The 55,153-nt window shown below is 33.5% G+C and overlaps 1 protein-coding gene across 2 annotated transcripts; it reads right to left on the reverse strand.

Annotated features, from left to right (window-relative positions):
• Positions 1-1,458: 1,458 nt before the first annotated feature.
• On the reverse strand, positions 1,459-46,105 carry LOC134721480 (uncharacterized). Of its 2 annotated transcripts, XM_063584533.1 has the most exons (4): positions 45,746-46,097; positions 23,065-23,262; positions 13,571-14,334; positions 7,590-7,859 (listed from the first exon to the last, which is right to left on the reverse strand). In XM_063584533.1, the coding sequence occupies exons 1-3, from the start codon at positions 46,038-46,040 to the stop codon at positions 13,589-13,591; spliced, it is 1,239 nt and encodes a 412-aa protein (XP_063440603.1). In that variant the 5' UTR covers positions 46,041-46,097; the 3' UTR covers positions 7,590-7,859; positions 13,571-13,588. The 2 variants fall into 2 exon arrangements, with proteins under 2 accessions (XP_063440604.1, XP_063440603.1); XM_063584534.1 differs by lacking the exon at positions 13,571-14,334 and having other exon boundaries at positions 1,459-7,859; positions 45,746-46,105.
• Positions 46,106-55,153: the final 9,048 nt, after the last annotated feature.

Genomic DNA, 55,153 nt, shown 5'->3' on the forward strand with positions numbered 1-55,153 from the left:
TTGTTTTGATGCTTTATATGATTACAGGATATTTTATAGTGTTTTACCTCTTATGTTTTACGTGGCGTGGCGAGGATCTTCAGAGGTCTCCACGTTTTACAGGTTGTTCTGATGTGCAAGGGCTGTTTTGCCAGACAAGCTGGGCCGAGGGACGTCAGAGCACGTCCCCTATCAAAAAGTAGATATTTCGCTGTATAAACTATGTTAATAACGAATAATTACTAAATAATCAATGTAAATTAATATATTTTCTTTCTATTACTGGTGTTGTGAGGAAAGAAATTAAAACAAGAATGTGTCCAAAGTACACGGATGCCCCACTCGCACTATCATTTTCCATGTTCAATGGACCGCGAAATTGGATAAAAAATATAATTAGGCATTAAAATTAGAAAGATAATATCATAGGGAACATGTGTAATAAGTTTCAAGTTGATTGGACTTCAACTTCATCAAAAACTACCTTGACCAAAAACTTTAACCTGAAACATGCACTTTCATTTTCTATGTTCAGTGGACCGTGAAATTGGGGTCAAAAGTTTAATTTGGCTTTAAAATTAGAAAGATCATATCATAAGGAACATGTGTAATAAGTTTCAAGTTGATTGGACTTCAACTTCATCAAAAACTACCTTGACCAAAAACTTTAACCTGAAACATGCACTTTCATTTTCTATGTTCAATGGACCGTGAAATTGGGGTCAAAAGTTTAATTTGGCTTTAAAATTAGAAAAATTATATCATAAGGAACATGTGTACTAAGTTTCAAGTTGATTGGACTTCAACTTCATCAAAAACTACCTTGACCAAAAACTTTAACCTGAAACATGAACTTTCATTTTCTATGTTCAGTGGACCGTGAAATTGGGGTCAAAAGTTTAATTTGGCTTTAAAATTAGAAAGATCCTATCATAAGGAACATGTGTACTAAGTTTCAAGTTGATTGGATTTCATCTTCATCCAAAACTACCTTGACCAAAAACTTTAACCGGAAGCGGGACAGACGGACGAATGAACAGACGGAGGAACAGATGGATGAACGGACGAACGAACGGACGCACAGACCAGAAAACATAATGGGGCATAAAAAAGTAACAAAAATATTGGGATCTATGTAATTCATAAAGTTCAAGATCACAGAGTCAAATGTTGTGTTATTTCTTTGCAAAACAAGGGCTGTGCAAATTTTGCCTGCTGTAAAAATATTGCAACAGTTAAGTGTAATGTAGGTACATTAGCAGAAAGCTTTCTTGTGTTAAATTTTGAGTTATTGAACTTCCATGCTAAATATCCACTTTTTGATATGGACGTGCTTTGACATCCCACAGTCTCAGCTTGTCTGGCAAAACAGCCGTTGGATGTCAGAGCAATCTTGGACAAGAGACAGGGTTGCGTCCTTCTGTTCTTTCTAACATAGGTTAACGTGTAGGATGAAGTTTCTTATCAATGAAAGAAGAATGCTATCAAAATTATATTTTACAGTCATATGCATCACGGTTTGAACAATTAAAAAAAAGAGTCTGAAATTAGACCCCTTACACTAAATTTATCGTTTAACATCACATAAAAGAGATTGTTATACAAGGCTCTAAGATGGAACACTTCTTCTTTTGTACACATACATTGTATATTCTTATTTAACACTAGAAGTATGCACTAAATTTCCTTTAACACAGTTTGTTTTCCCAGAGTCAAAATTGTTGACGTTGTGATGATGAGGGAAAAAATAGGCTTGGGAATGAATTTATAATGATTTTTTGGGATATTTCAAAATAGTTTTAGGGATATGGGATATTTGTAAAAAAATAATTATTGGGATATTAGGGGTAAACATTATAGGGATACGGGATATTGGGATAAAAACTTAATGGGATATGGGATATTGATACTCCCCCTAAACAAGCCTCACAAAGACAACGACGCCGCCAACGTCATACCAATATACGAGGTATAAAAAGTGTCCAATTAGTTATACATAACATAGTAGCCTGCTAGATAATAACACGTATTTCATCATTTATTGAGTGGAACACAAATCTAGGGAGCTTACATAAACAGACAATGAAAACTTCCTAGGATTCAAACTGTAGGAGGAGTTATGTGAAACAGCTATATACCAATAATGGGACAGAAGGACGGCTGGACAGGGGTACAATAATATGCCCCAAACTTTTAGTTGCGGGGGCATAAAAATTGCAGGTACCAAAGTGAATTAAACACAAAGTGCTGTAGACAGCAAATCCTCTGCAAGAGAGATATAATAAAGAGGAATACACATCATTCAAATATTTAAAATACATAATTTTCTTTACAAGTTTTTTATACAGAAATATAAGCAATTATAATTTTAAGCATTTATATATACATATATGGCATACACACATATACGAATCATTAAAATATGTAATTTCCGTAGCCAGTAACTTAAAGACTACAACCAGCATAACATGGCATGCAATTCAAATTTAATAAACAGCTGTGTAAGGAGCACATGATCTGCCTTTATCATGTTTATTATGCATATTGAAATTGTCAAAAGTAAAATTGGATATTTAGAAGGCATTCAGGGGGTTATCAGCAGCAAATAAAATGGCACTGGAGAAATGAGGATACCCTAGCTAGTATTGCGTCTATTTGACTGTTCATAGTCCTATAAATCTATAAGGACAAACTAAAAAAAAATCAAAACCAAAAGCCTGTCTTGATTAACTTATACAACAAGAGTATTGATTTTGTAAAAAATTGATCAATAATTCTAGCGCTAGTAAATAACATATAAAAATGCCTTTTATTTATATCATTTTCAAAGTCCAATAACTCTGGAATGACATATTAAAAAATAATCGAAAATTGTGGTGTACTTTAAATTCGAAAAATAAGGTCGTAATCGCAATACTTTAAACTCTTATTTTGGATTTTTTAATACAAAAATGTATTGGTACCTTGTATGATGTTTAATGTATAAAATATCTGTCAAACTTAACCAATCACAGTACATGTGATAAACTAACATATATCTGACAATAAAAGTCATTAAACTAAGGGAAAAAAAAACACAATTCCAAATAAATCTAAAGGGGGTATTCGTTTTATCAATCCCAAGAACAATGTAAAGTTTTGTGGAATATTGGAGAAAGTGTGTGATAAATGTGTTGCATTGTTTAAAGTGGCAAAAGCTCCATTACTGTGAACAACATGGCGAAAAGTATGAAAATCTAGAGAGCTTTTATCTATCAATCATAATGTAATATCAAAAATACATAAGAATTGGTTAAAGCAAATTTGAATTATCATACATTGGATTTTTTTTTGGAAAAAAGTTTGTTTCCAGTTTTTGGAGAAAAAAATAATTTGTTTTTGATTCTGAGAAAAAAAAAATGTTTGTTTCCCCCTCAGCTGCCACTTTATGTAATGCTAAAATTGAAAGAAAAAAATTGTTTTCGACTTGTCGCGAAAAAAATAGATTGTCCAGAAAAAAAATCCATAGCCCCCCTCCCCCAGAAAATCAAATGGTTGCTGCCTTAGCAGTTCATCTTTTATGGACCTAATCACGATTTCTTATATACAAACTACAGAAAAATGTTTAGTAAGGCCACGGTCTTTTTAATTTGTTGGTTTACAGATTTTCTCCATGAAAAATAAGTTTCAACACACGTGTCAAAAACGTAATAGACTCGTCCACTGGAAAAACGAGAATATCGGGTAAATTTGTTGTCATGCATTCCCGTTTTTTATCCAAATGGACGATATTTTTTTATAATCTAAATACAAGAAAATTTCAAATTATTTGTTAATATTCAGTACTTTAACTTGATGTCTTAAACTTCCACCTGTCCGCATTTGGACCAGTCTATTTCTATGAAAAGATGCATCTTACAGACTGGTGACAAATAAGGGAAACAAACTTATTGCGTAATTGATTTGAATCACAGGTTTCATTCCACAAAATTATTTGCGCAAACGACATTTCAAGGTCATTAATAATTGGTTTGTCTATTTTTAGAAACGTAACCTGGAAGTTTTATTTTTTCACAACAGAAAGTGTTATCAATTCTGTTAGTGATTAATGCATTTCATTTCATAAAAAAGAGATATTTTAATTATTTTTCAGGGACAATGCATTTGTTAGGGTCGGTGGGAATAAAAAAAGCATGAAAAGTCAATTTTATTTTTATTCTGAAATCGGCAAAATCAGGTCGGGGATCCGTAAACCAACAAATTAAAAAATCCTGGCCTAAATAGACCATAAAAAAAATCTCTATAAGAATAAGAGGTGAAAATTTTACAACTCTATACACAAGAGTGCACACGCTGAAATGTCTCGCCTTCTATACCAATCATTGATATTATGTTGATAGTCTTAAGTATAAAGCTAAGCTTCATTACAACTGTCACATAAACTTAACATTAACCAAGATAACTAAACAAAGACCAATGAACCTTGAAAATAAGGTCAAGGTCAGATGAACCATGCCAGGCAGACATGTACAGCCAACAATGCTTCTATACAACATATATAGTTGACCCATTACTTATAGTTTAAGAAAAAGGTCTTACAAATCTATTGCGCAATACTGTGCATTTGAAGATTTCTTCTTGAAACTTTAAAAAAATTTAAAATTTGAAAAATTTGAAAAAAAAAATATGTCTATATACAACTGCATAACAAATTTCATTGACCTATCACATGTATCACTAGTGTTTCCTTATAAACTGATCCAAACACAAACTAAAACATTGTTGATGCCACTACCACTGTCAGAAACAACATATACAAATGTTGAAAACTAGTGTTGTACTGAACAAGTTAAACATAAAATAAGTTAAATTCATAAAATTAATAATAATAAGGTGACATTATACAATTAAAATACATTCCTATTATCATTAGTCTACAACTAAAATGGCTTAAATAATGTAGATGCCCTATTGTCTGAAAAAAATAATTATATTCATCTATAAAACAATCAATAACTCTCAGCAAGAGAAAAGTTGATTCAACATTTCACTATTGTTTCAGCTTTTTTTCAAGCCCTGAGACCGATATTATGTTAAAAAAAAAGCATTAAAATCAAATAAACATGTATAAGAAGCATTGTGTAAGCAGATAATTAATTATAGAAAAAATCATAATTATAAATAATTTTTTTACAAATTGATGAATTTATTTACAAATTAAGGTAGCCGAGGTAATTGTGTTGCATTATATTACTGAAATATATCAGTGGATATTCACATCCACTTTAACATCAACATCCTGTATCATTGTACAGCAGATATAGGTACTTACCCAGCAGGCGTGAGCGATTTTGAACTTACACAGTAACGAAAAATCTTTCTTTTGTTCACATAATATCAATGTGTACCTCAATCTTAACATAATTGATGTTTTAAGAAATGATTTGGTCGTAGGTTGATGATTAGAGATGTCTCATTATTTTCCCAAAACAAGAGAGATTACTAAAAGCATGTGCAAATACTTGTAAAAGAAGTTGGCCCTCGTCTCATCCGATATAATTCTATATTCATTGCAACTCTTTTTCTGAAAGGTCAATGTGTATGTGTATTAGGTATAGCTGTTTCAATAACCATGATAACTGGCAATGAAATTTTTCATACATATGTTATTTTTTTATATTTCATCCCGTTACCATGTAAGGTCAAAATCCATCATGCCAACTTGGTTAGTACATGTACCTATATCCGGTGAACTGATGATACACTGTGATCAAACATGTGTAAAAAAAAATCATCATAATAAGTGCAAGATACACTAAAATGTCTTGCTTGTTAACATTTAATAGGATGCAACAGCATGAATAGTATTACTATATTTTTTTAATGTCTTAATTCATTTAGAAAATAAATAAAAATAAAAATTGGATCACATCTAAAACAACAACAAACAAGAGTATAAATATTGAAACATGTCCATACTTTGCCAATTACCATGATTACGGTGAAAGTACTTTTATTCATTTGGTACTTATTTTCATCAAGATCCATCAAGCAAGTTACTATCATTTCTTGTGATTACATATGTTACAGGAGTGCACCAATTGTGTTTCCTTTGCAAGTTCTTTCATTTTAGAAAATATACATCAAAGGTTTAAAAGTAGAACAATGAAATCTGTTATAAAGTTCTAATTAGTTTATTGAAAATATGAGTTGTAAATAGCATACACTTATCTAAAATGTTTCAATAAATAGAATGATTATACCGTGATGCAATTTAAATGTTTTGTTGATATGAGCAGTTTTAACATGTTTAAAATAAGGATAATTATTTATAAAACCTGTGTTTTTTGCATTTGAACATCTAATGAACAACATAATATCATCAGGATTTTTTTTCTAAAAAATCGTTTTGATTAACTAGTACTGTCAGGTGATTAAACAAATTGAAATTTAAGCATTAACAAGTCAGCCTGCTTCTTCTACAAATAAAATTAAAATCAAAATTGAGAGGAATTTTGTCCGTAATCTTTCCAAATGACCCACAAATCAAAAGATGTTATAAAATAAATGCACTGTAAAATAAAACAGAATTCTTTTCATCATGCCTGTTATCCTGTATTACTCTTTAAATGTTTTTTTTTTCTAAAACCTACACATCCATGTACATGTAACTTTTCTTTTAACAATGAAAAAATTAATACCAATAAATACAAATACTTTCACAGACTGACAGTATGAATAATTGATCCTTACATTCTGAATTTTTTCACTCCTCAGATTTTTTCTACCTTTTTTTTTAACTGTTTTGAAGAAAATATAACATTAACTCAAATGAGTGAGCTGTGTAGATTGTTTCATAAACAATGGGGACCATTTTAAACTACATTATAACAATTTTAGTGGTATGTACACATGTAACGGAAGCAAATTATTTAGCAATGTTTCCATTTGTTAAGGGCATAACTCTGGAACAGTTAAAGTGACACCTCTTAAATTCAAACTTGATATGTATTCTGTTGTTATAAGCATTTTGTATAATGTTATACATTAGTAATTAGTAATAGCATTTAGTTGAGGCAAACTCAAGTTAGAAATTCAGCAATTTTTCCATTTGTAAAGGGGCAATATATTGTTATATTTTTTTGAAATCTTAATTTTAACTCTTGTGCTTATATATCTTAGTCTTTTTATTTATGACATACCAATATGGTGCAGATTCCATCAGTTCTATTTCGTTGGATCTGGTAAATATTTCTCAGGCTTGTTTGAATTTAAAAGTTTACGTTTAAATGATGATTTTGGGGCTTTAATTTCCTTTATCTCATGATCGAGGAACTTAGTTCTCATTTTAACTTCTTTTTCAATCCTACTCAAACGTTCATGAGTTAAACTAGATGCGAATCCACATGTCAAAGAAAACATTTCAAGTTCTAATTGGGAAAGATTTGGTTGAACACTTAAGTGATTAATTAGCATCCATAGCTGAAGAACTGCACCCATGTTTAATGTTGCATCACATGGATTGTCTAAATTGTTCCATAAGGGTATTGGATCCCCATCATTTCTTAAGAGAATATCGTTTTCAGTATCATACATGTAAACATCAAAGCATTTATCACTTATTGCAATAGTTGGTATCATTGTAACTATCTGAGGAAAAGACTTGGGTTTTCTAAGCTGAAAACGTTTCTGATAAAAAGAAAATGTAACTGCTTGTGACACAAACTGGCTAACATTTGTATGCCCCCTTAATAATTTTGATTCTTTTTTTACTTCAATTAGTTGTTTTTCCTCATCTATATACTTCTCCTTTTTCTTGTCTTTGGGTAAAACTATACTACAGCTTCCACCAAGGGGAAATACCATTATATCTGGTTTACCATACCATAATAATTCTGAACCTGAAGAAAAAAATCACTTTTGTATTAACTTATTTAATCATGTTAATCAAAGAATGTTTTACAACCAGCCAACCATAGCTTACTATACACATCATAGGACAGTTGTTTCTGTGTTTAAACATAGGTATACCTTTTTTCCATCTCCTCATGGGATATTTATTGTTTACTGATTTTTTGATAAAAAATATATATGTCATTAAAGATGAATGGTCAGATCAGTCAGTGGTACATTTGTACTACATAAATGTACTATTTGTACAAGAATTTTTTATTTACTTGAAGAAGTAATATACATATACTTATATAAGTAAATTTGCAGGATAGTTATGCAAGTGTATTTTATTTACTTGTATAGTTAATAATTTTTTGGCTTTATTATGTCCCTTAGACATTCAGATTTCTTTACTTACATAAGTAAACCAGGTGCTCCGCAGGGCACAGCTTTATACGACCGCAGAGGTCGAACCCTGAACAGTTGGGGCAAGTATGGACAAAACATTCAAGCGTGATACAGCTCTGAATTTGGATTGTGATCAAATTTTTGACATTATATGGGTTTTTTACACAAAACAAATGTCAAGATTTTACAAATCAATTAAAGATTTCTTCTTCAAACTTATTTAAATCTAAAATTAAATAGTTGACACAGCATAGGTTTCTGACACAGAATGAATGTGGTCTTATGAACTTAAATTTTTTTTTTTTTGCCTTTGAGGAATTCACTATGCTGTTGAATATGTAATCCTCTCAAAAAAATGTTTAAAGAAATTTTCTTTTTATTTATGAAATCTGAAATGAGAAAAATTTAACCCCCCCCCCCCCCCCCCATTTTTTTTTCACATGCCCCTTTCCCTATTTCCAAAACTGATATCAATTCAAATTTCTAATGGAGTTTGCAACAATAACTACTCTTTTAAATACATCATAAAATATTAAAATGTAAAATAAAGTGCTTGTTATCACTGAATGGTAAAGATTGGTTGGTTGTAAAAGTGAATATACATTGGATATTGTATAAAACAATGATTTAAGTTGATTCAACTACTATTCTGAACAAAGAAAGATAACTCCAATAGAAAATTTCTTGCTATTGCACAATATTGTGCAATTAGATATTTTGTACAAGGACAGTGGAAGATTTTGGAAATAAATAATTGAACCCTCATTCTGATGAAAATATAAAAAAAAATCCATGGCACATGAATTATTGCATTTACTGAAAATAAAAAAAAAGATGTGTCTTATAAAAGAATAAAAAGGTTCGCAGAACGCAGCATGATACGACCGCAGTGGTCAAATAAGTGTTCATTTGGGCAAGCGTTGACACACTACTTAAATGGACACAATAATATGCTGGACACAGTAATATGCTGGACAGAAATTTAGACCCTTGTAGCTCCGAAACGGTAAGTCCCAGCTAAAATTTGAAAAGAATCATACAGGTTTGAAATTTCATAAACCAAACGTAACAAGAGTGCACACGCTGAAACGTCTGGCCTGCTCTCCATTATCACTTCAAATGGGAGGAAATGGACCTAACCATGCAAAAATACCACATACTCACAGACCTATGAAATGAGGTCAAGGTCAAAAGAATTATGTCAGACAGACATGTACACCCTAAGACCAATCTATAAACAAAATATAGTTACCCTACCACTTGTAGTATTAGATAAATGACGTAAGTACATGTACTATGTGGAAGTACTGAAGAATGAAATTGTGAATTCTACTTTCGAAGCCATTAATGCGACTGAGCGTCAAATTGTAGAGCGTCATATCATCGCTACAGATAAGCTAAGGGCCGGTACTGAACATTCTAAAGTCCCCACCATGTATTGGTTACCAAAACTTCATAAAAACCCATTCAAATTCCGTTTTATCTCGGCGTCCAGTAAGTGCACTACAACTAATATTTCTGTCCATTTAACTACTGCCCTCACTACTATAAAGGAACTCATTATCAAATATTGCAATAAAGCTTATGAATGTAACGGTACGAACTATTTCTGGAGTGTAAAAAATTCTTTGGAGGTTTTGGATAAATTACATGCTTTTGATAAGCCTTTTGAATCTGTTGACAGTTATGACTTTTCCACACTTTACACTACATTTCCACACAACCTAATTAAACAGAAATTTTCAAGTTTGATTAATGGTCTTTTGATGAATCTGATTGCAAGTATATTTGTTGTAACCGTTTTAGATCTTTTTTCTCTAGTGCTAAAGACAAATATAAAAGGTACACTTACTGGACGTGTGAGGAGATGATAAATTCTCTCAATTTTCTTCTGGACAATTGAATATATATATCCGGTTCGGTGATAAAGTTTATCGGCAAGTTGTAGGAATCCCTATGGGCACAAATTGTGCCCCGTTAATTGCAGACTTGTTTCTCTATTATTATGAGTCACAATTCATGGTAAAACTCAGTAAAGATCCTGCTAAACACCATTTAATTGACGAATTTAATAATACTTATCGTTATCTTGATGATATTTTTGCTTTAAATAACCCGGACTTCTACAAGTACACTGCAGAAATTTAAACTAAGGAACTGACATTGAATAAAGCTAATACAGACAGTTCACGATGTCCTTTTTTGAATTTGGATATTTCTATTTCACAAGGATCCCTTCATACTAAAATTTACGATAAGAGGGATGATTTCTCGTTCCCTATAGTTATTTTTCCCTTCCTTGACGGGGATGTACCGTTAGCGCCATCATACAGTGTTTATATTTCCCAGCTTGTTAGATATGGACGTGTATGTAGCGACGTTTCAGATTTTAATGAACTTAATCTTTGTATAACTGATTAATTATTAAGTCAAGGTTATCGTTACCATAAATTAATCAAAACTTTTACTAAATTCTTCCGTAGATACAAAGACGTTGTCACTAAATTTAATTGTACTTGTAGGAGTCTTATTAGGAACGGTATATCACATCCTTCCTTCTATGGGAATGTTGTGAATAAAGCCAGAAAATTTAAACGTAATCCTTTGGGACTCACTAGCCACTTGAATAAACTAATTTGTAAAGGTTATTGTCATAATATTGTTGTTAGATCTTTACAGATTGTGTTTTTTGGTACCGATATAGACATGCTGGTCAACAGTATAATTCGAAATTAAGTCTTTATTACTATCCTACAGCTTGCCCATAATTTATTTGTTATTTTTTGGCATGTGCACAAGGTCCTGTTTTCTTGATCTGTCGATGATTTTTCTGCACTTAATCATGTTTGACGTGTAGTAATTGATATTTTAGTTCTAGAAACTTGACTTGCTTACCAGTTGTTTTTTGGATTTTGAACTGGCTGGTAGTTAGCAGCGAGTACACTATTGAGGTCGATACACTTGTTGTCTTTTGTCTTCTTTGTTAATGCTTTAGTTATTGTATTTACCTTGTAACTGTTTCGTTTTCTAGAGTTAAATCCTTTTCTTCTGGTTTTTATTGTTTGTTTTCTTGTTATATTGTTACACCACTATCCCAGGTTAGGGGGAGGGTTGAGTACTCACAAACATGTTTAAACCCGCCACATACTTTATGTGCCTGTCCCAAGCCAGGAACCTGTATTTCGGTGGTTGTCGTTGTCTTCATGTTCTCATTGTTATTTTTGTATCATATATCCTGAGAATAGGCCATTTGTTCTTATCTTGAATTGTTTCATATTTTATTGTTTAGGGGCCTTTTACAGCTTACTTTACGGTGTGGATTCTTGTCCATTGTTAAAGGCCGTACGGTGACCTGTAGATGAATTTTTATTTGTAGTTCAAACCTTTGCGGATGACTGTCTCATTGACAATCATACCACATCCTCTATTTTTATTTTAATCACGCAAACTTAACGTTGGTCGCTGAACCATGAAATGAGGTCAAGGACAGGTGAACTGTGCCAGACAGACATGTTCGCCTTAAGACCAATCTATAAACCAAATATAGTTGCCCTACCACTTGTAGTATTAGATAAATGGAGTTAATCACGAAAACTTAACGTTGATTGCTGAACCATGAAATGAGGTCAAGGACAGGTGAACTGTGCCAGACAGACATGTACGCCTTAAGACCAATCTATAAACCAAATATAGTTGCCCTACCACTTGTAGTATAAGAAAAATGGACTTAATCACGAAAACTTAACGTTGGTCGCTGAACCATGAAATAAGGTCAAGGGCAGGTGAACTGTGCCAGACAGACATGTATGCCTTAAGACCAATCTATAAACCAAATATAGTTACCCTACCACTTGTAGTATTAGATAAATGGACTTAATCATGAAAACTTAAAGTTGATAGCTGAACCATGAAATGAGGTCAAGGACAGGTGAACTGTGTCAGACGGACATGTACGCCTTAAGACCAATCTATAAACCAAATATAGTTGCCCTACCACTTGTAGTATAAGAAAAATGGACTTAATCACAAAAACTTATCGTTGATCACTGAACCATGAAATGAGGTCAAGGGCAGGTGAACTGTGCCAGACGAACATGTACACCTTAAGACCAATCTATAAACCAAATATAGTTGCCCTTTCACTTGTAGTATTAGAGAAATGGACTTAATCACGAAAAACTTAACGTTGGTCGCTGAACCATGAAATGAGGTCAAGGACAGGTGAACTGTGCTAGACAGACATGTATGCCTTAAGACCAACTATAAACCAAATACAGTTGCCCTACCACTTGTAGTATTAGATAAATGGACTTAATCATGAAAACTTAAAGTTGATAGCTGAACCATGAAATGAGGTCAAGGACAGGTGAACTGTGTCAGACGGACATGTACGCCTTAAGACCAATCTATAAACCAAATATAGTTGCCCTACCACTTGTAGTATAAGAAAAATGGACTTAATCACAAAAACTTATCGTTGATAACTGAACCATGAAATGAGGTCAAGGGCAGGTGAACTGTGCCAGACGAACATGTACACCTTAAGACCAATCTATAAACCAAATATAGTTGCCCTTTCACTTGTAGTATTAGAGAAATGGACTTAATCACGAAAAACTTAACGTTGGTCGCTGAACCATGAAATGAGGTCAAGGACAGGTGAACTGTGCTAGACAGACATGTATGCCTTAAGACCAACTATAAACCAAATACAGTTGCCCTACCACTTGTAGTATTAGATAAATGGACTTAATCACAAACTTAACGTTGATCGCTGAACCATGAAATGAGGTCAAGGACAGGTGAACTGTGCCAGACGGACATGTAAGTCTTAAGACCAATCTATAAACCAAATATAGTTGCCCTACCACTTGTAGTATAAGAGAAATGGACTTAATCACGAAAACTTAACGTTGACCAACATAAATTTTCAAGAGGTCAGTGAACCATGAAAATGAGGTCAAGGACAATGGAAATATGCCAGACAGAAACTTTATATCATGAGGCATCTACATGCAAGATATTAAACATTCAGCTCTTCTAACTTCTAAAATATAAAGTTTACAAGAGTGCACACGCTGAAATGTCTCACCTGCTCTCCATTATCACTTCCAATGGGAGGAAATGGACCTAACCATGCAAAAATACCACATACTCACTGACCTATGAAATGAGGTCAAGGTCAAAAGAATTATGTCAGACAGACATGTACACCCTATGACCAATCTATTTTTTTGGGTAAGGTGAGCTAAAAATTTGGACCCGTTACATCTATTGAGAATGCTAAGGATATATACACAGTGATACATACCTGCCAAAACTAATGGACTTATGTAAAGTAACGATGAGCCATTCCAGCCAACTTTTGCAACACATTTTGGGCATACTTAGACATCGGTAGGTCAAAAGCTGTCTTTGGTGGTTGCTCCTCTTTTTTTACTTTTTTTATTGGCAAGTATCTACTTAGTTCATTTTGATATATTGCAAGAATATCACCAGGCAGTTTTTCCTGAAAGGTTGACTTTTTAAGCCCAACAGCTTCAAGATCTTCTGCTGAAACACAGTTTTGGAAGTTTTCAAAATTTAACACCAACCATATACAAATGACTGTTCCAACATTCAGACTGTCATCCTTATTCCAGAGAGCTATGTTTTCAGACATGTAGAGTCTGTCTTGTGTGCAGTTGTACATCATAATTCTTAGTTTAACATTTGAGACTAAGAAAGATGGAATACAGAGATTGTTCAGCTTTGGATTCAGTTTTGACTGATAAAAAGCATTTGTAATAGTTTGAGCAAAAGTCTGTATCAAATTCTTTTCATTGGCAAATCCCTGATCTTTTTTCACCTCAATGCTTGTAGTGAATACATCAGGGCTTAAATTTGAGCCTTCCCCACCAGCTCCCATTTCATTCTGTTTATCATTCGTGACTTTTAACCTTTTTGCATCAGGTTCTCTCCACTCATAGTCTTGAGTTTCTTCATCTTCAATGCTCTCATCTTCATCTTTTTTAACTTTGACAGTAGTTTTATTAACTATGATATCAGGAAAACCATACCAAACTTTGTGATGTCCTTAAAAGAAACAATAATCTGGAGTTTAAAAAAAACCTTAACCACCAAACTGTCTAAGGTCTAAATTGAAAATAGGTTTGTTTATTTGCTGTTGACTGCTTTACGCTCCTTCAGTTTGACTCTGAAATTTTTTTTTATATCGCAGAATTATTTTGTGTTTATTTCTGTAAGCAGATTCATGGATTTCCACTATTTGGTTTGCCATAACATGCATGTATCGTTTCATCAAAGTGCTAAGAAATTTCTTTTTTTTTTGAGTTGTATAATGTTACATGTACATGTATGACATATTAATGTACCAAGAATCACCATACCCAAAAGAAAATTTCATTTGTAAATAGTATCCCTCCTTATAACCAATCTGAATAAAAAGCTCCGCCGAGCGGAGCATGATACGACTGCAGTGGTCGACAAGTGTTCATTTGGGCAAGCATTGACACACTACTAAAGTGGACACAATAATATGCTTGACACAGTAATTTGCTGGATACAGTAATTAGCTGGACACAGTAATATGCTGGACACAGAAATTAAGACCCTTGTAGCTGGGAAACCTTAAGTCCCAGCTCAAATTTGGAAAGAATCAAACGGGTTGGAAATTTCATACGGAATCCAAACTAAAAAAAATATGTTGAAAACGGACGAGAAATAAAAAAAGTTCGTAAGGAACATAATGAAAAAAACAAAACCAAAATAAGATGAAAAACAAAAATTTGACAAAAGTCAATTTTGGCCCTTTTAAGCCCCTTGTACACTACAGTTCAGGTGGATTTTGACATGTCCACCCGTCCACAGTGGGAGTGGGCACAGAGTGGGCAAAACTTCCAGCTTGTCCACCATGCCCACCCTATGGAGTGGACATGCTATTTCTCAGTTTTAAGAATTAGACTAGCATATACTTTGCCCTGAAATAAACACTGAAGCTCTCTCATTCAATAATTCTGCAAAATTTGAATTTAAATTGGAGTGGGCTAGAGTGGGCTGCCCACGGTGGGCAGGTGGAAATGTCAAAGTCCACCTGAGCTGTAGTGTAGCTAGTAAACCATAAGTCCTAGCTCAAATCTGAGAAATTTTTCGCATTGGAAGTTCCATAAGAAATCCAAAGAAAAAAACCCATTGCAATCGGACAAGAAATAAAAAAGTTCGTTTTTTTTTTTTATTTAAGACCACTTTGGCCCCTAATAGCTTGAAAACGGTAAAAGCTATAGTAAATCCATTAAACTCTGCCGGTGCGGAAGTTCATAAGGAATATAATGAAAAAAACAAAACCAAAATAAGACGAGTGATCATTGTAACAGGATGCTGTTACGAAAGTCTCCCAAACAAACCCAAAAATTTCTGGGGAAAAGGTGGACACAAGATTAGTTTTTGACACATTAACATGTTGGACTTATTATCCAAGTTGAATACATTGTAAACAAGAGGCTCTCAAGAGCCTGAATCGCTCACCTTAATTCTTTTGGTTAAATCTCTCATCAATGATTATTTTGGCTTTTCAATTTATTTAAATGTTTTTTGGATCGTCCTATTTTCTTCAAAAGCCAAAAAAAATAATCATTTTCTCCTATGTTCTATTTTAGCCATAGTAGCTATGTTTCTTGACATACAAGGAAATAAAATATAAAATTTATACTAAATACTCTGAAACTCATTTAGCCTAAGTTTGGCTGAAATTGATACAGCAGTTTCAAAGGAGAAGATTTTTTAAAGTAAGTCAACATGATGAACAAATTGCGAAAAAAGTCCTTAAAGGGCAATAACTCCTTAAGGGGTCAATTGACAATTTTGGTCAAATTGACTTAATTGAAGATCTTACTTTGCTGAACATCATTGCTGTTTACAGTTTATTTCTATCTATAATTATATTCAAGATAATAAACAAAAACAGCAAAATTTCCTTAAAATTATCAATTCAGGGGCAGCAACCCAACAACAGGTTGTCTGATTCATCTGAAAATTTCAGGGCAGATACATTGTAGATCTTGACCTGATAAACATTACAACCCCAGGTCAGATTTGCTCTAAATGCTTTGGTTTTTGAGTTATAAGCCAAAAACTGCATTTTACCCCTATGTTCTATTTTTAGCAATGGCGACCATGTTTGTTTATAGATCATAACTTCGGATACAATTTACAAACTAGATACCCTAAGGAATATTCAGTTAAAGTTTGGAAGTATTTGGCCCAGTAGTTTCAGAGGAGAAGAATTTTGTAAAAGATTTTTAAGATTTACGAAAAATGGTTAAAAATTGACTATAAAGGGCAATAACTCCTAAAGGGGTCAACTGAACATTTCCGTCATTTGACTTATTTGTAAATTTTACTTTGCTGAACATTATTGCTGTTTACAGTTTATCTCTATCTATAATAATAAGTAAGATAATAACCAAAAACAGCAAAATTTCCTTAAAATTATCAATTCAGGGGCAGCAACCCAACAACAGGTTGTCTGATTCATCTGAAAATTTCAGGGCAGATAGATCTTGACCTGATAAACAATATAGCACCAGGTCAGATTTGCTCTAAATGCTTTGGTTTTTGAGTTATAAGCCAAAAACTGCATTTGACCCCTATGTTCTATTTTTAGCAATGGCGACCATGTTTGTTGATAGATCATAACTTCAGATACAATTTACAAACTAGATACCCTAAGGAACATTCAGTTAAAGTTTGAAAGTATTTTGCCCAGTAGTTTCAGAGGAGAAGATTTTTGTAAAAGATTACTAAGATTTACGAAAAATGGTTAAAAATTGACTATAAAGGGCAATAACTCCTAAAGGGGTCAACTGACCATTTCCGTCATGTTGACTTATTTGTAAATCTTACTTTGCTGAACATTATTCCTGTTTACAGTTTATCTCTATCTATAATAATATTCAAGATAATAACCAAAAACAGCAAAATTTCCTTAAAATTACCAATTCAGGGGCAGCAACCCAACAACGGGTTGTCTGATTCATCTGAAAATTTCAGGGCAGATAGATCTTGACCTGATAAACAATATTACCCCATGTCAGATTTGCTCTAAATGCTTTGGTTTTTGAGTTATAAGCCAAAAACTGCATTTGACCCCTATGTTCTATTTTTAGCAATGGCGACCATGTTTGTTGATAGATCAAAACTTCGGATACAATTTATAAATTAGATACCCTAAGGAACATTCAGTTAAAGTTTGAAAGTATTTGGCCCAGTAGTTTCAGAGGAGAAGATTCTTGAAATAGTTTACGACGACAGACGACGGACGACGGACGACAGACGACGACGGACGCCAAGTGATGGCATAAGCTCACTTGTCCCTTCGGGACAGGTGAGCTAAAAACACATTGATATTTTTGGGCCAATCATATAGATCATTCAATGCGTTTTGTCATGAGGAACAAGAAAATATATGGTTTAAGGGTAGGAATCTCATCGTTTTCAAGTTATTCAATCATTTTCAAAGTGGGCGTGGTTGGGATGACCCGGGGGACACCAACCCTATGTATCATTCAATGTGTGACTGTCTTGTCATGGTGAAAATTCCCTATGTCAGCAATTTTATAAGGAATCCAGAGAAAAAAAAACCCATTGAAATCGGAGGAGAAATAAAAAAGTTCGTTTTGAGGGATTTAGCACCTCTTTGGCCCCTTATAGCTCGGAAACGGTAAAAGCTACGTTAAATCCGTAACGATATCACCAGTGCGGAATTTCATCAGGAACATAATGAAAAAAAACAAAACCAAAATAAGATGAAAAATAAAAATTTGGCGAACAAAAAGGAGAAGTCCTTTTTAGCCCCTTTCAGCCCCTTGTAGCTCGGAAACCGTAAGTCTTAGCTCAAATTGGTGAAAATTCCCTGTTTCAAAAATTTCATAAGGAATCCAAAGAAAAAAACCCAGTTGAAATCAGACAAGAAATAAAAAAGTTTGTTTTTGGGGATTTAGCACCACTTTGGCCGCTAATTACTCGGAAACGGTAAAGGCTACGTTAAATCCGTTGACAAACTGCCAATGCAGAATTTCATAAGGAACATTATGAAAAAAATTTCATTAAAATTGAACAAAAAATAAGTCCTCCACATCAAAATTAATATAAACACTTATTTTTCCCCTTTTGGCCCCTATTTCAGGAATCAGCGGGGCATAACCCCCAAAAACAATCCCAAGCTGTATTTTGTGGATTTATACCTTATGTTAAAATTTCATAGCATTTGCTCAATCAGAACTCAAGTTATCGTCCGAAAACCACAAATCTGGACACCCATGCCGCCGCCGACGACGCCATGGGCGATAACAATATACGACCGCAAATTTTTGCGGTCGTATAAAAATCTTTAAATTTTTGTTTCCATGGTAACGGCAACAATTTTGAAAATTCCTGGTACCAAATGGACATGTATGCATGACAAGACCCATTTATGTAAAGTTTTATAAACATTGTACATATAGCAGATTTTAAATTTTGCATATTTTTGCGGTTTCCATGACAACAATATCCATTTTGAAAATTCCAGGACCAAAGTGCTCAACTAGGCATTGGTCTCTTACTTCATGTCAAACTTCTAATATAAATCAGTTTTGAACAATTTTCAAAAATCTTTAATTATCTGTTTCCATGGTAATGGCAGCCATTTTGGAAATTCCAAGGACCAACTGGACATGTATTCATGACAAGACATATAAGTGTAAAGTTTTATGAAGATTGAAGCATCTTTTAAATTTTGCATATTTTTGCAGGTTCCATGGCAACAGCAGCCATTTTGAAAAATTCCAGACCCCAGGTGCACAACTAGGCATTGGCATCTTACTTCATGCCAACCTCCCATATTCTATGACTTATGGTTCCAGAGAACTGCGATGGACAAAATTTGGTGGAAAAAAAAGGGAAAAAAACTAGAAATAGCTAATGTCAGTCCGGCCTGTTTCCATGGTAATGGCAGCTACTTTAGATTTCCCATACACTGACTTAAAAAATATGAATGAAAAGTAACATTTCTAAAAAGTTTCAGCCAGTCTTGAACATTTTTCAATTTTTTTTTATTTTCGGTTTCCATGGTAACGGCAGCCATTTTGAAAATTCCAAGGACCAGTTTGACATGTATGCATGACAATTCACATTTCTGTAAAGTTTTATCAAGATTGGAGCATCTTTCAAAATTTCGAATATTTCTGTGTGGTTTCCATTGCAACCGTAACCATTTTGAAAATTCCAGACCCAGGCATACAACTTGGCATTGGTATCTTGCTTCATGCCAACCTTCTATTATGAATAGTAACATTTCTGCAAAGTTTGAATAAGTTTTGAACATTTTTCAAAAATCTTTTATCTTCGGTTTCCATGTCAATGGCAGCCATGTTGGAAATTCAAAGGACCAACTTGACATGTGTGCATGACGAGACACAATTATATAAAGTTCCATTAAGATTGAAGCATCTTTTGATTTTTTGCATATTTTTTGCGGTTTCCATGGCAACGGTAGCCATTTTGAATATTCCAGATCCCAGGTGCACAACTAGGCATTGGCATCTTGCTTCATGCCAACCCATTATAGAGTTTGGCTTATGGTTCCAGAGAATTGCTCCGGACAAAATTAGGTGGAAAAAAAAACCAAAAAAAAACCCAGAGAAACGGAAGAATAGCAATATGTCGACCGACTAGATCGTTGGGCCGACATGCTTAAGTTTATTTTGAACATTATCTCCAATGTTGAGGCAGTCTCCTTTCAGAATTATATTTGATGACCTTGACCTGCATCCAAGATGGTAGCTGTCAGCTGACAGACAGTCACTACATGTACCTGTCTTGTGTGACCTTCGAAGGAAAGTTTGATATTAGGTCACATAAGACAGGTGGTCACTTAAAACAGGTTGATCATTTTCCTAGTGTGACATAAATGATAACTGGATATATTTGTATGTAAACTCTGTGCATCTGCAGTACTGCTTTTGGTGCTCATTGTATCAATACAGAGAAAATTTCATTTTTGGGGCATGTTTATTTTACCCCCTCTCCCTAGGGAAGGGGTATATAGTGATCCACATGTCCATCGTCTGTCTGTCTGTCCATGCTTTCGTCTGTCACACTGTTCGTTTCCAGATGATATAAAGAGAACGCCATTACATAGCCAGTGTTCATTCCAGAATTTCAGATTGAAGGGTCAAAGGCCCCTTTGGCAGTTAATCTAGGGGCCATCTACTGATATTGGTGGGTCATGAAATTTGACCAAAATCTCATTAATATCAGTGCAAAAAGCAAACAGTTGTTTCCTTCCTGTAGGCACTTATAAATAGATTTTATATAACAAAATTATACTTTTTATTAGTTGTTTTGTTTGTAAATGTTGCTTTCATTTCTTTATAAAAAAAATCATTTATTGAATCATTGATGTACTTGTAACTTGTCCTGGAATATTGTTCGTCTCGTTAGCGAAAGCATTGCCTTGTTTATCATATAATAATTGCACAATGGTCACATTTCATAAGTTTCGCATCGTAAATCAATCACGTCTGCACTGGTATTCGGTTTAATTTTCTCGTATCACCGCTTTTAGTGTTGTTTATCATTCGAGAGTCTTCTGCCACTTCTTGATCAACAATTTAACCGGTAGCATCCTTTAAACATTAAGGAAAACATAGATTTCAAAGCAACTTTCGTTTTCGTTTATCAGCCATGATTAAATTTAATAGAAAGGTCTCTTGTATAAAAACACTGAGAACAATGACAGGGAAGACCATGAAAAAAATCCGGAAGTTTCCTATTGTGGACTACGGAAAAACGACGCGCCGACAGGCGCAAGTGGCACGTTTTCTTTGCGCCATGGGTGGAAATTATGCATCAATGGCGCAATGGCGCGGCCTGGAATGAACACTGCATAGCTTTTTAAAATTTTAATGTTATTTCCTACTATATAAATGAAGGTCAAGTTCAATTTTTGTACAAATTAGGGTCCTATGATAAAACTATGTCGGCTGATGTTGACTGCCTTGGTTGGCAGATGGAATCATCAGACACAATTCTGAAAGGGGGCAACCTAACAGGGCTTTTTCTACCTTTTATTAAAATAAGACCCAAACCCTTCAATTTAGAAATTTCCCTCAAACACCCTAACTTGGGAATTTTGCATCTCATGTTCTTACATTTAACCTTTGGGTCAGGTCAGGTGAGCTAAAAATCTAAGAAGGATGTGTCCATGGGATACAGAGGCTCCAACTTCCAACAAATAACTTCTTATTTTCTACTTATGGCAAAACCTTGAAATTAACACTTGAAATCCAGATTTTTCCAAAAATGCACATAACAATAATCGATAGTGTGAGTCAGTTAATTTTTGCCACAATTTTTTACTTCTATATAAGAACATGGGTGAAAGTTATCTGGGTTGGTAAAACCGGAAAAGTATGTCAACGATTTTTCGGATTTTGCCCTACCTATAACTAGAGACTATCAGCACAGCTCATTATGTATACCCCATGCCCCTTCATCTGCCAAGCCCCATTAGTTAGATGACTTACATCAGATATTAAAATACAGCAAGTAGTTCAAATTTCAATGATTTACCCACCTAGGCTCTACAATACAACTATGAAATGAAGAAAACAAGCTTACACATTTAGAGACACGAAGTGGATGACATTTTACTACCATATACTAAAGTAGGTCAAAGATCAAAGTGACCTAAATTTGGTACATGACACATCATATTTGTATAATGCATCCATATATCAAGTTTAATTATCCTAGGTGCTACAGTGGTACTATCATAAGTGTCAAAGTCAAGGTCACAGTGACCTTGATTTAGTACACAACACATCGCCTTTGCATGATGCATCAACACACTAAGTTTGACAATCCTAGGTGCTATGGCACAAAAGTTCTGCACAAGACACGAAGTGGGCAAATTTTACTATCATAAAGGTCAATGGTCAAAGTCAAGGTCATAGTGACCTAAATTTGGTACTTGACACAATCGGCCCTTAAAGTTTTCAATGTTGCTCAATGTTGCTAAAAGGAGTTCTGATTGGATGATTATGTAAAATCATCCAATCGCTGAAAAAAAATCTGCACAAGACACGAAGTGGGCAAGGCTTTACTATCATAAAGGTCAAAGGTCAAAGTCAAGGTCACCGTGATCTAAGTTTAGTATGCGACACATCACCTTCCCATGATGCATCCATATACCAAAATTGATAATCCTAGGTGCTATGGTACAAAAGTACTGCTCCGACAGACTAGGCGATTCCTATATACATGGTATACTCATAAATAGTGGTATATATACCTATAAACGCCCGCCCGCCCGCCTGCCTGTCGTACCTTGCCAATCTGATAACCGATTTTTACATTCGTAAAATCCCAGTTAAAAATCCTAGGTGCTACGGTACAAAAGTTCTGCTCAGCTCTGGACACAAAATTGACAAGGTTTTACTATTATAAAGGTCAAAGTCAAGGTCACAATGACCTAAATTTGGTACATGACTCATCGCCTTCCCATGCATATGATGCATCCACATACCAAGTTTGATAATCCTAGGTGCTACGGTACAAAAGTTTTGCCCCCGACATGAAACGGGACAGACGGATGGATGGACGGACGGACAGACAGACAAACTTCATTTGCGGGGGGTATAATAAGGCAAACTACAGATTATACTGATCTGATGGTTTTTTAGAAGTCTTTCTTTTTAATTAACAATTAAGAAAAAAGATAAGGGATTGCAAAGCTCACGTGAATCATCTCAACAAAAATCTTACCTATAGATGTATTCCCAAGATTCAGGTCTTCATGACATGCTGGACATTTTTTCAAATCTGCAGGCCAACTGTGATGGCCATCAATCAAATATTCTGCTGAAGGAGCTAACAGTACAAACAAATGATGGGAAAGGATTGCTTGTATTTCTGCTTCACTCTTTGCACTTTTGACCTTCTTTAAATGTTCGATGTTCTTCTCTAAGAAAACAAAAGAAAACTTTTTATCAAAATATAAATTACATGATATACCAATATACCTATTCACTGTACATTAGACCATATACTAGAGGCTCAGGTTAGCCTGTATCGCTCAACTGATTTAAACAAGCATTCTGTGAGAATTGCTAAAGCAATTTTAAATTTTAATGTCGGAAACACTGGAACCACTAAATGTCAACAAAAGTTTAGCTCATGTGTGCTTCAAGCAATATTCATCTTGTGATTTCACTTCATATTTTAAAAAATATTTAGAATATAAACCAACAGAAAATGTCCTTAATTTATACTTTGAATGTTGCTAAACTTTTTTTGTTGAGTATAATTTTGAAAAGGGACCATCCAAGGGCCATTCTACAAAAGTTTAACCCAAACTGGCCAAGCAGTTTCAGAAGATTTTTAATTGATTTTTTGCTCAATTTCTTTTTTAGTAAGGGCGGCCGTCGCCAGGTGGGGTCATGGGATAAACTGAAGGAAACCGCATTATGGCCACGTTTGGTTCAAAAATGCAAGATTCATACCACATTGTCCGTAATTTTTCACCATCAAAAGTTTTGCAATTACACATCTGACGTCATCAAAGTTACCAGTTCATGGGGCAACTGGATGCCAGTTATACTGTAAACAAAATTTCGTATAGTGGTACATGTATCTTTAAACCAGCTAAATAACTTCTTACTAGTGTTAATGTTGCATTAGAAAGCCATAGAGATACGTCATGTCGCAATGACATAGAAACTGCGGCACAATAACTAATGTCTCAGTGCTTAATTCAGGACATCCTGGGGGCCGTGCGAATGCAAAATAATCAAGTAATTATCAGAAAAATGAATGAAAACTTTAAATCGTCTAAATTAACAAATATCCTGGAAAATGAAAATCTCACTTTACTGTCTCAAGTATGAAAATCTCACTGAACAGTCTCTATTGTGTGAAAATCTCAATGAACAGTCTCTAATATATGAAAATCTCAATGAACAGTCTCTCATAAAAATCACTAACCACTTTATTTAACCAGTCCATTTCTTAATCTTCTCCTTTGCAGCATGGGATCCTATGTTAAAACTATGTTGGCTGCCTTGGTTAGCGGATTGGGTCGTTAATTCATTACATTTATAAAGTAATGGACCCTGGTGCCAAGTTTGGTCCAAATTGTCCCAGTGGTTTCCTAGTGGAAGATTAAAATGTAAAAAGCTAACGAAGACAGACAGACCCCAAGTGGTAGTGATAGGCTAGCTCACATGAACCTTCGGGCCAGGTGAGACAATTAAACGATGGGATTTCATGATCTCAACACAATGGGATTCAGGAAAGAGCATTTTATTTCAACGCAAATTCAGGATTATTTGTTAATGGGAAAATGATTATGTTGTTGATAAATTTTTACACTTTTTAACTTGGCACTTGTTAACGTTACATCAGGAATGTAATTATAACGCAAATGTTAGATTTACATCCAGGTAAGGGGCAGCAATTAATTACGGAATAATGCTGATGTACATGTGTAACCGTAACAAAAAAAATAGAATTACATGGATTAAGGTAGAGGCTGACACTGGTCATGTGACTTTTGAAGGAATTTGATATAAAAGCGGTGAAATGTTTTACTTTTTGAATTCTTTACATTTATTTTGTAAAAGTTTATGAAATTAAACTAGAATACATATATAAATTGATTATGTCAACATTTTACATGGGACATTTTAGCGAAAACAAAAGGACGTTTTAGCAGCTTAGTATAGGACATTTAAGCGCCGATTTTTAGGACAATTTAGCGAAAATAAAAAACATAGTAGGACATTTTAGCGACATTTTTGGGAAAATTAGCAGGAAATAAATATATATTAGAATAAATAATATATAAGAAGCACTGGCACTAAATTTAATGTATTATAATTCAAGTTGTAATGTAGCATATTTACATTGTACTAAAAACACTCGATTTAAAAAAAAAACACTAAAAATACTGGTTAAAACTCTTATTAGTTTAAAATATCAAAATATTGACTTAAACAGTAAAACACAGCACTACGATAAGTGTTATTTTAACTGCAGCTTATAATAATTCGATTGAAATCTGTAACTAAGACTTTCAGTATTCGTCAACTCTGTATCTAAAACAATCACGGACTACAATTCTGTTCCCCCAATACATTTCAGTTACTTAGAATAACGAAGTCATGGTCGTTCTTACAGAAATTATTGATCTCAAATGCTGAGGGACATTTGACGCGTGTAATAAATATATAATAGAAAAATACTTCCATAGCCAACGAAAAAGATAAGAATTAATTGGTACATACATTTCAGTTCAGGATTACACACAACGAACTGGCCAAAACTGGTCAATTAAGTCATGTGTAAAACTAGAAATTATACATATAAATAATAATATGCTTATTTTTTTAAATATGTATTACTAATTTTATACAAATACTTGGATTTGTATCAAAAATGATACTACAGGTAAAATTTCAATGAAATGTCCTTATTAAAACACAGGTAAATTTCGCTAAAATGTCCTATCCAAAATACAGGTAACCAAAATTTTACGTCACTAAAATGTCCTATGAAGTTGGCGCTAAAATGACCCTATGTACTTTTTTTCTTTTTGCTAAAATGTCCCATGCCCCCTCATCTTACCTACAATGAACTTTCCATCAATAGCTATAGGTGCACAAGAACCAAATCCCTATTGATCAGCAATAGATAATCTATATGCACATATCAAAACACACCCTGAGATTGGTATAAGGGTACCTTTATATAATTTAATCGTACCCAGGGTACAGATATACAGGGTTTCCTCTGGGTTGAATTTTTTTTGAGCCAATACTTGAGCCAAAAGCCAAAGGAGTAGGGGCAATAAGGCCCTTATTTGGCCCAAAAATTACTGCAAATTTAAAAGTTATCATACATATTCTTAAACTACTGAAAACTTGACTAAGTAATAAGGTACTAAGAAAAACAAAACAAATTTGACATCGAACAAGTTACCATGGCAACAAATCATGACTTAATTAGCATATTTTGTTAAATTTCGTGATTTTCCTTGTTTTTTCATCAAATTTGAAGTATATTTTAGATTGAAAAAGTATGTGCGCACTCAAGAAACAACTTTATATTTGGTGAGATTATGCCAATAGTTATAATAAAGCTTCTGTTAAATTATTTTTTTGTTTCTCGGCTGCGCACTATGTTTCCTCAACGGAAATAAAGATAGAAAACTGCATAAATTCTGTATTTTCATCGTTTTTGTGAAAATAGTATACATTATGACGTAATTGTGACGTCATCAGATAAAAATCTTAATGTTTTTCATTTATATTTCTTGACCCTATGCATTTCTAAACATTATGTGCCAATTTGAAATAGTTATCAAACATTTTATTTTCTTGGGCCAAAATTGGGCCTTAATGCCCCTACTCCTTTTTGAGCCACTTTGAAATTTTTTGAGCCAAAAATACTTCAAATGTTTAGGCACTAAAATGCACTTAAATATTAACCATCTACTCAGTCCCAATATGTCAATGTTACCCTAAAACATTTAGATTCTAATTAAAAATGTCCAGGCAATTTTATTTTCTGCATTATTAAATTGTTTACTTTTTACCTGTTGCTTTATGTGTTTGCATAACTATTGTTTATGTATTATGTTACCTTTCTTATGTAATATGATTAATCTAATTAGTAAATTAAAAATTACCTGATCAATCCAATGTTTGTTAAAAAATGGTTTCAAGTTACAATGTGTTTAAAACGATAGTAGTTAAATAAATTACAACTTTCTCCAAATTATATAAACAAGAGTGCACACACTGAAATGTCTCGCCTGCTCTCCATTATCACTTTTAATGTGAGAAAATTGACCTAAACATGCAAAAAATACCACATAATCACTGACCTATGATATAAGGTCAAGTTCAGCAGAATTATGTCAGACAGACATGTACACCCTAAGACCAATCTATAAACCAAATATACTTGCCCTATCTTTTGTAGTATTAATTTAGAGAAATGGACTTAATCACGAAAACTTAACGTTGATCGCTGAACCATGAAATGAGGTCAATGACAGGTAAACTGTACCAGACAGACATGTACACACTAAGACCAATCTATACGACCGCAGAGGTCGAACCCTGAACAGTTGGGGCAAGTATGGACAAAACATTCAAGCGTGATACAGCTCTGAATTTGGATTGTGATCAAATTTTTGACAATACATGGTTTTTTTTTACACAAAACAAATGTCAAGATTTTACAAATCAATTAAAGATTTCTTCTTCAAACTTTTTAAATCTAAAATTAAATAGTTGACACAGCATAGGTTTCTGACACAGAATGAATGTGGTCTAATGAACTTAAAAGTTTTTTTTTGCCTTTGAGCAATTCACTATGCTGTTGAATATTAATCCTCTCAAAAAAATGTTTGAAGAAATTTTCTTTTTATTAATTATGAAATCTGAAATGAGAAAAATTTAAACCCCCCCCCCTTTTTTTTCACATCCCCGTTTCCCTTTTACCGAAACTGATATCAATTCAAATTTCTAATGGAGTTTGCAACATTAACTACTCTTTTAAATACATCATAAAATATTAAAATGTAAAATAAAGTGCTTGTTATCACTGAATGGTAAAGATTGGTTGGTAGTAAAAGTGAATATACATTGTTTATTGTATAAAACAATAAAAAAAAACTTCATCAGAAACATTTTATATTGGCAAATTTCCAATGAAGTTATTTACATAAAGTTATTGGCAAATAAAAATAGAAAATGACATCATAGTCATGTCTGGCAAATGTCCAACATACACTATCTAAAAACATTTTAGATAAGATAAGGAAAAAAAGCTTCATCAGCAACATTTTATATTGGCAAATTTCCAATGAAGTTATTTACATAAAGTTATTGGCAAATAAAAATAGAAAATGACATCATAGTCATGTCTGGCAAATTTCCAACATATATTATCAACTACTATTCTATACAAAGAAAGATAACTCCAATTGAAAATTAATTGCTATTGCACAATATTGTGCAATTAGATATTTCTTGCTATTGTGCAATACTGTGCAATTGAAAATTTCTTGCTATTGCACAATATTTGATATGGAATCCTGATTTGGACCAACTTGAAAACTGGGCCCATAATCAAAAATCAAAGTACATATTTAGATAAAGCATATCAAATAAGCCCAAGAATTTAATTTTTGTTGAAATCAAACTTAGTTTAATTTTGGACCCTTTGGACCTTAATGTAGACCAATTTGAAAACTGGACCAAAAATTAAGAATCTACATACACAGTTAGATTTGGCATATCAAAGAACCCATTTATTCAATTTTTGATGAAATAACAACAACAACAACAACAACAATACTTTATTTTAAGAGGGTTACACAGTTAGCTATATAACTAATCTTCCCTGAGGCCCTCGTAATGAAAAATCAAACGAAACACAAACATATACTAGTACATTGCATACATACATTAGCATAAAAAGTCAAGTGTGATAATAATGTTCAATACAACTTGATAAAATGTTATGAAAAAATAAACATGATGACATGATCAGTTTTTTATATTATTTATACAGCTAGGTTGATTTCAATAAATGATCTGTTATTTTGTATTTGAAAGAATTAATATTTGTAATATTTCTTAACGGTATTGGCAAATTATTCCACAAGAATGGTCCAGAATACATAAAAGATTTTTTGAATAATTCTGTTTTTGGTTTAGGGAGTATGAGGTTTCCTTGAACAGCATTTCTCAAGGGGTACGGATTTCTGTCTGAAACATAATGAAACTTGTTAGTTAGATATGATGGGGCATCATTATTAATACACTTAAATGTCATCACTAACTTATGATATTTTATTCTCTGTTCAACTGTCATCCAGTTTAAGTGTTTGAATAAGGGTGCAGAAGGAGCGAATGGGTCTGTTTCTAGTATTAATCTAGCAGCCCTCTTTTGTAATTTTAATATCCTTTTTAAACCCTCACTGCTACAACTACTCCACACTATACAACAATAATCAATAAGTGGCAAGATATAACCATTATAGAATAATTTTCTGCAGTCTAGATTTAGAAATTTTTTAATCTTTAATAGTAGATATAGTCTAGATGATATTTTTGAGCAGATCAAGTCAATTTGGGTTGTCCATGTGAGGGAAGGGTCAATTTTAATGCCTAAAAGACTTTCGCATGTGGAAGATTGTATCACTTGATTGTTAATAGTTAAACAACTCTCATTGTAATGTGGCATTGCTCTTTGCTTCGTTCCAATAATCATATATTTTGTTTTATTTTTATTGATGAACATATTGTTATCATTGCACCATGCCTCTACACCATGTAAATCTTCTTGTACCTTTGACTGAAGAGTTTGATAACAATTACCAGAAAGATGTAAGGTTGAATCATCGGCATATAAATCAGTGCAACAATTTTTCATATAAATAGGAAGGTCGTTGATGTATAATATAAACAGAAGGGGGCCTAATATGGAGCCTTGGGGAACACCATACTTGATATGAAGTTTTTCAGAATGAGCATTACCAATTTGTACTTGTTGAGTTCTTTCATTCAAATACGATTGAAAAAAAGAAACAGCAGTATTATCAAATCCATAAATTTCAAGTTTTTTACAGAGGATATCATGATCTACTACATCAAAAGCTTTCTTAAAATCCAACAGGACTGCTAAGTTGATATTACCATCATTCATATCCTGTATCCATTTATCTATGATATTGATAAGGGCAGTTTGGCAAGAGTGTTCTTGTCGAAACCCAGACTGTGCTGGGTGTAAAAGATCTAATCTTTTAAGATAGTCAAACAAATGTTTTGAAACATGCTTTTCTAAAAGTTTTGATAAAACTGGAAGTACAGAAATTGGTCTATAATTTGTTGCCATGAATTTTTCACCAGCTTTAAAAACAGGGGTTACTCTTGCATTCTTTAAAACACAGGGAAATGTACTTGTGTCTATTATTCTATTAAAAATGTAAGTTAAAGATGAAGTTATGAAAGGAGCACTCAATTTTAAAATTTTTGGTCCTATGTTATCAGATCCGGTGGATTTATTAATGTCAAGTTTGATCATCTCATTAAATAGACCATTTATTGTGACTGGTGGAATTGAAAATTTTACTTGTTCTGACTTAGTAAATTTCTTTTGTACAAAATTATTTAATTTTGCATAATCATTATTTTTGCTCATACATCTGTCAGTCCTCAGGTTTTCAACACAAGATGTAAAAAACTTATTAAAAACATTACAAATGTCCCTGACATTATTAGTTTTAATACCATCTTCATTTAAAAGTTCATATGGCTTTTCTTGTTGGGATGGGTTAAGACTGTGAATACATTTCCACAAATCTTTAGATGCTTTTGAATCTTTTACCATCTTTGAATAAAAATTTCGTTGAAACAAAGTTTAATTTTGGACCCCCATTTGGACCAACTTGAAAACTAGGCTAATAATTAAAAATCTAAGTACATTTTTAAATTCAGCATATCAAAGAACCCCAAGGATTCAATTTTTGTTAAAATCAAACTAAGTTTAATTTTGGACCCTTTGGACCTTAATGTAGACCAATTTGAAAACGGGACCAAAAATTAAGAATCTACATACATAGTTAGATTCGGCATATCAAAGAACCCCAATTATTCAATTTTTGATGAAATCACACAAAGTTCAATTTTGGACCCTTTGGGCCCCTTATTCCTAAACTGTTAGGACCAAAACTCCCAAAATCAAACCCAACCTTCCTTTTATGGTCATAAACCTTGTGTTTAAATTTCATAGATTTCTATTTACTTATGCTAAAGTTATTGTGCGAAAACCAAGAATAATGCTTATTTGGGCCCCTTTTTGGCCCCTAATTCATAAACTGTTGTGACCTCAACTCCAAAAATCAATCCCACCCTTCCTTTTGTGGTCATAAACCTTGTGTTAAAATTTCATTGATTTCTATTTACTTATACTAAAGTTATTGTGCGAAAACCAAGAATAATGCTTATTTGGGCCCTTTTTTTGCCCTTAATTCCTAAACTGTTGGAACCAAAACTCCCAAAATCAATCCCAACCTTCCTTTTGTGGTCATAAACCTTGTGTCAAAAGTTCATAGATTTCTATTCGCTTAAACTAAAGTTATAGTGCGAAAACCAAGAAAATGCTTATTTGGGCCCTTTTTGGCCCCTAATTCCTAAAATGTTGGGACCAAAACTCCCAAAATCAATCCCAACCTTCCTTTTGTGGTCATAAACCTTGTGTTAAAATTTCATTGATTTCTATTCACTTTTACTAAAGTTAGAGTGCGAAAACTAAAAGTATTCGGACGACGACGACGACGACGCCAACGTGATAGCAATATACGACCAAAAAATTAAAATTTTTGCGGTCGTATAAAAAGCTGATCATCGATTTCCTGTTACATGCTTAGTTGATGAGTAACATCCGATAACTTCTGAATACCGCAACATGCATGTTCCGAAGTAACGAACTAGAAAATGACATCGATGTTCGCAACAACAGATTAGAATGACCAGAAATCTTTTGCGCCACATTTCTGCGCCAAAGTAAATATTTTTGCGCCAAATTAATAGATTTATCGCCAAATGCGCAAATGGCGCAGGCCAGCGGAAAGCCTGGATATACATTATAGGAATGTTCACAAATCTCATTAGTGATGTCATATTCACTAATTTGCATCTCATTTAGTGTCATTTTGGTTGGCAAGTAAACAGACTAATAAACAATGGCCAATTACTAGATAAAAATCCCAATTTTCAAACTTTAATTGCTTTGTTATTTCTAGATCGATTTTTGGTCTGTAAATTTAATTTTAAATCAGAGTTGGAAATAGCAGCCCGACCGCCAGTCCATGACTGGCTAATTTTTGGCAGGGCTGGCTAATATTTCCCCAAATTTATATAGCCATCTAGTAAATATATTGAAATATTGCATTCAGGGCTGGCTAGAATTTTTTTTTAGAAAGTTTTATTTTCATCGGTGGAAAAATGAATTTATTATTGAATTTTGAAAATTCATCCATGTAGTTTGGAAAAGTTTGAAAATGAACCTACATTTACATACACCAGATAACTGAATATTTATTCCAAAAGTTTACCATTACTAAGAGCTTTCAAAATGATTTTAAGAACCAAAAGAAATTTATAATTATCTTGAATAATAAAAAAGTTACAAATGTATGATGATTTAAAGTTAATACCCGCATCTTTATGCATTTTTTGCCCACCAAAACAAAAACACAGGTGACCTGTGACGTCATGGCGAACATTCCTATAATAGACGTATTTACACTTTCGTCCACCATTGCACAAAATCATACAGGATTCTGCAAAATTTTGCGTCACAAAATAAACCGTTTGACGCCATAATTTAAAAGTGATTGTCGAGTGACATCAAAAGGTTATTCGAAGACAATTCTTGGGGTCATTCGGAGCCGAATTCCAGGTGTAAATTCAACTATAGTACCCTGGGTACGTTTATAACAATTTTAGTTACCCAGGGTACAGTTATACATTCAAATAGTACCCAGGGTACTTAGATATAGTACCCAGGATGACAATGACCCCTTCAGCCTTACTTTTCAATACCATACATCAAGGAAGTAAATTTAAAGTCGGTGAAACATTAAAAAGTCCTTGCATACATGTACATTATTTGACAGTAATAGGAACCCCAGATGACCTTGTTGCCACTAAAATGTTTAAGGCGAGTATTTATTGCGGTGGTTCCGCATTCAATATCAGGTTTACTCTCTGCAGTGGGACCCCTGATTTATTTTGGGTTATTTTGGTTATGCAAGGTACCCCCCCCCCCCCCCCCCCCCCCCGCCCCATAAAAAATTATAGAGTAACTGTACGTGGAGTCGTACACTTAAAAACTGTTAGCAATTGACCCCTTAACTGAGTTGTCAAAGATAAAACTTTTGTATTTGAGCAATAGAGTATTATGAAGAGTTGTAAAGGGTCATAGTTTTATATGTCACGTGTGCCTCGTTTTGAAATTATACAACAAAACATAAATAAGATATGGCCATCTGCAGGCTAAAATCGGCACTTCTCATATAGTAATAATTTTTAAAATCGCCTCATTACACGTAATTTGTATAGAAATAATGTGAACATCACAACTGACCAGTTTTTGTCTGCTGGTTTGCTTACTGGTGTCAGAAAAACAAGCCAGATTGCCATTTTTGCATTATTTCCTGGTAAACGAAATCAAACAAACCAGTAAAATAGCACGTGCAAAATCACAATTCTTTATTCAGTAACTACTTAAATTTGTTTGTCTTACAACATTTATCAATTGCATCAAGTTTCTTCAATATAACGTTGCCCTCTTTGTTGTTTTTGGGAGAAAACTGTGTTTTCCTATTTTTCCAATTTAGGTGCATGCGTACTTACTTTTATTTGTGGTTATTTATATTATTTTACCGTAATTATTTACACTATACTGTTAAATCTGAGGCAAAATAAACCTTTTGAAAGGCAAAAATGTTTATTTATCATAGGTTTAATACGTGAAGAGCAATATTTTCCGGGTGTACGACTCCACGCCCTTTTTTTTCAGGATTTCTAGGGTTCAATAAATCAGCTTGCAGTAAGAAATGCCAGTCCCCATATTTAAAAACCAAAACCAAAACAAAATCATAAAATACCCGTCCATTTACCAACACATGATCAAATAAAATCACTGGGCCTATAAATGTCTCAAAAGTGTACGACTCCACGTCCGGTCACCATATAAGGCACAAAATGTGCACCTGAATATAGGTATCTTGTTTTGTAACCCCCATTCACATAATGGTTACATTGGTTACATTGGTTACACCCATACAAACTATCATTTATTATTCACAACTTCTCCAGTTTATTTGTAACTTTCCTTCACCTAATGGTTACATTGGTTACACTGGTTACACACATGCAATTTCTGTTACCATGGCAACCCGGGCAACCCTTGCATGACCCGGGCAACCCTTGCATGACGAATCAGCTTGGTTACATTCATGGAGAATCAGGGGGAATTTGGTTACAATGGTTACATGCATGGGGAATCTGGTTACAATGGTTACATATATGGGGTATCTGGTTACAATGGTTACATGCATGGGGAATCTGGTTACAAAATGGTTACATACATGGGAAATCAGGTTACAAAATGGGGAATCTGGTAACATATACGGAGAATCTGGTTACAATGATTACATGCATGGGAAAGTTTGGTTACAATGGTTACATGCATGGGGTATCTGGTTACAATGGTTACATGCATGGGAAGTCGGGTTACAATGGTTACATACATGGGGAATCGGGTTACAATGGTTACATGCATGGGAAGTCGGGTTACAATGGTTACATACATGGGGAATCAGGTTACAATGGTTACATGCATGGGAAGTCGGGTTACAATGGTTACATACATGGGGAATCAGGTTACAATGGTTACATGCATGGAGAATTAGGTTACAATGGTTACATGCATGGAGAATCAAGTTACATACATGGAGAATTAGGTTACAATGGTTACATACATGGAGAATCGGGTTACAATGGTTACATGCATGGAGAATCAGGTTACAATGGTTACATGCATGGAGAATCAGGTTACAATGGTTACATGCATGAGAAAGTCAGGTTACATTGGTTACATGCATGGGGAATCAGGTTACAATGGTTACATGCATGGGAAAGTCAGGTTACAATGGTTACATACATGGAGAATTAGGTTACAATGGTTACATACATGGAGAATTAGGTTACAATGGTTACATACATGGAGAATTAGGTTATAATGGTTACATACATGGGGAATTAGGTTACAATGGTTACATACATGTAAAATCAGGATACAATGGTTACAATCTGTTACATACATGGGAAGTCAGATTACAATGGTTACACTACTTGTGACTATCTTTTTATTGGTGGCCATAAAACTATGTCCACCAGGATGGCTCTATGTGTCCATCATTTTACCCCCTGTTGCTAATTAATACACAAGGTATTCAAGGATAAAGGGAATTCATGTCTGCATTGAAGTGTTAAAATTACATAACTTTGATACAGGTAAAGTGTCTCAGGTAAAATATATGTGTTTGTCAAATTTAATTACTGTGATTATGATCCAAAAAAAAATACAAAAAAATTGAAATAAAAAAATCAGTTGAACCAGAGACATTTGAAACAGAGTGTTTAATCTATAATTCTATCAATTCATATAAATGTTATTTTTTACATGTACTTTTTGACAACTGAAGATTAAATGAATGTCATCTTCATATGATAATACAAACTTTCACAATGCCTGTCTTTTTCTATTGAAAAGGTGTTTCTAAAATTAATTTTCCAAAATCAAAATTGTTTATATTTAGCATGCTTAGAGAGACTTATCTGCATTCAGTGTTGTTTAACAAATGTTTGAGATAATATTTTTAGGACTTATTTTTAATAAAATTTAGGCAATTCATTATTTCTCTATTGAATAAATATATTCAACATATATTTATTACACATACATGGCATATTTTCATAATTGATTTATTAATTATTACAGCAAAATTTTATAATATTTTTTATTGTCATATAACTGAGACTCTGACAACTAGCATGATGGGTGTGTCTAAACACTGCTTAGGAGTCCTCAGTGCACCAAGGACTAAGGACTCCTTAGCAGTGTTCAGACGCATCCTAAGTGCACTAAGGACTAAATGGGGTGCTGTTACATGTATTTTTTTTCATATTATGGTAAAAATTAATATTTAATGCATTTATAAATTACAAATTTTATAGAAAAATAATCATAAATAAACGAAATATTCAACATTATTTAGACATTGGTTAGCACACATAAGCTTTAATGTGTTTTGTACCCGTATCTCTATACAATTTATTTTTACTTGCAAGTGTGCTTTAATGTGATAAAAGGCGACGATGGACATGAGTTTGAATAGACTGCAATGGAGCTGAAACACTTTCGCTTGTTTCTTGTGGTGCACTTTTCAAATTTATTTTAATATATTAAGACATTAAGCAATGTAAGAAAAAAAAAAGATTTAAAGAAGTTGTAGTTGAGAATATTTCTGTCGGCTTTTTCATTTTTTTCATGTGATATATTTAGGTTAATATATTCAAATAATAATATAATAAAATCATATTGTATTACAAAAAAAGTATTTACACATCATGTAGTAAAGGCATATTTTTAAGGCATTCATACGTAGGCAAGCATTCTCTTTCTCTGTCAAAATTATATTTTTAGCTCTAAATTAACACATACTGAAATTTTTTCGTAATACTGTACTAAAAACTGTGGAACATTTGCAAAAAAATAATTTGTCTCTTTTATATATTTGAAAATGAAACTTAATCTGACTAAAAAATAGGGAAATGATTTTTTCAACTTCTTTTATACTTTTAGAAGAAGAAAAAAATGTCTAACATATACAAACAAATAAGTATTGTATGAAGCCTTTGTAAACAGGGTTCAGTTCAATATTGTAGCAGATACGTAGCTGCTACAATATTGAACTCAATCCTGATATCAAACTGGTCAAAAACTAGTGATTTTGATAAACCCCAAGGACGCCAAATGATTTTTTTTCTGAATTCAATTGCAATTTTTAGTGAAACCATTTGTACATACACGCATCTTTGTCGAAATCAAAATGAAAACAAACACTTATCAATATATCTATTTCTTATGTCTTCGTATCTCTTACATAACAAGCTGACCACACTCTAACTTATTAGTCAGTTAGTTGGCGCACATCACAGTCGTGCACCTGTGACAAATGACTGACAGGAAAGAAGTAAAACAAAAACTAAATTATTGTTTTTTTCATCATTTTTAATAAGAACAACACATTTAATTGTATAAATCTTTTTCGATATAATTGTTTATTACTTAAAATAAAAAAGATTATGATTGTTTAATCAGTTGTTATGTCATTTGGGGTACGTGTCAAACAGTTCATTGATTTTCGGCATATCAAAGAAAAATAATGTTGAATTTCTTGTCTATTTATGATTATTTTTCTATAAAATTTGAAATTTATGCATTAAACATTGTTAAATAACAATCTCTAACATAATATGTAAAAAGAATACACACAACAACACTCCTTTTAGTCCTTAGTGGCAATGTATAGTCGTTAGTGCACTAAGGAGCCCTTATCAGTGTTTAGACGGCAGCAGTCCTTTGCGCTAATTACTGTTTTTTAGGGATATCATTTGCACCAAAATTTGCTGAATATTTAATAAAGATTTGCCAATAGAGAAGAAAATGTAAGCTTTTGCTGATTATGTTTTAGCCAAATATGTTGTTGACACAGTGCTTTGTTCCGACATTGAGACAACTCTCCACAAGAGACCAAATAACACAAAAATTAACAACCATAGCTCAGTCTTCAAGAATGAGCAAAGCTCTCACCAATTAGTCGAACTAACTATAAAATTCAGTTAAAATTGTCTTATCTCATCAGATGGATGCAAATAGAAAGTACTACACAATGGACCTGGTCAGGTACTTGTATATCCAAACAACAAAAAGACACATTAGTTCAGCCTCTGAGAAAACTTGCAGTTACTGATAGCTAGTTCAAAGCCACTTACAACAAATAAATATCATGCCTCTTTAGGCTAAATTCTTGTTACCCTATTTTATGGATTTTCTCCAAACTTTGTAGAGTGCCAGAATGGAAGTTATTAATTATATTATTTTTGATGATTTTTAAAGTTTAGTTAATTGTTCAATTAAAATATTCGTTAATAAACCTTTTCATTCCCCCAATTTTTATTTAATAAATAATAATAAAAAATATGTTTTCATTTTCTTTCTTTCTTTAAATTCATAATAATTCAAACCCTTTTTGCTTTTTTTCTTTTCTTAAAATGTGGCAATTTTACCAAGTTCACTAATTATTTTTACAGTTAAATACTTATAAAAACACCTATTGTTATTATAAAAACATCCATCGAAATATTTTTGTTGGCATTCAAGGAATAGGTAAAATATAAAATGTTGGCATTCGAGGAAGACACCAAGTCAAGAATTACGGTGTGTTCCCATTTCGCCTTGTGTATATCAGTGCCTTGTACTTGTATGCTATTTGTCTTTATTTATTCATTAAAATATGAAATGTTCATATCCAATTTGTCATCTCTAAGAAGAATTTATTTACAAAATATAACACATTAGTAAAAAAAAATACTTTCAGGAAAAAAAAGAGCAACTACAAAAAGTGGGACACCAAAAATAAAAAAAAATATCTTTCCTTTAAAAAGTATTTCATGGTAGAATTTGACATCAAAATAACAAATATCAACTAATTGCAATACAAACAAAACATAACATAATTTTATTGTTGACAGAAGCTCCCATTTCGCCTTAGTTAATTATTGTGTACCTGAAAATTTGTACTAAGGCAAACTGGGATTAATTTTATATATAAATTTTGACAGCTAAGGCGAAATGAGAATAAGCCAGAATTACCATCATGACCATTAATTATTCAATTGTTTATTGGATATGATCAGTGTGTATATGTGTCTGATATGGTTGATTGCACATGATAATTTGCAATTTGCTCAAAGTCATCATGGTCATCAGTCATGTGAAATGTGCTGTTTAAAAAGTCATTTAATTGCTAAGTCATAATATCTGTTAATACCAAATTTTATTTATGGTACGTTTTATATGCTCATCTTTTCTTACATCACATAATAGAATAGAACAAGGACGTATATTAGACTTCATTGAATAGAATAAAATAGATTATTCCATATTGATAAAATATTAGTAGGTTTTTCTATATGAATGGGATTTGGAATAAATAAGCATATTCACCTGCGGAAAAAGGATATTCACTGCGCAAAACGTCGCGTGCTTTTACGTGTATAATTTTGCCGGTAAAAAAATGTTTGATGGCCTCAGTGAATATCAGTTTTTCAAAAGTCAATAAAACCACACATTTACCTCACCAAAAGACAGTAATTGTATAATATTGCATGGCCAATTAGTGGCATAAAATCAGATACAATTGATTTTCAACAATAATAGTCACTTGTAAATATATATTTAGTAATTTTATCAGTATTGGTAAGAATCAGAGCCAAAAACCACATATATATTGTGAATAAAAGAATAAAATTACATTATATCAGAGACATATAATACATTATGTATTATATGTCTCTGATTATATGCATGCATTCTCAAATCATTTTCTTGACTTAGTGTCAATATTCATGCCTGATCTCCTTATTAATTCAAAACAGTCACAAATATAACAGAAATAAATTTTTCTTGGGTCAAGATCATGCATCTAGAGGCTGAGCCTTAAAAATTTATAAGATTTATTTAAATTTTTTAAATTATAACAATTGTGAGAAATGTATTGACAAACATCTTCCCTATGAATATTATAAAGAGTACATTGTAACTAAAAATGAAGCTCATCTTCAACTTTACCAAGTGAGCAATTTGAACAATGACACCAGCGGGGGATTCAGAATTTTTCAAAAAGGGGGGCCACTGACCTAAGGGGACCCAGCTCCAGTCATGCTACAGTGATTCCCTATATAATCAACCATTTTTATCTCTCACAAAAGGGAAGGGCGGGCCCTCCTTGATCTGCCTTATTTTTATTTGGACACTCAGATCTTTCAATATGTTTTCAAATATGTCATATATATGCACACTGTGCTTCTAAAACACTGATTTGTGGTCATAAGTTTCAAAACTTTTGTTTCCGGTGCACCAAAGACAAGTACTTTGCTGTTTTGTAAGCACCAAATACCACCAAAAGATTTTCAAGTCCCATCATGTTTAAGTCCCAGTTTATTCAAGGATTTGTATAGTTAAAGGTTTATTCTAACAAGTTCAAAAAATATTCCTGTGACTTTCTTCTTTCCTACATTCTTAAAGGAGATCGCATTCATAATGCTATGAAATGATTCAATTCAGTCTTATTTACTTTCATTATTTTAACCAGACATATATAATACATTATAATCTCTGTTCCATGATATTAAAACAATTAAATTTTCATTTTCATTTGGTGGGAACTTTATGTAAACTATATTTTTATTCGTTTATTTTAGAAAATCAAGCCCAAAAATTAATAAATAATAATAAAGACATAAAAATAAAGTTCTATGACAGAGAGACAAAGACATAGATTATCTTATCAACCACTTCTTCAACAATCTGTTTATTCTTGTTGAATTTTACATGACTTGTGTGTATCATGTTTATAGTTCTGATATATACAAATTTAAAATTTCATTATAATGTCTTAAGTTGACAGATTCTAATTCCGACATTTTGCTAGTTACACATTTTACATGTATGTTAAATTTTCAATATATAAAGGGCAGGGTTTTACATTTTAGGTCTAACTTTTTTTTTTAGGGTTTATTTAAATACTAAGTTATTTGTCAATATATATACATGAATACAAGGACACACTTTTATTTTTAATTCAAGAATTCTGATATTATATTTATATATATATTTTTCAAACATGTCTTCTTTCTTTACCTTTAAACATGTTGAAGAAATTTACAACTTTCCAATTGAAACAAATAATTATATAGATATATGCCACGCAAATATGAAATATGAAATAACAGGGACATATAATGCATATGTAATATGTCTCTAGAATAGACAATACGCAAGATGTTAACATTTATAAATTAGGTATTAATCTGAGTTTGAATTAAAAGTAATTAACAGGATTAAGATTGTAAGTTATACCCAGAGTTTAAATTATATGTAATAAACAGAGTTTGGATTGTGAGTTGTAAACACATGATAAAGTTAATATTACATTGGGGAAGATGTTTATTGATTCATTAAATTTGAGGCAAGTTTTAAAAATGGAATAGCATAATATAATAAAGTTAAACTAAAATAAAGAGTAGAAGTTGTTGTTTGTATTTTTTTTTACTGTTCAAGATTAACAACCAGCATATTATTTTATTTTTTTTGGATTGTCATTGTCAACACACAGAGAGAAAAAAATGTAGGACAGTAAGTCACAGGACAAAATGTCACAGACTAAAAGTCACAAATCATTTTTTCTGATTATTTTCTTTGAATAATAACTGATTATTTCTACAAAAATATTTTTGTATTTTTCTTGAACTATTATATATTAACCAACTTTGTCATGTTTGTAAACAAATTTATCAAAAAAATATAACAGATGATCAAATAATTGTTAAAAAAAACAAAATGTTAAAGTAGTTTGTCACTAAATAATAAATTAAATGGCTTCATGGTGCCAAGAAATATATCTTTAGCATGATTGAAATTAAATAAGTCTTGACTTTTCAAGTATAATGACACATTTCCTAAACTTTAATATGAATATATGTATTAAAAAGTAAATATTTCAAGATATTTGTCTTTTATATATTTAAACAATTGTCAACAAATTATTTGTGACTTTTTGTCCTACCAAATTAGTGACTGCATGTCCTGTGAATTTTTGTCCTGTGACTTTGTCCGTTTACAAAAAAAAACACACTATCATAATCACTTAAAATTCGTGAATTCAGATAAAACAATTATTTAAAAGAATAATCCCAGGCTGAATGTTATATTAAAGTAATTGATCTTGACGTGAACATTAACAAAGTCCTGCTTATAGTGGAGTTTAATGACCTTGACTAAGTTGGTCCTGAAACTACTGTGTTATAGTAGTCTCTGAGGTCTGTTGCAGAAAAAAAAAAATTTATTTTACTCACAGAAGACACCAAGTCAGTTTAGATACTTGTACATGCATATCCAGACATTTTCAAACAGATTTATCATAAAGTATAAATGTGTCGGGACAACAACAGACTTTTAAGTTATGACCTTGAAAAGTCCATTCATAGTATGTTGAGACAAACTCATACCCAGTCTTCCAATTGTGATATAGAACCTTGTGTTACAATTTCAGAGAGATCCATACACTAACACACAAGTTGTGGTTCCTTGAAACTACAATATAAATGCTTGTTTTTGGTCCCATTTTTGGTCTCTTATTTCTCAACCTTTGGTACCACAGACCCCAAAATCAATCCAAACTTTCTCTTTGTGGTATTGAACATTCTAGTAAAATTTTATAGAGATGCATTCATTAAACCTTTTTGTCTTAAAAACCAAATGTGTCTTTTGGCAACACAGACGACGTCATAAAAGACCGGACATAAAACTTATTTAAAAAAAAGTTTGCATTTTTAAAAGAAATATTATTAAAATTTAATAGATTTTCTTTTGACAAGGCTTATGAACAATTTTCTAAACAGTGAAATGAATATAATATGTTACTTAAATTTACATATGATTTAAACAATTCACCAAAGTTTCAGGTATATAACCATTGTAACCTAATTCTCTATGCATGTAACAATTGTAACCTGATTCCCCATGTGTGTTACCATTGTAACCTAATTCTCCATGCGTGTAACCATTGTAACCAGATTCCCCATGCATGTAACCATTGTAACCTGATTCCCCATGTATGTAACCATTGTAACCTAATTCTCCAAGCGTGTAACCATTGTAACCTAATTCTCCATGCATGTAACCATTGTAACCTGATTCCCCATGTATGTAACCATTGTAACCTAATTCTCCATGCATGTAACCATTGTAACCTGATTCCCCCATGTATGTAACCATTGTAACCTGATTTTCCCATGCATGTAACCATTGTAACCTAATTCTCCATGCATGTAACCATTGTAACTTAATTCCCCATGTATGTTTCCATTGTAACCAGACTCCCCATGTATGTAACCATTGTAACCGAATTCTCCATGCGTGTAACCATTGTAACCTAATTCTCCATGCATGTAACCATTGTAACCAGATTCCCCATGCATGTAACCATTGTAACCTGATTCCCCATGTATGTAACCATTGTAACCAGACTCCCCATGTATGTAACCATTGTAACCTAATTCTCCATGCGTGTAACCATTGTAACCTAGTTCTCCATGCGTGTAACCATTGTAACCTAATTCTCCATGCGTATAACCATTGTTACCTGATTCTCCATGTATGTAACCCTTGTAACCTAATTCTCCATGCGTGTAACCATTGTAACCAGATTCCCCATGCATGTAACCATTGTAACCTAATTCTCCATGCGTGTAACCATTGTAACCAGAATCCCCATGTATGTAACCATTGTAACCTAATTCTCCATGCGTGTAACCATTGTAACCAGATTCCCCATGTATGTAACCATTGTTACCTGATTCCCCCATGCATGTAACCATTGTAACCTAATTCTCCATGCATGTAACCATTGTAACCTAATTTTCCATGCATGTAACCATTGTAACCAGATTTCCCATGCATGTAACCATTGTAACCTGATTCCCCATGTTGGTAACCATTGTAACCAGACTCCCCATGTATGTAACCATTGTAACCTAATTCTCCATGCGTGTAACCATTGTAACCTAATTCTCCATGCGTGTAACCATTGTAACCTAATTCTCCATGCGTGTAACCATTGTAACCAGATTCCCCATGCATGTAACCATTGTAACCAGATTCCCCATGCATGTAACCATTGTAACCTAATTCTCCATGCATGTAACCATTGTAACCTGATTTCCCCATGCATGTAACCATTGTAACCTAATTCTCCATGCGTGTAACCATTGTAACCTAATTCTCCATGTATGTAACCATCGTAACCTAATTCTCCATGCGTGTAACCATTGTAACCTAATTCTCCATGCGTGTAACCATTGTAACCTAATTCTCCATGCGTGTAACCATTGTAACCTAATTCTCCATGCGTGTAACCATTGTAACCAGATTCCCCATGCATGTAACCATTGTAACCAGATTCCCCATGCATGTAACCATTGTAACCTAATTCTCCATGCATGTAACCATTGTAACCTGATTCCCCCATGCATGTAACCATTGTAACCTAATTCTCCATGCGTGTAACCATTGTAACCTAATTCTCCATGTATGTAACCATCGTAACCTAGTTCTCCATACGTGTAACCATTGTAACCTGATTCTCCATGTATGTAACCATTGTAACCTAAGTCTCCATGTATGTAACCATTGTAACCTGATTCTCCCATGTATGTAACCATTGTAACCCGATTTTCCCATGCATGTAACCATTGTAACCTGATTCCCCATGTATGTAACCATTGTAACCTGATTCCCCCATGTATGTAACCATTGTAACCTGATTTTCCAATGCATGTAACCATTGTAACCTGATTCCCCATGTATGTAACCATTGTAACCTAATTCTCCATGCGTGTAACCATTGTAACCTGAATCCCCATGTATGTAACCACTGAACCTGATTCCCCCATGCATGTAACCATTGTAACCTAATTCTCCATGCGTGTAACCATTGTAACCTAATTCTCCATGCATGTAACCATTGTAACCAGATTCCCCCATGCATGTAACCATTGTAACCTGATTCCCCATGTATGTAACCATTGTAACCTAATTCTCCATGCGTGTAACCATTGTAACCAGATTCCCCATGCATGTAACCATTGTAACCTGATTCCCCATGTATGTAACCATTGTAACCTAATTCTCCATGCCTGTAATCATTGTAACCTAATTCTCCATGTATGTAACCATTGTAACCTAATTCTCCATGCGTGTAACCATTGTTACCTAATTCTCCATACGTGTAACCATTGTAACCTAATTCTCCATGCGTGTAACCATTGTAACCTAATTCTCCATGCGTGTAACCATTGTAACCAGATTCCCCATGCATGTAACCATTGTAACCTAATTCTCCATGCGTGTAACCATTGTAATCTGATTCCCCATGTATGTAACCATTGTAACCTGATTCCCCCATGCATGTAACCATTGTAACCCAACTTTCCCATGTATGTAACCATTATAACGTGATTCTCCATGCATGTAACCATTGTAACCAGTCTTTCCCATGCATGTAACCATTGTTACCTGATTCTCCATGCATGTTACCATTTTAACCCAACTTTCCCATGTGTGTAACCATTGTTACTGATTTCTCCATGCATGTTGCACTGTAACCCAATTCTACATGTATGTAACCAGTGTAACCTGATTTCCCATGCATGTAACCATTGTAACCAGACTTTCACAGGCTGGTTACAAATTTTTACTGGATTCCCCATGGACAGCCATTCATGTACAGTTTGCAACAGATAAAGCCACCATTGCATATCAGTTACTAAAGGTCCATGTGTGTAACCAATGTAACCAATGTAACCATTGCTTCAATGGGGGTAACAAAACAAGATACCTATATTCAGGTGCACATTTTGTGCCATATCTGCCGGTCACTCTACATGTTATATGTATGTCATGATTAACTAGTGTCTTTACTGAAGTTCTATAAAAACTTTCGTGTCTATTAACTTACCATCTCTTAAAAACTCTCGTAAAAGTCCAACTATACGGTCTCTTGAACCATTAAATTTCTTGTTTTCACGGTATAAATTTTCCACAACTTCTACAATGGCGTCGCACCAGAACCATGCAAAAGGCACCCCTAGTCCTACGTCATATTTGATGTCTACGTCTGAAAATGATACCGGATAAGCAGCATCGCAAGTTTTTATTTCTATGCTCGAAAACAGACTTCCTAAAACTGAGCCTGAGGAATTTCGATTTCGGTAATCAAAATGTTTCCGGAGAATGTCTTCCATTGCGTCCATTGTTATCTGATTATGTGCCCCTGATTTTTGGTACTAAAGGTCAACCTCTACCAAAACAACCAATCATCTTTTGTCATAGAAAAGTAGTCCTTAATAAATAAAATAGTCCCACTTTGACTTTGCATATCTTCTTCTTCTTCCGAATACGGGAGTAGACTCCTAGGTAGGAGTGTAAAACTTCCCGGACGGAGTCAAATTACAGGCCTTAAGATATGACAATCTGGCTATTTTTGCCTTTTTTGGCAATTCTTCATTCATACTTTCAAATTTAACTTGAAATTACAATGTTTGCACAATTTAGCATTTAGATCAGTGGAATAGATAAATTATGACATGCTAAAGGTCAAAAGAACAGTTTTCTATCATTTTTTGGGGTAATGTATCAAGTTTTATAGGTTTGCTTAATGCGGCGAATAATGACTTATGCACTTGGGATATACTTGTATTAAAATTTCAAATTTTAATTTAAATTAGATTTCAACCAGTTTTTAGCAATTTATTTAGCAATGGGAGAAGAGCGAAGAGCGGGCCCTTACTTTATGAAAATTTCTAGATCCGCTAGGAACTATCCATACGAACCCCGAAAAAAAAATCTGTGCCGTATGCTTCAATTTGTGTTATACTAAGCTAAGCATCTGTTTCATGTTCATTCTACATAATTCTACCTTTTAAAATTTGTAAAGTGCGTATGACGAACTTGTTGTAGGAGTTTAGGAAGTGCGTTACAGCTTTTACATTAATGCTAGCAAGACAAATCTTTGTTTGGCTTGCTTGCTTTGTTTGTATCAGTGATTGCTCAAGCATGGTAATTAAGATAGGCGGGGCTTCAGCTTGTATACATCATACTTAGATTTTATTGGACATTATATGTCTGAGGTTAAGGACACTTAATTTTAAAACATCACATGACAAATACACTTTTTTCTTGTATGAGGCTGAGAAACTGGCCTTCAACATTAATTGACTTAAAATTAATATTGTTTTTATAACATATCAATCTATTAGTTCAGTCAGTTATTTCCATGTCTGTCCTTCGATTATGAAACTCCAGAAAATATTCTAAAAAATGGGAAACAATTGTATTGAAAAGAGAAAATCGAGTGCACCTTTTTTTATGTTAGGGTGTGTTTGAGATGAATATTTTGTCTTGAAAATGTACAAAACAAGAGTATATGATACATCATCTCGCTTCAGACTCTATCATTTTATATAGCAAAGCTACAGGTTGACTTTATAACATAAAAAAAATCACAGTACTAAAAGATGAAATATAGGGGTCAAGTGAAATACCTATCCAATGGATCACAAAATCAGAGTAGGTGTGTTCGAATAGCTATTTTACTAAAAGTGCTTGACGACAGTCTTTAAGTTGGATCTCTGAAAAAAAATGTTTTCCGTTTCTACGATTGTGAAAATGAACAGATAAGTTCGACGAAGTAGAATCCTGTCTGTATTGTATATTTACAGGTAAGGAAACATGTGAGAATATGTGTCATGTGATGTTTTAAAATTTAGTGTCCTTAACCTCCAACATAACGTCCAATAAAATTTAAGTATGATGTATGCAAGCTGAAGCCCCGCCTATCTTAATTACCATGCTTGAGCAAACATTGATACAAACAAAGCAAGCAAGCCAAACAAAGATTTGTCTTGCTAGCATTATTGTAAAAGCTGTAACGATATATAAAAGAAAGTCGTTGACGGTAACTGTCTTGAATAAAATTTGTGATTTCGTCATATTAGATTAGTCCAAATAATGACAATAATGAGGGGGGTACAGTGGCGGATCCAGAACTTTTCCTAAGGGTGGGCCCGCTGACTGAACTAAGGGGGGCCCGCTCCAGTCATGCTTCAATGATTCCCTATATAATCAACCATTTTTTTCCCACGAAAGGGGGGGGGGGCCAGCCCCCCCCCCTGGATCCGCATATGGGATTGGACCTTTATCGGGACTCCGGGATCGGGTGTTTTTAAGCTCGGGATTTCGGAATTGACCCTTTCGGGATCCGGGAATCCTTTTTTTTCGGATTTCGGGATGTCGGGATTTGCTTTATTTAAATTCGGGACCTCGGGATTCCGTTTTTTCAAGTCCGGGATTTCGGGATCAAGACCCCTCCTATCCCCCCTCAATAATTATGCCGTCTGGCAAGGCTATTTTAATTTTTTTTTTCTGGGACGCCTTCCTACGTAAATTAAAATAGCCTTGCCAGACGTCATAATTATTTGAACTTATATTAGATTATACAGATCATATAATATATCCAGTGGCAGATCCAGGGGGGGTGTCCGACGGTTGGACCCCCCCCCTAAGTCAACTCAAAAATGTTCTTACACTCGCAGGACTTTCTACCGTAAACGGCCGTGGGAACCAATTTATCTAACAATTAGGAAGTGTAAAGTCCCGTCAATATATTGCAGTCTATTGTCTATAATTTCCGGATCCAGTAAACCTGGGCATAGTCTTGTCCAAGAATAACGTCAGTAAAATTGTACTATTTTTTTGAAAATCTAAATACTTACATAATGACTATTTCAACGAATCTGACGATAATTAATATCCAAGCACTAGAAATGTGTGTTAAATTCTCGAGGTTAACTTAAATTCAATTTTGGTAAAAACCGACTAGTGGAGCTGCTATTAAAAATGCCGTAATATGACCCGTATGGTGACAGAAATGTAATTAATTTTAAAAACATGACGACGAGATACTGCATTTTTATTTTGTTCATAGCATTAATGTGCATGGTCAATTCCCCAAATGTATGTCACAAATGTGAATGCACTATCAGGTAAGTAAATATTCATTATTTTAAATTTTCATTAACATGTCTTACTATAATTGCCCTGTGTACGCATGCAGTACGAAAACTAGTGACAAAATCTCGAAGAACAAAATATTACCTACACATCTACACTGAAAACACAAAATCAAAGTAAAGGATTAAAGGTTGATGAAGATTGTTTTAATATTAATCCACTGTTAATCCTAATCGGTCTTTAATAAAAGGGTTTTGAAATGAAGAAAATAACGCAAACTACTCAAGTTTTCTTATTTATCCATGAATAATTTACATAATTATACAGAAATATTTTGTAAACCAAAAACATGAAAACTCTTTGAAATTTCATTTCTTATTTTGTCGTTTTATTTATCTTAAAAAAAGTTTCTTTTTCCAAACCAAAATGATTATAATAAAGGCGCTCTATGTGAAAATGTATTCGTTAACGTTTTTTTTAGCTCACCTGACCTGAAAGGTCACATGAGCTTTTCTCATCACTTGGCGTCCGTCGTCCGGCGTCCGTCGTCTGTAAACTTTTACACAAATCTTCTCCTCTGAAACTACTGGACCGCAGAGTACTGGACCAAATTTAACCGAACTTGGCCAAAATCATCCTTGGGGTATCTAGTTTAAAAAAATGTGTCCGATGACCTGGCCATCAAACCAAGAAGGCCGCCATGGCTAAAAATAGAACACAGGGGTAAAATATTTTGGCTTATATCTTATCTTATATGGCTTATGTCTTCTCTGTACCTATGTATTTGGTGATGAGAATAAAGATATATATATATATATATTATATATATGCAGACCATAATGACTACTATAGTATCTTTAAAACCAAAGCATTTAGAGCAAATCTGACATGGGTTAAAAACTACTGGGCCAAATTTGAACTTACTTGGCCACAATCATAATTGTGGTATATAGTTTTAAAAATGTGTCCGATGACCCCACCTACCAAACAAAATGGCCGACATGGCTAAAATTAGAACATAGTGGTAAAATGCAGTTTTTGCTTTATATCTTTGAAACTAAGACATTTAGGACAAATCTTTCAAGATTTAAATGTCCATCAGAATAAGATCTATCCCCTCACAAATTTTCAGATGAATCCTACAAGCCGTTGTTGGGTTGCTGCCCTAAAATTGGTAATTTTAAGGGAATTTTGCAGTTTTTGGTTATTATCTTGAATACTATTATAGATAGAGATAAACTGTAAACAGCAATAATGTTCAGCAAAGTAAGATCTACAAATATATAAGTCGAATGACCAAAATTGTCAGAGAACCCCTTAAGGAGTTATTGTCCTTCAGTGGCGGATGCAGGTATTTTCGAAAGGGGGGTGCTAGCCCAGGGCAAAGGGGGGGTGCAGGGGGGTGCAAACATATGTCCCGATTCAAATGCATTGATCGGCCAAAATAAAGGGGGGGTGCGGACCCCCGGAACCCCCCCTCTGGATCCGCCACTGTTGTCCTTTATAGTCAATATTGAACAACTTTTCGTCATTTTTGTAACTTGTACAAAAATCTTCTTTTCTAAAACTATGGGCCAATTTAACAAAACTTGGCCACAATCATTACTAGGGTATCTATTTAAAAAAAAGTGTCTTATGACCCCGCCTACCAACCAAGATGGCCGACATCAGTAAATACAGTAACAGGTGAGCGACACAGGCTCTTGAGAGCCTCTAGTGTGCTTTTATGGTAGGGAATTTATATTCGGTTTTAAGCTTTATGAAAGCATAGATAGGGAGTTGTAGTGTGAACACATGTTTAATTTATGTCGTGCTACCACTTTCCTGTTGGCCGATAGTATCGCCATATAAGACCCTAAAAATGGGACGCCATACCTTAGGGGTTGACCATTTGGTTGTGACATTGGGTCACCGTAGCCATATTTGGACCTTAAATCGGGACGCCATACCCTATTTTTTTGGTAAACCTGTAACTTTGAGCGAGATCGTCGCTAGCTAATACGATGAAGAGTTATGAAGATTTAAAACAGTCTTTTTTAAATTTCAGCGAGGAATATTCAGACATTCGAGCAGTGCGCATGGTACAACCAGTGTACAACGAAGGTAGTTTCAAATGGTATAATGTTTATGGAGGATTAACTTTAAACCATTTTTTCTTCACGTTGGTGATTTCCTGTTGTGTTTCATTTTGTATGCAGAAAATGTAAGAGTTCAGATTTCACAAGAACTTCCAAATAAGTCTACTTTAAACGACCAGCTGGCTTAAAGCGACTTCTAGCAGTAGACGGCAGAACTAATGAGACATGTATAATGTCCTCTGGTGAAAACATTCATTTATTTCTAGAACCAGAAAGAACTGTAGAGTCTGTTGGGTTTAGTTTTGTTGACATACAATTCATGATGAAAAGAAAGAAGACATAAAAGCTGATAACCATTATAAATAGTGTTCTTCTTTTGTCAAACAACTAGTTCATGTTTTGTCAACTCTGTGACTTTTGTCGCAGAAAGCTTGGCATAGGGATAGTGATCCGGCTACGGCGGCGTTAGCTGACTTCTTAAAAGCTTTATATTATGATCTCTTATATATGGAGAAAGAATAAACAAAAAACTAACAATTCCAGGATTTTATTGTGAGCCTGTGCATGTATGGCGACACATGTCACCATCCTTATGTATTTTTTAGATAAATTGCTTCAAAGTTGACCGATATGCATAGAATTTGGCAGAAAAAGGAGGACATTACTTAATATAGAATAACGTTTTTTTTTATTTCCCCTGTCTGGTTTCGTAAATTTCCTATCAATTCTAACTGATTTAGTTTTATTTCCAACTAACAGGGTGGATCTGAGATTCAGCTTTCAAAATTTCATTGGGTGAACAGTGATTTTCAAGTACAATTTGAATTGATTGATTTGAGGTTGCAAAATGTCCGGTGGCAAATATTTCAGGCATGTTCAGGACCATACAATACAATTTGAAATTATTGTGTCAAAAAAAACCACACATTTATAGATCTAATGCAGCCATCAAAAAGGTTACAAAAAACATCCCATTAGTTGTAAAAGTGAAAGATAAAATAATACATGTTTTAATGTAGTATATTCTCTGTATATGATGTAAACGTTTGGGTAGTGTGAATAGTTGCAGAAAACCTTGCAAACTGTATGTATTAAATTTAAGTTCAATTAACATTCTGTCTTTCGTGAAAAATGATATAATAAAAAAATCTGAGAACATACATGCATCCTCTATAGGTAACACTTGGTGCATTATAAAAATTCCACCTTGAAATTGTACACTGTAGAAGGAAGAAGTCAGACTCTGTGCTCTGAATATGCGTACTTTTGGTATATATATTTATATTAAAGATCATAGTGGAATATAGTTGAGAAATCTCAATTGTAAATCATGTCCAACTCAACAACAAGACACACCCATCCCTGTACAACCAAGTGTAAATTAACATGAACCATAATGATATTAATATGTTTACGTGTTTTCAGTTTGTTTCTGCATTTGAAGAAATATATCAAACAAACATATCTCTTTCATTTCGTTTTGGCGATCGGGGCGCTTTTCTTGGTTTACCTTCGACAATTATTGAAATAATTATGCGATTATTCGTTTATTGTTGTAACAGGGTCTGAGAGATATAATGTTATTTCATCCCAACGGATGCGCATTAAGTGTTGAAAGCTGAAAATGTTCCTTTTTCCTTTGTACATACATTGTCACAAAAATTGTCAGTATTCACCTCAAAAGTAACAAAACCTTTAAACATACTTATTAAGAAGGATTAGTTACGATACTGCTGTCAATTCACTAAAGATTGCTTATTTGGGCTTCAATATTAATTCACTTGGACAGGGTTCTTCTCATATCTTTTATGATGGTATACTACTAAACCCCTTTTTTTTAAGATACTGTTTCGGATTTTTGTTTTTCCGATTAAGTTTGTTGCATTAGACTTAGTATATGAAAATTATGTCCCTTGTAACAAAACGTGAACCTCGTTGGCAGTTTAACTGTCCGTCTGGTATATTTCGTTCTTTTAACTTTGGACCTCAATCAAAATATGTCCATAGCTTAACTCACCTGGGTCTTTAGGTCCAGGAAACCTTATGCAATTGCCTATCATTTGTACCTAATGTGGATAAAAGCTTAGCCGTAGGGAGTTTTGTATGAATTAAAAAAGAGAATGGAAAAATCAGCCTACCCCACCTTTGGACATCAATTAAAAAAGTTCCTTGAATTTACCCACCCGGGTCTTAAAGTCCAGATAACCTTAAGCAATTGCCTATCTTTTGTACCAAAGGTGGACAAAACCTTTGTCGTCGGGAATTTTAAATGAATTAAAGAAGGGAGTTGCTATGGACACCCTACCCCAACTTTGGACCTCAATTGAAACACGTTCCATAACTTAACCCACCCGGGTCTTTTGGTTCATGCAACCTTATGTAATAACCTATCAGTTGTACCTTATGTGGACAAAACCTTTGCCACAGGGATTTTTTATATAAATTAAAGAGGGGAAGTGGTAGGGTCACCCTACCCCAAATTGGCACCTCGATTAAAAACGATAAAACACTTTACCCATCTTGGTCGTTGGGTCCAAACAACCTCTGTACTTATTGTTGACAAAAGCTTTGCCGTAGGGAACTTTTGATAAATTAAAGGAGGGAGGTGGTAGGGGCACACTACCTAAACTTTTAACCTCAATCAAAAACGTTTATAAACCTTACCCACCTTGGTCTTTGGGTCCAGACAACCTTAAACAAAATTCCTATCATTTGAACTAAGTGTGGACAAAACCTTTCCCGTAGGGATTTTTTTTATGAATTGCAGAATAGATGAGGTGGTGTTACCCTACCATAACTTTGGACCTAAATTAAAATAGGCAACTTTGTGCAATTGCCAATCATTTGTACCTAGTATGGACAAAAAGCATAGCCGTAGGGATTGTTGTACATGTGAAGCCATAGATGAAGGGGGGCAAGGGGTTTAACTGTTATGCTGTTATGGGGCAATTTAATTCTTTATTATCTGTTATTTTGAAAATATATTTGCTGTTAGCTGTTATTGTCTTATTTTTTGTTATAGCTGTTATTGGGCTTTTAGTTTTTTTGCTCACTTGACTCTACTTGGGTTTTTGAAATCATATAAAAAAGGATAAAATTTTGTTTAATATTGCATTCCGTTCTGTGGTTTTCTAAAAGAAGACATTTGTATGTATTTCTCATGGTGTCCAGGGGTGGATCCAGGATTTAAGGTTAGGTGGGGCGCAATTTTTTTGAGGTTTGATTATTGAAATATTCAAAAGAGGGTGCAATGTTGATATCTTGAACTATTGTGTTGTAAAATATGAGAGAAATTTAAGTTTCAAGCGGAAACCACATAAATCCACCCCTAACAACAATTTACAATCACCATAATTAACAAGAAATATGTTAGGTTCTATTCATTGAGACTATCCCCGTCTCCATATATTTCCCAGAAAAGGGGACTGAAGAAAATAAGGATAGAGACAGAACTCAATCCGACCGGGTACACAAGCTGACCCTCCATATAATTTTTTTTTATAGCGATGTTATGTCAATGGTTGCTGGGTAAACTGGTATTGCACTCATATTAGTCAATTGAATATCTTCAGGGGGATTTATTCGTCCTCTTGTTTCCTCCAGACCAAATATCAAGTGACTGACTGGCGGATGGAAGGACAGTTGTGAAAATGAATAATCAGTCCCTTGCTTTGATGAAAATGAAAAATCTTGCTTCAATAGTGCAGAAAAGTTGAAAAAGGCTTAATTCATCAGATGGATACAAATATAAATACATCTAACAAAAAAACAGAGTGGACGTGTAACATCTACCAGAGACCTGTATTATATAAGGTGTTCTACACTGTTATATGTAACATCCACCAAAGACCTGTATCTTATAAAGTGTACATAATTTTCAACTTCAAAAATTAAAAAACTAATTCTAAACAAGGATGGGCCCCCCTCAAGGATTTGTAAAAACAACCTATACAAGTCCTTGTTCTATTAAAGTGTATCAATCACAATCCCAATCAATTCTATATTTATATGTTAGTGAGGTCAAAGGGCCCCGTTGAATCCTGAGGTAGATGTGTTGAAATTCATTGTAGTTAACTAACAATATTTCAACGGGAACAGACCTCACCTTTCTTGGCTTCAGTGCATAGAGTATACATTAAACTATTTGACAATCATCGGTGTTTTTTTATGTATGATATTACAACATGTATAATTAAGATTTAGTGATCAGGAAGCTTGATAAATAGCAAGTACTCTTTACCTGAAATAAGACGAATTTGTTGTTTAAAATAAAATAT

This window comes from Mytilus trossulus, chromosome 6 (genome assembly GCF_036588685.1).
Source record: "Mytilus trossulus isolate FHL-02 chromosome 6, PNRI_Mtr1.1.1.hap1, whole genome shotgun sequence".
NCBI lineage: Eukaryota > Metazoa > Mollusca > Bivalvia > Mytilida > Mytilidae > Mytilus > Mytilus trossulus.

Excerpts from the sequence above, each read along its gene's own strand:
- LOC134721480 (XM_063584533.1), bottom strand. The coding sequence starts at position 46,040 with ATGGACGCAATGGAAGACATTCTCCGGAAACATTTTGATTACCGAAAT. Across the intron at positions 23,263-45,745 it reads ACGAGAGTTTTTAAGAGATG|AGAAGAACATCGAACATTTA; the intron begins GTAAGTTAATAG and ends TTGTTTTCTTAG. Across the intron at positions 14,335-23,064 it reads TCTTGGGAATACATCTATAG|GACATCACAAAGTTTGGTAT; the intron begins GTAAGATTTTTG and ends GTTTCTTTTAAG.